This window comes from Equus quagga, chromosome 15, assembly GCF_021613505.1.
Source record: "Equus quagga isolate Etosha38 chromosome 15, UCLA_HA_Equagga_1.0, whole genome shotgun sequence".
NCBI lineage: Eukaryota > Metazoa > Chordata > Mammalia > Perissodactyla > Equidae > Equus > Equus quagga.
This window is the reverse complement of record NC_060281.1, coordinates 94,214,251-94,283,449: the sequence shown is the minus strand read 5'-3', so window position 1 is coordinate 94,283,449 and position 69,199 is coordinate 94,214,251. Positions and strand designations below refer to the sequence as shown.

Below are 69,199 nucleotides of genomic sequence, written 5' to 3'. Positions count from 1 at the left end.
GCATCTTTATGACCATTACTTTGAAATTTTTATTAGGTATGTTATTTATCTCAATATCCTTAAGGTCTTTTTATGGGGTTTGTCTTGTTCTCTCATTTGCCACATACTTCTCTGTTCTCTCATTTTGCTTGAATCCTCATGTTTGTTTTTATGTATTAGGCAAAATAGGCACCTTTGTCAGTCTTTAAAAAGTGACCTTATATAATTCTTGTGATGATCCTTCTTGTTCAACCTTGCCCTAGTTCTTGGTTGTCTCTCAAATTTTTGTAATTGTCTAGGACCCCTGATTTATTCTTGGTGTGCGCCCATTGTTGAGGGTGTTCTAAGGGCAGGAATCTCAATTAGCATCTGTTTTCAGCTTGATTGGGAGCCAGACCCTCAGGCAGTAGCTTTTAATGTATACAAATATAAACGGCCTTCTGCAGCCACAATCTTTATTACTGCTGGTCCTCACAGCAGGAGATCTGGAGATGTCCCTTTGGCAATCACTGCATAAATTGGGTCTCCAGATGGGTGTGTAAGCTCCTTTTCGAGAAGTCTTATCAAACTTTAGTTAGGCCAAGAGGGTTCACAAGTATGGTGTGTCCCTGATTATGTTCCCTGGGAGCACCTCCTTAGCCTCTAGGTATGTGGGAAACCTAAAGCCATTCCCTCAAGCTGAAGCTCCAGGCTAAGTAAATAGACCTCTTTTACTGAAAATTGATTGTTTTTGTCTGTTGTCTGTAGAGGGCAGGAAGGCAGTGGAAAAATGTCTTGACTCTTCATGCCCACTTACTTTAACAATGCAGCTAGAGAGTGCCTTGTCTGCATGAGCATGCTGATTTTAGGTTGGCAGTGAGAGAATGCCACAAACACTTGAACTTGCCAGCCCCAGCCGAAGAGTGGGGTAGTTTTGCAAACACCCGTGCTCCCAGACTTTAGCTATGGAATGAGAGGATGCCATGGCCATTTGCACTTGTCCACTCCTACCAGAGAGCAGGGGAGTGTTGCAACCACCTATGCTATCCAGTTTTAGCAGGCAGTGAGATATTGCTGCAACCACTCACTTGTGTGTGTCCTAGCTAGGCAGAGAGAGGGTGCTGTCTGAGGTTACCTTCTTGTGGTAGCAGTTTAGTTGGGGAGTGAAATAATGCTATCTGACACAACCTTTGTCTCTGGGGCATATTTCAACTGTCCCGCACCCCTGTAGCCAATGACTTTTGGTTAGCAAATGAATCTCCTTTATATATAGTCTAGGCAATTTACAAACTGCTGGGGTTTTTTGCCGTGTCTCTGAGCGAGTGAGACTAAACTTGAACTCTTTAAAGAGGGGAGGCTCAGTTTTCTATAGCATTTTGCGTCCCTCAGATGTCAGCCCCACTGGTTTTCTAGGCCAGACATTTAGGGGGCTCATCTCTCTGGTGCAGATTCCAGGGGTTGGGACCTGATGTGGGCCACCAACTTCTTGCTCTTCTGGAAGAAGCACCTGTCCGGTGAGATATCTCTCTATTGTGTGTCCCTGCACTGGGGGTCAGGCTTGTGAAACCGTGTCTCTGCCATTCTCTCTTGTCTCAATATGGTCCTTTTATTCTTTGTGGAGAATAGTTCACCTAGCTTTTAGATTTTTTTAGAAGGAAACGATCCATATGTAGCTGTAAATTTTGTGTGTCTGTGGAAGGGGGTCAGCTTAGAGTCTTCTTATGCTGATATCTTGGATCGCACCCACAATAGTGTTCTGCTTATAGTGTCCCATAATTTATGTAGGGTTTTTTTTCACTTTTTTATTCTCAATTACTTTTTTCTCCTCTGATGGGATAATATCAAGAGATTTATCTTCAAGTTTTCAGATTTATTCTCCTGCCTCTTTGCACCTGCTTTTGAAACTCTCTATTGCATTTGTCGTTTTATTCATTGCATTTTTCATCTCCAGAATTTCCATTTGGTCACTTCTATTCTTTTTATCTCTTTGTTTTACTTATTGTTTTGTTCATGCATTGTTTTCATGAGTTTATTGAGTTGTTTATCTGTGTTCTCTTGAATCTCCTTGAACTTCCTTAAAATAAATACTTTTGGATTCCCTTTCATGTAATTCATATATCTCACTTCTTTGGAGTCAGTTACTAGAAAATCACAGTATTCCTTAGGTGGTGTCATGTAGTCTTTGTTTTTCATATTTTTCTTGGCTTTTCACTGATTTTTGTGCATTTGCAGTTTCAGGCACTTCTTCCAACCTTTTTGGACTACCTTCAATGGAACAGACTTTCAAGTGAAGATAGCTGTGAACGTGTCACGTGGGTAATGTGCAGTGTCTGGTTTCTAGGAGGGCATAGTGGACAAGACTTTGTGCAGTTTCATCAGCTGAGGTCGACATTGACACAGACTGCAGGCAACTTTTCTGGCCAAGATTGCAGAAGTCCTGTGGATGCTATTGTGATCCTTGGAAGTGAATGCTGCTGAGGCCTTTCTCTTTTCTTTAATCTCACATGGGAGGAAGTTCTAGTCAAAGTTATGGCTCTTGGGGCCTGGCTGTCATACTGGCACTCAGAGCAGTAGCATGGTTAGTATCGCAGGGTTGGGCACGTGCAGAACAATCACAGCTCCTGGGTCTGGGGGTGCAGGTGCACTTGCTGTGGCAGTGGGACTGGTCTCTAATGTGTGAGTGTATGTAGATCTGTGAAACTAGGGTCTGGTATTTGGGCTCTCCACAATGCCTTGGGCTATGGTAGGGAAGGCGTCAATGGCACAGGACAGGACTGAGAGCAGCAGCAGTGCTTACCCAGCAATTATGTGTCAGACCCATGACCTGGGACTGAGGGCAGGGTGAACAGCAGCAGCTCCAGTCTCATATATGGTGAGACACTGTGATGTCCTGATCCTAGATATCAGAACACAGCAGTAACTGAGACCCCTAGGGGAAGTTCTCAATTCAGCAACACCTCCAGACCTAGTGAGGAGATGTGCTGATGAGGATTACGAGCAGCCCAGTCAGCTGGGATCAGCATTGGTGAAGACTGGGGGAGTTCTCAGTAGCAAAACCTGTAAGAGTCCACAGTGGTGAGGCTTGCTGGGGATTTCCTCCTCTCTTTTTTCCCCTGAGGGTAAAATTACTCTGAGGAAATCCTTCCTGGGTCCAAGCCGCTTTGAACTAGGGGATGTGTTGACACAAGTAATATGTTTCCTACACTTTTGTGTGTGGTTATCCCAGATATTTGAGCTCCACAGTGTTTTTTTTTCTCCAATGTTTGCTTTAGTCCAGAGTTTTCCCGGAGTTATTTTAATTGGTTGATTATTTATTGTTTTTTTTGTTTGTTTGTTTTTGTGGGGAAGATTAGTGTTGGCACCTCCCAGCTCTCCAACTTGCTGACATAACCTCTAAAAGGGTTCTTGAATGTTTAAATCAGGATGATGGAGAACATGAGTTAGAACAAAAAGGCAGAGATTGGAAAAAACAGAAAAAATGATAAAATTAGAGGTTAGGTTTGGGAGAATCAAGATCAAATCTGAGAGGAGACTTATTGAACTAAATGGAAGAAGATGACTCATGGAAGCAGAGAGTACAAAGGGCTCAAGTGGCTCCAGAGGTCATTAGTTCCTTAGGTGTTTGTCTCCTATGGATCCCACTTCTGACAACATGCAATGTCAACCTTAAAAATAAAATAAGTTCTTTAATAACAAAAGCAGTTTATTTGAGAATAGTAGAGAAATTGCAACTTGGAACAAGAAAAATATGGAAAACCATAGGTAAGTCCAAAGGACAAAGGAGTGGGGCTTGCTTTTATACAGGAAAAGACAAATTTGGGAGGGGTTGTTTTGAATGAAAGTTTATTGGAGGAGAGCAAGAGTTCAGTGCTGTGGTGACTTCTCATTGATTAAGTTGTGGCAGTTTCTCATTGGCTGAGGTTTTGCTGGATATGGAAAAAATATTCTTTCTTCCCGTTGGGGTATGTAAAATAAGCTGTGATGAGTGATACATGCATAAGAACTGTCCCTTCATTGCTTCCTGGCTCAATTTTTAATTAGGTTTTCTTTATTTTCACAAAATCAACTGTGATGATTAATTTTCTTTGTCAACTTTACTGCATCACAGGATTTCCTGATTAAGCATTATTCCTGACTGTGTTCATGAGGTTTTATTCTGGAGAAGATTTTTATTTAAATCATTGGAATGAGTAAAGCATGTTGCCTTCCCTCATGTGGGTGTACATAATCAAATTATTCAGTGCCTAAATAGAACTAAAAGACAGGAAGAAAGAATTTTCTCTCTGTCTGAATGTTTATCTAGGACATTTATCTTCTCTTGCACTTGAATTAGCTCTTCCACCATCAGCTTTCTTAGGCCTCCATCTTGCAGCCAACTTGATGAAGATTTAGCCTGGTTAATTTTAAAACTGCAGATGAGAAGGGGGCTCTGAGGAGTGGAATTTGCTTGCCCTTTGATGAGAGACATTTGCATTTGTGAAGGAAGTCTCCATCTGTGGGGGGTGTCTCCCTCTGCACCAGGAGGAAGGCGGGATGGCCTTATCTCTGGAAACTCTTAATTGGGAAGACAAGGACTTAAGTTGTTTACTGTCTGGCAACATCACCCCCCCCCCCCCCCCCCCCCCCCCCCCCCCCCCCGCCAACACCCTCGTTTGTCTTTAGCTGAAGATAATATTTAAGCGGTGGCTTCTGCCACTTACTTAATCTGGTTTGATGCTTATCTAAAAGTTATAGGACCGCCCAATAACCAGACTCTACTGACACTAATACCATTTTAACAACTCTTTTTGCATATTCTTTCCTGTGTCTTGTAAAGAGATAACTCACATACCTATGCCTTAAATTTAGCCTTACTCTCCACCCATGTTTGCACCAACAGCTCCTCCTGCCCGTGGGTCCTGTCCCCACACAGCAGCTCTGACTGCCCATGGGTCCTGTCCCCATGCTATTCCATACTATTCTCTAAATAAAAGAGTGCTACTTCCAGACATTGAGAGTCCAAGAAATCTTTCTTTCGACTCCTCAGCTCACTGACCCCACATCATTTCTGGTGGCCCGTATGGGGAAATTGCTTCATCAGCTTGTGAGCTCAAGTTCTATAAGTGTCCTTTTTTCCTTGTGCCTTTCTCTTTTTCAAGGATGGATCTAAATTCGCTCCTCCATCGGGAACTTTCTTGGATGGCTGTATGAATCCACGTTTGCTGCCCATGGCTACTCTATGGGGCAAATCATGGCATTCAGCTTGAAGAGAATCAGTACCTTAAGCCTGAGGGTGATGGAGAATGAATTAATCCATTCCTTCCTGATTCTGTCTCTAATATATAAATTTTACGTGGGCACGGGTCAACCACTTAAGTCATTAGGGCGGTCACCAATCTCCAAGACTCCTGTGGAAGGTTTCTTTTCCTAAGGCTGGATTGGTATACCTCCTTATGGCTCCTAACCACACTCTGAACCGCGGGAAAGTCCCAATCGGGTCTCTGGTTCAAGGAAAGTACCAAACTCTAACCTTTGGTTGAGTATGGGAACCCCTTCTTGGCAGAATGGCTCCAGGGTGCAATTGGGTAAAATGTCCCCCAGACTGGTGGAAAATTCCTCACTGTTTTTCTCTATCCTTTTATCTTAGGGACCATTCACCAGGCACCTATTACTGCCAGGCGTAATAGGGAAGGTATATAAGGGATGCAATCCTGGGGGATGCCCCCATCACCCCTTGCTATAGGAACCCCACAGCAGGAATGACAGGTAGGACGCTGCCCTAGGTTCAGGGGGGATTTTCAAGGTAATGGACCCATTTCTTTCATCTCTCTTAGAGTTACAGTGGCCATTTTGGTCTCCTTTTGAGCTTTGCAACCGGGAAACAAAGAAATCTTTAAAGAGTAAAAGGCACCACACCTGGGAGCCCTCGCAACTCTGGTTTCCGGGCCTGATCACCCCAGCGACCCCAAGTGGGGTGCCCTCTCTTGGCAGTTGACTCATTGAGTATTTTAGTCACCTATGGAGTCAGTTATGATTCATTCTGTGAACTGTCCTGCTGGGGTAGTGTGCCCCGGCACGGGAACTGTTGTGTGACTCTTATCTTGATAACCCTATGGAAGTGGCCATGAGAGTGAGGTCTGATCTCTTCTTTTCCTTTCTTTGTCTTGTTCATCACCTCCTCTGCTGTCACCAAGTCAGGTTACGTTCAGGCTGGACCTGAGCAGAACCTGGACTGTCTGTAAAATTGAAAACTTGAAATGATTTTGCCAGGGACTTAACTCTCAACCCTGGTGCTGGGAGCCCCAGCCTCCAGCCAGTTCCAGGCCTTTGTCTCCTGCTTCCTTGCCTCAACTGTTCTAGCTCGGAGACAAAGTGCCCAGGCTAAGTGGGACTTGACTAAATCTTATAACTATATCAATGCCTGCAATTGGGCTCTGCACCCTTTCTCTGGCCGCAGTCAGTCAGATACCAGCTTTACTGCCATGGGGAACGCCCCAAGCATCCCTGGAGACTCACCACTGGAGTGCATTTTAACTAATTGGAAACACTTTCAATTGGATGGATTATGCCCCAGAAACTCCAGCTTGGAGAAAATTTGAGGGGTTTCTCTGTGCCTTTGTGATGTACTTGGACAGGTAGATCAACCTATAATGTCATTTGAGTTACAACCCAGTTTCTGAGAAATCAAGGGCTCTGTTTAATTGGCTTAAAGTAAGTGCTTACATAAATTCTAAGTGTAGTAGAAATTAATCCAATGTCTTTCAAGTTAACGTGATGTGAATTAACCTTTGGTAAATGAAAGCTTGTTTAAGTTTTTGGTTTGATTGAAAATAGTCGTTGTCAGAGTTGTCGGTATTTGCACATGGTGCAGGCATGGAGCCTGGGTTTACTAGTCAAATAAATTCATGTTGTCTGTTAAATTCATCAGCAAAATAATAGCTTTAAATGATGACCAGTTTTGTCTAATGTCTCATGAGGTTTTCGTAGGTAATCTGAACATAATTGTTGGAAACAAACAGTTTAAATAGATAAAAGTGGGTATAGTAACTGTTTTATGGTATGTATACTTGGGGGGAAAAACAGCTTCGAAATTCTTTTTGGTAACAATCTTGAATTTTGCCAAGTTAAGTTAAATGATAAAAATCTGAGTATCTGGGTCATTTTTGGATTGGATAGAACACAAATATTATTGCTAAACATATCTAAGTTATTTACTTTTGGCTTCTTATTGTAAAGAGGCTAAAAGCGTTTGGGTCTATTAAAAAGCATGCCTTGTGTTTTATTGTGAAGTGGCATGTTTTTAGAAAGTATGAAGTGTTTAGAATGCTGGTATAAAAGACTTCATAATTGCTTACCTTTTTAGTGTTTACTAGGGTCTGTTAAGCGTTAGAAGTTCTAATTAACATATATAATTAAAGCCACTGGAAATTTAATAAGGAAAATGGTTCTGTAGTCAATGAAAGTAAAATGTATGCTTTCTGTAAAGAGAGTATAAAGAATGGAAGTATTTTTTTGTTGTTGGGTTAAGAAAGATAAATTTGTCCTGACATACTAGAAAGTAAGAAAGAATGCAAGCGTGGGACAAATTCTGAAGGCAAAAAGAAAGTTGTAGAACGTTTGTGAAGGAGAAATTCTGAAAGGAGTTTTATGCCTGGTCAAGTAGATTAAAGTAAATCCAACTAAGTAAATGAGTATTAATGTTAAAAATAAGCTGGTGCAGAAATTAAAAGTTGGTTTTCTCTCAAAGGATAATTTTCTCGGACTTTTGGCCTGCTCACGATAAAGAGGTTATAAAAGGTGTTCCTTTGAGTAAGTCTACCTAAAAGACAAATCCGTTTTGTTAAAATAATGACTGAGGTCACTCTTAAGATTTTTGACTGTTTCTGTTGTCACTTTGAATAGATACCTGAGCATTGTTTCACAGTGAGCATTGTTTGAACAAGTGTTTTAAAATCTTTTGGTATTTTTGGCAAGCTTCTCCCTCAAAAATATTCAAATCCCGAATGAAGGAAAATACTAAACTATTTAGGCTTATTTGGTCTATTAAACTACATGGGAAGCATTGTCAAATAAGCAATGATGAAATTCCTTAGGTGCCGGGATCCAGCCTTGGCAGAGTCCGGGTTCCCGCGGGAGAGACGGCGTCGGCGAAAAACTGAGGGAGGGGGAAATAAAGAGGACGTGAGACTTGGGTTGGTGTTAGCAAGTCCGACTTTACTGTGCACAAGTGTCGTTTATATATTTTTCAGGCTTAGTACAGAAATGGTTCTACAAATATTCTCAGAGAGATAAGGAAGTAAAAAAACGAACACAAGAATATTTATTAGCATTCCATTCTATAGAGCATAAGGTTAATGGTAGTCTTCTCCGCAATTAACTAGTGTTTGTTGTCTCTAAGCTAAAGGAGATAGGTACCTAGGCATCTGTTGTAATTCATGGTAAAGTTAAATCAAAGAGAGAAGGTCCAGGCCTCCGGACAGGACAGCAGTCCGTCTGTTTACATCCTGGGGGAGCCATCCCTGCCTCCCTCAATCATTTACGCCATTAGTGTAGGTGGTTAATGGGAACAAAAGGCGACTCCAGGGTATCTTATCCCCAGGGCTGTCTGCATTCTCAGTGGGCAGTTAAACATCTTTACATTTTCGCGCCCTTTAGGGGGTGAAAGCATTCCTTTGTCTTTTAGATTGTAGAGCTAACAGTCCCTTAAGTACACTGACAGAGAAAGTATCATTTTGTTAGTAAAGTAAAGGGCTGAAAAGCTAAGCTAAAGTATATATCTTCAAGAATAAAAAACAGAAATAAGTATAGACATAACCTTGATAAAAAGCATGCATATAATTCAGAAAGTATCAGGGGTGTCGGCCGGCCATTCTTCACCGAGGGGCATCCCTGCACCCCTCGGCCCTTCTACTCATCAATTATTTATTATTTATTGCTTTTAGGAGAAAACCTCTATAACATTTTAACAGAAAGCAGAAGGTCAAGAATAATATATAGATACTTCTTGATCATCCAATTAACCAGCAAACTTAGAAGGACGATGCATATGTATTTAGACAAAGAACTGGAGGGAGAAGGAAACATTAACCAGATGGAGGCCATAAACCTAATTCGACATCTTATCTGTGCAGGGTTCCTTTCTGCTTGTCTCAAATGGGACTGTGTGCTCCTCCATTAATTAACTGAAAAATATCTTGAAAGTTACCTGCAGGTGGTCACATTCTCTTACTATATCTAATTTTCCCGGGAGGTAGTGCCTCCCAAGCAGCCACCCAAAGGAGTGAAAACTGGAGGTTAAGAAAGGAAAAGGAATGAAGGGCAAGTAGAAGCAGCACAGGTTTCAGAACTATGTGAGGGGCTGGCCGGTTATTCTTCACCAAGGGGCGACCTGCACCCCTAGGCGTTAATCGGCTGGACCCTGTCAAACAGCCGATCAAATGATGTAGCCACGGCTCCCGGCACTTAGGTGGTATTATGTGGATAAATGTTATTAATATAGGTGTCTTAAAATTATATAACATTCCTAAAATTATGATCTGTCCTTGTTATCAGTCATAACTCCAGTTATTATCTAGAAGTGTTATACGTCACAGAAGCAGCCAAGTTTCTTTGTCAATTGCCCTTTTGAGTCTTTTGTCCATTTGCAGATAGTTGCTGCTTTACCCTGATGCTTTTTGCTTTTGCAAATGTGTTTCATCTTCACAGAAATTCCTGGAAAGGATTCTGACACAAGGTTCTAAACTACAGGTTTCTGATAAACTTTCATATTGTAAAACTGAACAGGGTAAGAAATTACAGAATTCTAACAGAAACTGAGCTCATAAATCGGCTAACAGGAGATTAAGCTCAATAATCAATTATACAGGACTGTGTGAACTGATGAGGAAGATTATAATTTTTTATGACTTTTGTTTGAAATATTGTTGAGTTTTGATGTTTTGTTTGTTTTCTCAGAATTAAGGAAATCTTTTTCTCTTTTCTCTTATGCTATGACTTATAGCAATTGGTGAAATTATACCTTTATGAGCAAAACTGAAACATTTATCTTTTTCTTCCTACCTGAGCCCTCCAGAATTTGGAAACTCTTTGTGAGTGAGTATGGTTATTTCATGGCAATATTTCATGGCAATATTTGCATAAGTTCAATAAGAACCTGTTCTCCTTATAACAGGACACATTGGTTATGTTACCAAGGCTTTGACTGGAATGTCATATTTGAGAGAAACAGAGACTCAGATATGACCAGACAGCTTTTCAGGAACAAAGATTGGACTTTCTGGAAATAAAGCCACTTGGAAATATGGGCCTGGTACCTTGTTTACAGAGATTCTGGCAATCTTACCCAGTAAGTAAGGAAGCTTGCTTATCTGGCAGGTGCAAGGAACCTCAGAATATTTTGGGGGACCTCGAGAAGAGAGAAATCCGCCCAAATCTGTAGGTACTGCAGGCAAAATCTGACGGAAAGTCCTTGGCTTGGCTTTTCTGGCCTTGAGAGGCCTGTACAGTTCAATCTGAGATTCCTCATAAGAAAATTACAACAAAGCAGATTTTTAAAAGCCTGTATAATCAATTGCTATTCTTGCTGCACTTATGTAAATAATTGAACCAAGTTTTATTAAAACTACACTTATTTTGCAAACCACTTTATCTTAATTTGGCTATCTTTTGTAAAAATGAGGGTGATTTTAGAGAGAAAAATTATGTTTCAGTAGAAGCTATAGTACACATTCATGGATATTAGATTCTAGATTTTCTCTTCTACAAGATTCATCTATTACTGATCATAATGTCTCCTTGTGGCCATCCATCTCTGATACCTGGGAGTTCCTTGGCCACAATCAAACCTTTTCCTTCAACACTACTGCCCAAATACTAACTAGATTTGCCTTGTCACAGGTGGCTCATAAACAATGAGTTCCTAAGGTAAAGTCTCTTATCATAGCCTTAAGAAATACTGATTGGTTTGGGACTGACTGGGATATGACCCAGCATACGTTGGTTAGCCCCTAATGGCACTCAGTGGCGATGTGGCTCCAACTTATGGCCTTGGCTGCCACCTGGATGGATTGGACGATGCACCCTAGGCTTCATCTGGATGCAAGGTAGAACTACATTTACTATATCTCCTCCTGCTAACCTACCCAACCTGCAACAGTGCTGGACCTACTCTGCCTTCCACTGGTATGACCACCTTGCCTCAATTTTCCTTCCCCAATTAGGAATCAAAAGTGTCATCTGGCACATGGAAGCTCTAAACAAATTTACTATGAAGGCATTAAATGATACACAACATAGCCTTTCACTGCTCAATTTAGAAGTATCCCAAATGCGTAAGGCAGTCCTCCAAAACCGAATGGCACTGGATGTCTTGACAGCAGCACAGGCGGGCATTTGCGCCATTATAAAAACTGAATGTTGTGTTTATATTCCTGACTACCATCAAAATATCTCTGGCTTCCTATCTGATATGAGCCACCAAATTAAATTCGTGTCTGACGCTACCCTCTCTCTAAATGATTGGTTGAACTCTTGGTCAGGTCCAGGTTTCTGGACTACTACCAAAACCTTATTCATTGGGTTAATCATATTGCTTGTATTTCTTATTATAATTTGTCCATTTCATTGTTTGTCTTCCGCATGTCAACAAAGTTTCACCTCCTGGACCACCTCTCGTCAAATGATTCTCTTGTCTCCAGAGGCTCTGTACACCTTGTCAGCCTTGGACTCCAGGGGTGCAGCCTTCTGGTCCACTGAACCTCCACCTGTACCTATGGCCCCATTTAGGGACAGCTCTACGACCTTGTACAGCCGGAAGTAGTTATAGAAGACTGACCATCGTCCGTATCCCCAAAGATTTTGGGGCCAAGCGGGTTCAGGGGGATTTATGATGAGGATTTTAGGCTGGGTAATTTTAAAAACTGCAGATGAGAAGGAGGCTCTGAGGAGTGGAATTTGCTTGACTTTTGATGAGAGACATTTGCATTTGTGAAGGAAGTCTCCACCTGTGGGGGTTGTCTCCCTCTCTGCACCAGGAGGAAGGCGGGATGGCCTTATCTCTGGAAACTCTTAATGGGGAAGGCAAGGACTTAACTTGTTTACTGTCTGGCAACCTCATGTAACTGACCCCACCCCCCCCAACATCCTCCTTTGTCTTTAGCTGAAGATAATATTTAAGCGGTGCCTTCTGCCATTTACTTGACCTGGCTTGATTCCTATGTAAAAGTTATAAGACCACCCAATAACCAGACCCTACTGGCACTGATACCATTTTAACAACTCTTTTTACATGTTCTTTCCTCTGTCTTGTAAAGAGATAACTCACATACCTATGCCTTAAATTTAGCCCTACCCTCAACCCATGTTGGCAGCAGCTCTTTACTGCCCATGGGTCCTGTCCCCATGCTATTCCACACTATTCTCTAAATAAAAGAGCACTACTTCCAGACCTTGAGAGTCCAAGAAATCTTTCTTTTGACTCCTCGGCTCACCGACCCCGCATCACTGTGACCACTCAGGTGGACTTGGCTCCCACATCACACCTCCTGCTCCTGCCACCAGCCGGGAGGGTGGTGCAGGGTGCCAGGGTGCATCTCTGGCTTTGGGTTGTGCCCACCTTCCATGTTCCATGCCACTGGCCTGAGTGCTTACTGTCATTCATTCATTCATTTTATTCATTCCTGGTTCCAGGCTCAGAGGGATCACATGGCATCCGGGAAAGGAAGAGCCAACCCTGCCAGGACTGAGGAAACTCACCCCGGGGAAAACCGTGGGGACCATGTGGGGACTTCAGTGTGGCCCCAGAGGGCTCGAGGACCCTCTCCCCTCCCTGTGTCACCCCCGTGGTCGAATCCAGGTCATCTCACAAAGCCACCCAAACACCCAGTGCAGTGGCTAGAGAGTGACTTGTGAAAGGCCAGTCTGATCACATCTGCGTGTCACCAACTAGTTACCCCAAAGAACTCAAGGGTGGGTTTGGATATTTCAACTTTTTCCAAATTGTTCTTTTTCCCATTGTTATGTTAAGGAGATGCCATCACCAACCACCCTGAACCAGACCAGCCCTCACCACAAGAGCTACGCCTGTGACCTTTGCCTTATTTTTAATGCTAAGATCTCTCCAGGAGGGGCTTAAGCCCTATCACTGTACCCTGCAGTGTGTGTGGAAGCATTTTCCAACTCAGCCTGTGCAAGAGGATACCCACCTCTCCCTTTTGAATATCCATTCCCCATCTGAAATAAATGTCCCTGCTTCCCTTTGTTCAGGGATGCCGTGACTCTGGAAACAATTCCTCATGATATCGACACAAATAATCCATAACCAATCTATAAGTCAAAATTGGAGTCAGTTTATTATGAGCCAAATCTGAGGACCATATTGCCCGGGAGAGTCCTTCCACTAAGGAACAGAGCACTCCAAAGAAGTGGGGTGTACAGAGTGGTTATATACCCTCAAAGAGGATGTTTCACATATGATTGAAATGTTCCTTTTACAACATCACGAGACTGCTCTGTCAGCACAGCGACTGATGGACACAGCAGGTAGTGGGTCTGCTGTCTCAGTGGACACAGCAGGGTGGCAGGTCTGTTGTCTCGAGCTACGCTGCATGGTCACAGGTGAGCACAGCAATCAGTTTCTAGCCTAGGGAGAGATGCAGATCCTTAAGGAAATGCTAATGTGGGGAAGTTGCACCTTTATCTTAAGGCCATTTGTTCTTGTCTTTGGGACATAGCAAATGCTTAAAGCAGATATACAATGCATGCTCAACGGCCACATCAGGCTCTTTTGGAAAAAAAAATGAGGTTAGCCCAAATCAGCTTTACACCAAATGGCTTCCTCAAATACCCCAATATGTCCTATCACTTGCCATTTTTATCAATGGTCTCATATTTGCCGCAAATATACTTCACTTTGTGAGAAAAGTACTTCTGATGGAGCATCTGATTTAACTCGCCAGGAGGGAGCCCACTTTGGTTTTGGTAACATGGGCCCCTAAACTCTTTAGATCTCCTGCTGCTCCTGGGACAAGCCCTCAAGAGCCTCCATAATGTGCAAGCCTGGTCCCTCTCTCCCCTTAGCTCCTCAGCCCAGCCCCACGGGTCCCCTGTCTGCGGGGCCCTGACTCTCGGCAGGGCCTTTGCACAGGTTGTTCTTCCCACCGGAACCCCTCCCGTTAATAGCTGTTCTGGCTGGTTCAGCACCAGCCTCCCTGCCCCACCTGTCTCCCTCTTTTGGGGTGTTTCATTTCCATTTGTAATTCTGGGGTGTGCCTCTCCAACAAGGTAGGCAGCTCCTCAAGGATGGGTCCTGTGTCTGTTATGTTCACACAGGACTCTCAGCTCCCAGCACAGCAGCTGGCCCAGGCCTCCAGCTACTTGGGGGGCCTTAGGAACAGGGGAGCCAAGCCGAGGGTATGAAGTCTGGGTTCAGGCTGGAGGGTGGAGAGCACTAGGCAACCATGGCAGCCCCAGATGGAGACTCAGTCTCCAACTGTCCTTGCTAGGCAGCTCCAAGTGTGGCCCTTGTCACAGTCTCAACCCCCGGCAGTGGGGAGGAGGAGGGGAGGGGGCAGACAGACCCCAGTGTCATGCCACTGTCTGACTTTCGATGGTGCACGAGGCCAGGGTTCCTCTGGGCTGGTCCTTGACCCCTTCCTCTCTGGGACCATCAGTGGACAAGGATCCGAAGCGCGGAGGGAACAGCTACTTCCATCTGCTGAGGCTCGTGGGGACTGACATGCAAAGACCTGCGAATAGCGCCCACTGCGGTGGAGCTGCCCTCTCTTTCTATCCTGTAGCCTGGCCTCATCTCCCCTTCCTGGGGCCGAGCTACTGTGTGCAGGTGTTAAGGAAAACATTACTCTGACACTTGTTAAGATGGTAAGGAAAACTTTATTCAAGACTATTTCAACAGGTGCCAAGATTATTGCAATAGGGAAGAGATCCGGCTCAACCCAAAATACAGCAAAGACAGCTGGGGATTTATAGCCCAAAGCAGAGGGAGGGGTCAGTGGATGGAAAATTACCAAGAGGAGACCACAAGGGTAGGGGGATTCCTGCTGAAGGAAGGCCAAGGTAATCAGATATTGAGAGTGGGGGATGCGGAATTTGATCAGATATCAAGGGCAGGAGATTCCCTCTAAACTGACGTCACAGGATCAGGCAGGCCAAAGACAGGGGCAAGGACCAGGGCTGGTGGAAAAGAGGGCTCAGAGGAGCCTGCCCAGAGTTTGGTCAAGGACTCTTTATCAAGGGACCACCCTGGGAGAGGCCCCTCCTTGGACCTGACTCTAAGGGCCCCCAAGGGGCAGCATGCCCTCTCCTCCAGGTGTCGGCACATCCCACTCACAGCACTTGGACCAGTCCTCGCGGGTTGGTCACACAAGCCTTCTTTCTGGCAGTTTTTTCCATGACTCCACCTACTTCTACATTTTGCTGTACAGCAGCCCCTCCCAATTTTCAGCAGCACTGGACCCTGCCTCCCACCCAGACGAGGAAGGCATGGTACTAGTGATGAGGATTTTTAAGCTGGTTAATTTTAAAACTGCAGTTGAGAAGCAGGCTCCGAGGAGTGGAATTTGCTTGCCCCTTTGTTCGGAAACATTTACATTTCTAAGGGAAACCTCTATCTGTAAAGATGCCTCCCTCTCTGTGCCAGGAAGAAGGGGGATGGCCTTATCTCTAGAAACTCTTAATCAATGCCAGAGGCAAGAACTTAAGTTGTTTACTGTCTGGCAACCTCATGTAACTGACCCTCCCCCCCAAATCCTCCTTTGTCTTTAGCTGAGGATAATACCTAAGCGGTGACTTCTGCCATTTACTCAATCCGGTTTGATTCTTATCTAAAAGTCGTGGGACCGCCCAATGGCCAGACCCTACGGGCACTGATACCATTTTAACTTTTTTACATATTCTTTCCTTTGTCTTGTAAAGAGATAACTCACATACCTATGCCTTAAATTTAGCTCTAACCCTCAACTTGGGGCAGCAGCAGCTCTGACTGCCCATGGGTATTGTCCCCATTCTATTCCATACTATTCTCTAAATAAAAGAGCACTACTGCCAGATCTTAAGAGTCTAAGAAATCCTTCTTTTGACTCCTCGGCTCACTGACCCCGCATCACTAGCACTCCGTGGCGAGAACCCCCGCCTCCTGTCCCCACGAGCCAGCAGGAGGGTCAGCCGTGACAAATAAAAATGGCAAGCAATAGGATATATTGGAGTATATGAGGAAGCCATTTGGTATAAACCTAATTCGGCCTGACTTTGTTTTTTCCAAAAGGGCCTGACTGTGGCTGTTGAGCATGCATTGTATATACATTTCCATAGCAAGAACAAAGGCCCTTGAGATAAAGGTGCAACTTCCCTCCCCCTCCCAATATCAGCATTTCCTTAAAGATTAAGCATCTTTCCTTAGGGTAGGAACTGATTGCAGCGCTCAGCTGTGACCACCCAGCTTTGAGACAGCAGACTGCCACCCTGCTGTGTTCACTGAGACAGCAAACCTACCTGCTATTTCCATCAATTGCTGTGCCGACAGAGCAGTCTCAGGACTATTGTAAAACGGTGGCAAATAAAAATGGCAAGTAATAGGATATATTGGAGTATATGAAGAAGCCATTTTGTGTAAACCTAATTCAGCCTGACCTTGTCTTTCCAAAAGGGCCTGACCGAGGCCATTGAGCGTGCATTGTATATCTGCTTTAGAGATTCCCTATGGCAAGAGCAAAAGGCCCTTGAGATAAAGGTGCAACTTCTCTCCCTCTCCCAACGTTGGCATCTCCTTAAAGATTAAGCATCTTTCTTTAGGCTGGGAACCCATTGCAGCGCTCATCTGTGACCGCCCAGCCCGAGGCAACACACCTGCCACCCCACGGCGTTCACTAAGACAGCAGACCTATCTACCGTTTCCATCAATTGCTGTGCTGACAGAGCAGCCTCATGACTATTGTAAAAGGGACCATTTCAATCACATGTGAAACATACTCTTTGAGGATATATAACCACCCTGTGTACCCCCACTTCTTTGGAGTGCTCTGTTGCTTCGTGGAAAGACTCTCCCGGGTTATAATCCTAAGATTTAAGCTCAGAATAAACTCACCCAAATTTTCATTTATAGATTGGTTATGGATTATCTTCGTCGACAATGGACATTTCAATCCTATGTGAAACATCCTCTCTCGGGGTATATAACCACTGTGCACCCCACTTCTTCGGTGCCCTTTCTTCCTTCGGGAAGAAAGGCCCCGGGCCATGGTCCTCAGATTTCAGCTCAGAATAAACTCACCCAAATTTTCATTTATAGATTGGTTACAGATTATTTTCGTTGACAGCCGTCTGAATTTTCTTTTGTAGATTTTTGTGACTTATAGAAAGTATAATTGTGGATTCCAGGGAATGTATCCTCAAGGTTGGGATGAGGCTTTGGGCCAGGTTTACTTCTCCACGCCCACGAGGCCGAGGGTGGGGGACGCAGGCCCTGCCCTGCCGATCGCCCGGGCAGCAGCATCCGGCCCGGCAGGAGAGGCCCGCGGGACAGGAGGTCTGGACCGCCGCCGCGCAAGCGGAAGACAAGACTGAGGCTGGAAGGTGACGAAGCTGGCTGGAGGTCACGCCGCTTGTACTGACGACCTCGGGGTTCAAAGACTCAAGCGCTTCCCGGTAGAGCGAGAGGCCAGGACATGGCGGCTCCAGGCCGCCCCCGCGACGCATGCGCAATACGAGCCCAGCGCTGCCCCCTCCGAGACGCGAGTTGGGCCTGGGGCGCAGGCCGGAGCTTACTCTGTGAAGCTACGTCAAAATCTTGCGACTTGGAGGCTGTGGAGTTACTCCCCGGAGGTCTCATGAGCGTGAGGGCCAGAGTAAGGGGCGGGGACAATGCAGGACCCTCCTGGGAGCCTCAGAAGGACCGAGCGAGCGTAGCTCCCGACGACGCAAAAGGCAGGCCGGGCCGTGCTCAGAACTGTCGTAAAAGGGGGCGTGGCAGGCGCGCTCGGGATGACGTAAGGAGCGGGGCGCACCGCGCTCAGGACTGAGGAGGGGCGTGCGTGTTGCTGCCGGCAGCGGCTGGCGGGGCTCGGGCACCATGGAGCGCTACGCGGGCGCCCTGGAGGAGGCGGTGGACGGGGCCCGGCAGCAGGAGCGGCACTACCAGTTGCTGTCGGCGCTGCAGAGCCTGGTCAAGGAGCTGCCCAGGTGCGCGGCCGCGGGGCTGGCGGGCGGGCGGGCGGCCGAGGCGGCCTGGTCCCGCCCGCGCTCACCGCGCGCCTTGCCGCAGCTCCTTCCAGCAGCGCCTGTCCTACACCACGCTCAGCGACCTGGCCCTGGCGCTCCTCGACGGCACGGTGTTCGAGATCGTGCAGGGACTGCTGGAGATCCAGCACCTCACCGAGAAGAGCCTGTACAACCAGCGCCTGCGGCTGCAGAACGAGCACCGAGGTGCGCGGGGCGGCGGGGCGGCGCGCCCTCCTCCTCCGGGAGCTCGGCCTGCCCAGGGCGCTCTCCGTCTCTGTGCAAGCTGAGCCCTTCCCTGGGGGTCGCTCGGAAGAAGTCCCTAAAATTGGCCAGATCAAGGGCGCAGAGCCTTTGCCAGCGCTTTTTTGGTGACAGATGAGTCAAGCCAATTTTGTCAGTTGCACGGTCCCCTTTGAGCATAACATCCAGAAGCTCCTTGCTCGGGTTTCCTCGTGCCCCTACTCTCTTCCCAGCAGGACGGCCCAAGGCCTCGGTGCTTGGTCGGCCCACGGGCAGATCCTCGTGGCGGCCGTCCGCGTAGTGGTTGTCAGCCCCCAGTGATGCCCCTCAGTGTTGACAGCTCTGCAGCTCCGTTTACGGTCAGTGCCCTCCAGCGGCGCAGAGCCGCACACCACCTGTGCGTCGAATTCCCACGCACTGTGCCCTCCGGTACCTGAAAACTTCCCCCCTGGAGCCACACGCTTGGCCACAGCCTCATGAGCCTTGGCCCCTCCCAGACGTTCCACTCTGGGGCTCCGGAGCTCCCTCTTGCAGGGTATGCTGAGCAGCTTTCCCAGCTTTGTTATTTTTCCCCAACTTATTTATAAAAAAAAGTTCGAACATTTAGAAAATTTGGAAGAATAGTATAATGAATACCCGTATGCTCTCCAGCTAGATCCGATAATTAACATTTTGTCAACCCCTAAATATGTGCAACACCAAAGGGTTTCACCTGGAGTCTTCAGCATTCCTCTAGACCAGGATTTTCAACCGCAGCACTGTTGACATTGGTGGCTAGACCAGTCTTGATGGTGAAGTAGCATCCTGTGAATTGCAGTACGTTTAGCAACATCCCTGGTTTCTACCCATTAGATGACAGAGGCACCCTCCCCCAGTCGTGACAACCAAAAATGTCTGCAGACATCCTTGGGGGCCAGCCTTGGCACAGGATTGAGAACCAGCTCTTGACAACAAGAACACTGTCTTACATAACCACAGTGGACAACTTCCTGAGGGATTAATTATTCCAGGAATCTTCTGACATTCAGTCCACAGTGGAATTACTTCACGTCTCTCAAATTGTCTTCACTTTATAAGGGTCCAGTGTACGTTACAGTTATGCATTGCATTTGGTTACTTTGGTCTCTCTATTTCTGGAAAAGTCGCCATCATTTATTGTGGCGTTGACTTTTTCAGAAGTTCAGGGCATTCTACCTGTAGGAAGTCCCCACTCTGAATTGGTCGGATTGCTTCCTCATGCTGTCATTTAACCTGTTTCTCTACCCTCGGTGTTTCCTGTAAACTGAACAGCACATAGAGGCCTAATAATACACAGGTGAAACGTTTGTGGCAAAAATTCCTCCTAGTGATGCCAAGTCCCTTCCCTAAGGGGGCTGGCGATGTGCGTTTGCCCCAGGATTAGTGCTTCTACCAGAAACGGATGTTGTGTTTTGTCAAATCTTTTCTCTGCACCTATTGAGATGATCACGTGGATTTTTGGTTACTATGGTGAATTGCACTGACTTGTTTAATTCCTGGGATAAACTGTATTCCTGGGAGGCATCTTCCTTGGTCATGATGTATTATCCTTTTTCTCTATGTTGGACTGAATTTGTATAATCTTGTTAAGAATTTTTGCATCTGTGTTCAACATGGACATTGGTCTGTAGTTTTCCTGTAATATCTTTGTCTGGTTTGGGTATTAGGGTAATGCTCGCTTCATGGGGTGAGTTGGGAAGTGTTCTCTTCAGTTTTTCAGAAGAGTTTGTGTAGAATTGGTCTTACTTCCACCCTGAGTGGGTGGTGTCTTTGCAAACATTTTTATTGAGCTATCGGCTGCATACAAAGTACACAGCTCATTGGTTTTTTCTTTTAAAGATTGTATTTTTTTTTCCTTTTTCTCCCCAAAGCCCCCCAGTACATAGTTGTATATTCTTCGTTGTGGGTCCTTCTAGTTGTGGCATGTGGGACGCTGCCTCAGCGAGGTTTGATGAGCGGTGCCATGTCCGCGCCCAGGATTCGAACCAACGAAACACTGGGCCTCCTGCAGCGGAGGGCGCGAACTTAACCACTCGGCCACGGGGCCAGCCCCCCCAGCTCATTGTTTTTAATGCTCAATTGTTCCACATTGGCTGTTGGGAGAACTTCAGGCTGGCTCCTGTGCCCTTTTCATGTGTCCCCATCGTTCTTTGAGCACTTCCTGGCTTTCTGATACAGGAGGGTGTTCAGGCTCATCTTTTCTTGTTCTTTCCCTGCTTCAGTCCCTCTCCTGTCAGCCCCCCGCCTCCAGCTTCCCCACGCCAACAACCTCTTGTTGGGCCAGACCTTCTCTTTTTGCCACCATAAAGCTCTCCCACTCCTGCCTTTGACTGAGGCTCTGCCGAATGCGGGTGGCAGGTTCAGGCAGATTTTGGTGCTGCCAGCCATGGGTGAGCAGCCTGTGACTTTCTGCTTTTCCTTCCCTCTGATTTAGCAGGTGGTGCCTGGCAGCCGTTGCTTTCCTCCCTCCTCACTGAGCCAGGCCCCTCCCACCTGAGCAGCGGGCGCAGGCCTCTGCTCCCCTCTGGTTGCTCGCCCAGTGGCATCTGAGAGTTGACCTGGGAATTGTAGCAACAGCTGATAGAGGAGTGGAGTGGATTCGTTTCCCTGCACTGAGCTGTCTTCTTGAATCGGCGCCACGTGGTGTAAACGTTCACCAGGGAGCCTCTTCCTTGCCCCTGTGTTTATGGAAATGTCTTGAGGGTGGCTCTTGGTTTCAGACTCATTTAATGTGATAAATGCCATAGCCGAGATGCTTACAAAATACCAGGGAACAGGAGATTGGGCAAGGCTGTGAGCGCAGCAGTGCCAGACTCCTGGCAGGGGACCTCAGGGCCTCCCTGAGAAGGGCTGTGATGTGAGGTGTCTGCCTCGGATGAGTATTGGGTCCGTGTTCCCTTACGGCTGGGGACCCCTCCATATGGTGATCTTGCCACTTGCTGGTCTAGGATTTGGCTGCGTAGTGAGTATTCTGTTTTGTGATTGGTTTCCTTCCATCCCATAATACCTCTCTCCTCTGTCCAGTCCTATCAGTCTGGACAATTTTGCACATGCTTGTATCCATGGTACAATTTAGTAGGGACCATGGGAGCTTTGCTCAGTGGCCATGGTGAGCCCCTCTCAGAGCACCAACAGACTCCTCAGCATATGGCTTCTGCTGGCTCATCACATCCTTGGCCTCCCAAGGTCTGTGCCCACCCTCCTCCCTCTGGGAGCTGTGTATGGGGCAGGGCGGCTCTGCCTACCCTGAGGGCCAGCACTGAGCAGGGAGTGACACTACCCCCACTGCTGGGCAGAGGCCACACCATGCTCAGGCACAGCGACCCCTGACCACTGCCTCCTTTTCCAGGCCTTTGCCTTTTGGTCTTCTGGACAGCACTGGATATCCTATGGATGCTGGGCAGGTTATACCCAGGATTGCTGGCCTGTGGCCATCTGAGCCCAGAAGCCTCCAGACCACAATTTCCCACCCCTATGCCAGCCTGCCCTGCCTCACCTCCTCTAGTGCCCTGTGCCTTCCAGAGTCCCCTGGAGCCTTGATGCTGGGAAGGGCCCTGCCCTGTGTGCAGGCAGGAATGAGTGGGCTGGGGGGCTAGGTGTCCCCCAGAGCTTCACCCAGCTTCCAGTGGGGGGCTTTAGGCAAGCTGGATCATCAAATGGGGCCTCATGTCTACACCTTTGGCCTAGCTGCCCTTTGATGGGACAGCTGGGGCAGGTGCTCAGGTGGGAGGTGTTCCTGGCCCCTCCCCGTCGTTCTCGGCCCCTCCCCGTCGTTCTCAGCCCCTCCTAGTGCTCTCTCTCTGTTCTCCTCCCCTCCTAGTGCTGAGGCAGGCGCTGCGGCAGAAGCACCAGGAAGCCCAGCAGGCCTGCCGGCCCCACAACTTGCCTGTGCTCCAGGCAGCTCAGCAGCGTGAGCTAGAGGTAGGAGCGTGGGCAGGGTGGGTACCACCTGGGCTCTGCTGCCTGGGCCGTGATGGAGGGGCTCAAGTGGCTTGGGAGCTGCTGGCTGCCCTGGGCCTCAGCCTGGGGTGGGCCACTGGAGGCCTGGTGCATCCCTGCATGTTCTCTTCACCATGGGAGGTTGGAGTGCGCGGGACAGAGGAGAGTGTGTGTGATCCCCTCGCTCCCCTCCACCTGCTCCTCAGGACTGCATTTCCTCGTGGGCTGGGCCTGCGCAGGGCAGTGCTCAGTGGGCGCTGTTGTGCCCCGTGGCCTCGGAGGAAGTGGTAGGCCAGGAAGGTGTGTTTGAGGCTTTGATGGGCAAGGGGCTGAGCCACCCTCACCGCGGCAGGCAGTGGAGCACCGAATTCGCGAGGAGCAACGGGCGATGGACCAAAAGATCGTCCTGGAGCTGGACCGGAAAGTGGCGGACCAGCAGAGCACACTGGAGAAGGCGGGGGTCACCGGCTTCTATGTGACCACCAACCCACAGGTCAGTGCCCCAGGCCTGCCCTGGCACAGCCTGGGAGAGCTGGTCTCCAAAAGCCCAACCCATCCGGCTGGTCTCCGGGGAGCCAGGCCTTGGCAGGGGCTGTGGCGTGGTGTGTTAGGCTCCAGGAAGGGCCTCGGTGCTGTGTTCAACACAGAGGCCAGTCTCACTGCCTCTGCCCACAGGAGGGTGAACTGCTCCTGGCAGGGGCATTGCCCACCTTCCCCAGACCTGCTGCGCCCTGCAGGGCCCTCATCTGCTCCCGCTGCGTACACCTCTGTGTGCGCTGAGCCCGGCGACTGCAGGCCCTGCTACGGGGTAGCGTCCCAGCTTCTGCCCCATTCTGGCAGGCCATGGCCAGGCTTCACAGCAAGTCAGCCTCATGGGCTCACTGTCTCGTACCCTCTAGGCCCTGATATCGGCCTCTGGCCCTTGGGAAAAGGAGGCTTCTGCCTGTAGCCTTTGCCAGGGCAAAAGGGGACCAGTTGTACCTCTGGCCTCTCAGCGGCCCCTCTGCATCCCAGGAGCTGACGCTGCAGATGAACCTGTTGGAACTCATCCGGAAGCTGCAGCAGAGGGGCTGCCAGGCAGGGGGTGCAGCCCTGTGACCAGGTGGGGTCCCTGCAAATTACCCCACTGCCCATCATGGCTGGGAAGACTGCCCTGTCCCGCTGTCACCACAGCCAATAGCAAGCTGAGTGGAGCTCATCTTCCTGACATCTGACCACCACCGCCCCAGCTGCCTGCAGGACGGCTCGCCCTCTGAGGAGAGGCCAGGTGGACCCTGGCTGCACCTGCCACCCATCTTCGTCTGGGTTTGTTTTGTCCAAAGCTAGCATGGTGTGTGTGGTAAAGGGCAGAGGGGGCCCAGCCTGCCAGTTGTCTCCCCAGAGCTGGCTGAAGAGTGGGGCTGGAGGTCCTAGCACCTCACTGCACCAGGCACATCCCGCCCTCTGCCATGGCCAGGCTTCGTGCTTGTTCTGGTCTCACCCCCTTACCCCCTGACAGATGCAGCCTCCAAGTGGGAGAGGCTCCAAGGCTGAAGGCCTGTATGACCCAGAGAATAAAGACGCCTCAGGATGGCCTGCATGTGGCTCGTGTGAGAGCTCTGTGGTGCCTGCTGCGACCAGGGCCCAACTAGGGCCCTTGCCTGGCAGCTCTGTGGCCTGCAGAGGATGCTCCCAACCCCCATGTCACAGAGGCCCTTCCCTGGGGCACCCGCCCCCCCTGCCACCGAGGGCTGCCCCATGCAGCTGCAGGCCCAGCCTTACCACCTTTTCCCCTGGGGGAAGCCCCAGGGTACTAGGACCATATCCAGTCAGCTCTGTGGGGCTGGAGGGCATCGAGGGCAGCCTGGGGGTGGGGGCAGCCGTGGGCCTGCTCCTGTCAGAGCAGCAGGGGCCTGGGGTGGCTCAGTGGAGTGGCTGGGGTGAAGGTATCAAGCAGCAGGAAGGGTCTGAGGGAGGGAGAAACCCAGCGTGGTGAGGCATCCAGCCCACCCTGGGAGCCAGCTGTCTGCATTGGTCTGAGCACATGGGTCCTGCTCTCGTCTGGGGGGGCGCGGGGGTGGCCAGCACCCTGCATGGCCAGGTCTGCCATACAGCCTGAAGGGAGGTATTGGTGGGTCCACCCTGCCCACAGTGGGCCTGGCTCCAGGGGCACATGACGCAGGAGAGGCAGAGCCTGAGGGGAGCTTCTCAGGCTGTCGGAGCTGTCTGTCTGCTGCCAACCCCCCATGAGGGAGAGTGCTGCAGGCGGCGAGTTGACGCCTCTTAGCTGCAGACAGTTTTATTTTTTTAAAGATTGGCACTTGAGCTAACATCTGTTGCCAATCCCTTTTTTCCTTTCTTTCTTCTCCCCAGTACATAGTTGTATATTCTAATTGTGAGTGCCCCTGGCTTTGCTATGTGGGACACCGCCTCAGCGTGGCCTTACAAGCAGTGTCGTGTCCGCGCCCAGGATCTGAACCCGTGAAACCCTGGGCTGATGAAGTGGAGCGTGCAAACTCAACCACTCGGCCACGGGGCCAGCCCCCAGAAAGTGTTTTATTGACCAGGCCGACTACCCAGCCTGGCCACTGCCCACCTGTGGGGCTCAGGGTATGTGGGTTGGATCCTAGCGGAAGGTGGTCCTTCCAGTCCAGGGGCGTGGTGGCGGGCAGAGATGGGCCATGCTCACTCGGTAAGGCAGTTCCTGACAGTTCCCAGCAGCCCTGGCAGGTGTTAGACTTGACTCACACCTGAGTGCCCACATCCTGGGCAGGGTCCAGGAGGCACTGAGGCCCCACTTCCAGCAGGTCGCACAGTCTTGGGTGTAAAAAGGTGAATCCGTGTGAGGTTGGGGTTGGCTGTAGCTGCGGTGTAAGCCTGAGGGCCCTGGGACGCCACATCCTGGGGAGAGCTGGAGGCCGAGTAGCGCTGGGTGGTGGTGGCCCTCGAGTGCTAAGCCGGGCGGTGGAAGAGGCTGCCTGTGCGGAGCCTCCGCCAGAGCTCCTGCCACAACAGCTGCCGCTCCCGCAAGGCGCCCTTCACGACACCACTGTTCTCCAGGGCACGGCGGGACAGGTAGGGCAGCACCTCCATCACAGGGCCGTAGGGCACGTACTTGTACACGGGGAAGCCTGCCTGGCCTGCACAGGCAGAGGCAGTGAGTCCCGGCCCCGGAGGCCCCACCCCCGCCCCCAGGGGGGCCCAGCTCACCCAGCGGGAAGCTGATCTGGTCACACATGCCCAGCAGCTGTCCAAAGGACACCTGGCGATCGGCAGGGTGCAGGCCCAGCTCCTCCATCCTGTGAATGGGCAAGGCAGCGGGTGAGCCCTGTGCTACCTCTGTGCCCCTCCTGCACCCCTAGATCCCAGCCTCTGTCCACTGCAGGTAAGGTGTAGGTATAGGCTCTGTCCTGCCCAGACCAGGCCTCTGCCCTGCTGCTTACACCTCGGCTATTGCCACCAAGTCCCCTCCTTCCCCAGCCAGCATGCCCCTCCTCTGTGCCCACTCCCCAGCCTTTCCCTCTTGCTGCCCTGACCCAGCAAGGCAGACCCACCCAGCGAGCGGCCTGCCCCATGGCATGGCCCGGGAGAGCTCTCGAGCCCCTCTCCCTCTGTGCCACATCCCCAGTCCACCACCCAGCCTCTTGTCCTCCCCTTGCTGGCTGTTCTGTCCCATGCAGCAGCCACCAGCAGCCATCAAGTCTGGAAGGCAGCTGGTCTAAGTGGAGATGTGCTGCAAGCGTCACACGCAAGTGGGATTCTCAAGACTTAGTATGAAAAGAATGCAGAATCTCTCATTGTTTTCCTGAAATACTGAACACGTTTAAATGGTAATATTTTGGATATGTTGGATTAATTGAAATGTATTATTGAAATTACCTTCATCTTTTTCTTTTAACGTAGCTATTGAAACATTTAGAATTAACACACGTGGTTCGCATTTCTATTAGTGCTTAGATGTTGGGGGAGGGGGGGGCCCAAGTTCTGTCCAGCACCCTCTCCTGGGCTCACATCAACCTTCATAGGATCTTACAAAAATTCCCAGGGTTTGAAATACCTATGATGGATGTTTTTCATATTTTCCTCCCTGGCCTCCTATAGCCACATATCCAGACTGAGCCTGTCTGCACCAGCACTCAGCTCCTGTCCTTCCGCCACCCCACTAGCAGCAAGTTCAACCTGGGTCCTCCTCACACCCACCCTGGCTACACCCAGGCTCACCTCCCTTCTCACTGTCTCAGGGCCCCAGGCTCCCAGAGCACAAAGTACATCTCACCCTGGACTCAGCACGAGGGTCCTCCCCAAGGCCTTTCGCCTCCTTCCCTCCGGGCTGGGCTCCAATGTTGGGGCCTGACATCCACCATGTCACCCCAATCCCTGTTCTATGCATCTAGTGGATCCCTGGTATCCACTAGAACATGAACCCCATGCGAGCAGAGCTGCCACCGTGTTGCTCCTGATGTGGTGGGGACACTCAGGTGGCATTCTGCAAAGATGGCTGCAGACCCCTCCCCTACTGGTGTCCAGGCCCTGTGCCATGTGACTGCAGCTTTGCCCAGTGCAGATGAACGCTCTCCACCTCGGGTCTGGGCAGGGCCTCATAACTTCCTTTGGCCAAGGGTACAGTAGCAAATGTGACATGGGCAGAGGCTTGCCCTCTCTAGGGTTTCTGGAAGCCTGAGACCACCATGTGGTGAAGGCTGGGCTGGCCTGTTGGACGCTGGACATGTGATGCAGTCTCCTTTGCTGTCCCAGCCACAAATGAGGCCATTTACAGCCAAGCAGGCCCCAGCTGACCACAGATGCAGGAGGGACCCCAGACAAGGCCCACAGAACACACTTGTTCAGGCCTCTGAGTCTCGGGTTGGTTTGTTACTCAGCCCAGGCTGACACAGGCTGTGACTGTGGCCCCTGATGCTGCACGTCAGAGACCCATACTGCTTCCCCAGGGAAGGCAGGCCCCAGCTCCCAGGGCAAAAGCAGAGAACCGCAGCCGCAGGGGCCAAGCCCTGTCCATGATGGTGGTATTTGTGGAGGCTGCAAGGAAGGAGAGTGTGCTCGCCTGGCACTCAGGATGGGGGAAGCTGTGTCCAGGGCAGGAGGCCGCTGGTGCCAAGCAGGTGAGGACACTCATGTTCTCAGTGCGAAGGTTTAGAAATCAAGAAAGGAGAAAGAAAGCCCTTCTGAGGGCAGGTTCTATTTTTAGAAGTCTCCCTGTTCTGTCTAGTCTGTCTGAGTGGACTCGCCAGCGTTTGTTGTTGTTAGTGCCCTCAAGTGGGGCAGCAGAGCGGGACCCTGCCTGGTCTTTCTGTGCCGTCCTCTCACCTTCCGGTGCTACATCAGACAACGCTCCGCCTCTATTCATAGGGTTTCATGCCAATCTTTTTGGAAGTGGGTGGCCAGGTCCTTCTTCCTGGTCTTTGTTAGTGTCTGGAAGCTCTGCTGAAACCTGTCTACAACCATGGGTGACCCTGCTGCTATTTGAAGTACCGATGACACATTACCGAATGGGTTTGGAATGACCAGAGTCAGCTCTCCAGGCAGCGCCCTGCAGGTGCCCAGCCTGGGCTGCATCCCCGCCCCGCCCGCACCTTCAATGCTCCTTCACGAGGCCCCACTCGGCCACAGGCCTTGAGCTTGAGGTGCCCGGCTGTGGGAGGGGGTCCTGCTTTGCTCTGGGAAAGGTGAGGGCCAGCAAGCTGCTGCCCGCAGGGCTTCCTATGGGACCTAAACATCAGGAAGGCAGAGCCGGGTCGGGGGTCAGCTAGGACTCTGTGTAGATATAAGGACACAGTGATGACACTGGAATACTTAAGAATTTACTTGATCTTATTCCTATATCTGACTTGTATGGATTCTACCAAAGTTTTAGTCCACAGGAGCAGAGAAACCAGACTATATTAAATGCCAAATGCAGTTTAAAGTGTCAGGAGAAACTGTGCATAAAATGAGGGGACACATCAAAGGCCTCCTGAAGGGCCCCAACATTTCACACTGTATTTGTACATTTCAGCAAGCTATTTAAATCACCTAATGAAATTTATTTTTTGAATTTGAAACTTTAACAAGTCGATATTAATTTTAAAAACCAAGGTAACTGCAAATAGCCTTTCTGCTACTACAGCGCCAACACCACTTGGGCACCTTCCACACACATTCCCCCAACATACCCCTGCTCCCGGCAGGTCACTGCACAGCTTCGGGGCACTGGCCAGAGCCAGCCCTAAGCAGAGCCAACAGTGGGTGGCACCTACCTGCGCAGCGTGAAGCGCACTGTGTCCTCGTTGTGGGAGGCCACCATCACCTGAGCCGTGGAGTTGTGCTTCAGCTCCTCCAGGACATAGTCAAGGCACCTGGGGAGAGCGCCCCGTGAGCTGGCCCTGAGAGGCCCCCAGGGGGCAGGCCACAGGCAGCCCAGGGCCATCCGGCAGCCCACTCTCCCAAGGGTGCGCACGGCAACAGGACCAAGGGAGGAGCACCCGCCCGCAGCACCTCATGAGTAAGAAAGAAAAAGTGAGCAGCCCCTGGGGCTCGCCATTCACAGCCAGCTGAGGCCCAGTGCCCTGTGTGCGACGGACACGGCTTCACCTCCGGGAAGGAGTCTGCAAGGAGGTTAAAGGCCTGGTAGCAAGGGGCCTCCCTGTGCCCAGGGGAGGGTGAACGGTGCCATGGTCTGGCAGTGAGGACAGCTGGGCAGGGTGCACGTTCTCTGACCCAGCAACTCCGTCTCCAGGAACCTGTGACCACTATGTCCTGGCCCATGGGTTCAACAGATAGGGACAGAGTTTGCCCTGAGTCACCACTGTAACCATGGATGGCAAACCACCAGAAAGCTCGCAGAGACTGGCATGGAAGCATGAGCAGCCCACTCTGGCACTGGGTTAGCACTGTGGGTCTGCACGCCGATTCGGGAGGCTTCAGATACGCAGTACGTGGAAAGGCAAGGGCAGAGGACTGAGTGCATAAGGCCAGGAAGTGCCCAAACCGCGTAGCTCCTGGAAGGAAGCAGGGCGCAGCCAGGGAGGGAGCGGGAGCCAGCAAGGGGAGGCAGCGCACGCAGCCTCAGAGAGGAAAGGCTCAAGGTCAGCCTGTCTGTGCTGCAGGACAAGACCACCAAGATCAACGGATCTCTCCTGAGTCCTAAGTGTCCGCAGGAGCTGGCTCGGGCCACCTGAGCCAGTCTGTTCAGTAGACTTTTCCATGTTAAAAAAAAAAAAACCTTGGGGCCAGCCCAGTGGCGTAGTGGTTGCATTTGTGCACTCCACTTTCACGGCCTGAGGTTCACAGGTTCAGAGCCTGGGGGCGGACCTAGCAATGTTCGTCAAGCCAGGCTGGGCAGGCTGCAGCGATGTCCCACATAAACAACAGAGGAAGACTGGCACAGATCTTAGCTCAGCAAAAACAAAAGAGGAAGGTTGGCAACAGATGTTATTAGCTTAGGGCCAATCTTCCTCAGCAAAAAAACAACCAAGCCCTTAATGGTTTTGGAAAAAGTAAAACAAAAGCAGAGGAGACATCAGTTCTGGCCTCAGGGAAGAAGTCCTGCTCCTAGTGGAGGCTTCTGACCCCGAGGGCTGCTCCCCCTTCTGACAGGGCCACGTGGGGTCAGCTCTGGCACTGGGTGCTAAGCTGCCCTCGCCCTGTTTTCTCACTCCTTGCCCCTGGAAGCCCGGAGGCTCTGGGGGTGGGGAGGGCTGGCGCACCTGTGGTACATGGCGCTGGTGGCCTCGTACGTGGGGTTGATGGGGTCCTCGTAGCCAATTTCCACAGCGCGAGCACGCTCCTGGGCCATGTAGGCGCCCCGCACCAGCTTGGCCCCAAAACACCAGCCCTCACGGCGAGCCAGCTCCACGTCCAGGGTGACGTTGTCATAGGCGTCCTGCAGGGTCGGGGCCAAAGTCAACAACCAGGACAAGCCCCCTCCAGCCTGTGTCCCCCGGGGCCTCTGTGAGGCCCACTGGTTGTGGTCAGCATGGGGCAGCAGTGCCTGAGGAAGGTGTCCCATGTCCACCTGTGGGGTGCTCACGGGATCTGGGAGACAGTGTGGGTGAGGAAGGCCCTTGAGCTCTTGTCTTCAAGGAATGGTGACAGTGAGGACACCTGAGCCCTGTCTGGCCTGGGAACAGCCCTGTGGGGACAGGCAGGTGCCAGCAGCCATGGCACACCCATCTCCTCGAGTCCACTCGAGGTGCTGCATACTGTGGCACCTACCTGGAACCCCTGCAGCCTGGACGCTGACCCACCCCGCCACCTCCAAATACCTGACTGGACTCGAGCAGCCCAGCCCAGGTCTGCACCCCTGGGCCCTGAGGTACATGCAAAATTCCGAGCAAGTCTATCTGGGGAGGGGCTGAGACTTCCACAGACCCTGAGAGGGAGCCGGGGTGAGAACGGGTGGGAGAAAATGGTCAACGTGGGGATTAAGGCATGTTAAGTGGGCTCAAGAAAAGCTCCTTTGCCTTCCTCCCACACCTTCCACACCCTGTCCAAGATCTGGGGCCCAGAGGAGGGGCCTGCACATGGCGGACAAGGTTCTGGGGCCTTTCTTCTGCTAGAAGCGGTCATGCTTGGGCTGGGGCCTCCCCCCAACACCGGGGCCAGGTGAGGGGCATCCTGTCACCTGCAGGCGGGTGGGAGGCAGGGGGCCGCACCTTGAGGTAGCACTGGTAGGTGCCAAAGATGAGCGGCTTCTCCACATTGAACCTGCGCTGCATTTCCAGCGTCAGGCGGCTGATGGCCGGCTGGAAGTAGGTCTGCTCGGCGTCCACCATCAGTCGCACGCCCGCCTCGCTGGCTTTCTGAGAGTGCAGGGGGAGCAGAGAGGGTTTGTCTGGGCTCAGGTGAGACAGCACCCCCTCCCCACCCCGGCACGCCCCCGGGTTCCTCAACCTTGGCCAGGACGTCCATCCGCTGCAGCATCCTCGTCACCTGCAGCTCCTCCTCCTGGGTGAACCGCGACAGCAGAGGCTCCAGCTGTCCCGTCTGGGGACAGCACTCAGTCAGGCCACAGCAGAGCATGCCCCTGCCCATGGGCAACCCCCTCCCCATGTGCAGGGCCCACCAATAGCTGGTGCCTGGTCCCCAGGACCAGCGAGGCCACCTCGCCCCCACCTCCCCTGTCCTGTCCTGTCATATGAAGATCAGCGCCCTACCCTGAGGAGGGCCTGCCACATGGTACCCTGGAAGCCCACTGCCTGTCAGGGCATTCCTGTCACAGGGCCCGCTGCCCAGGTCAGGCCTGTGTGCCCAGGGTGTCTGTTCCCACGGCCTCCCCAGGGTCCTCAAAGCAGGGTGGCACCCTTCTGCTCCCAGACAATGCTAAGGAAGTGACCCTCGACCCATCCGATCGCTGGGAAAGGCTCCACCCCTAGAAGGGAGAGGACTCAGAGGAGGAACCACAGCCACAGGCAGCCGAGGACCGCCATGCAGCACCAACCGCCGCGTAGCAAGAGGTGGAGTCGCCCTCCCCAGATGGTGGCCTCAGGAGCCGGGGGTCTGCAGGGGGCTGGGCCTGTGCAGCACTGAGGCCCTCTGCTCAGCCCAGGGCATGTCCCTCCATCAGCCTCAGTGTCGATGTCAGGGCTGGCCCTCAGTCGGCCAGGGTGGAAGTTTGTGGAAGGCAGTGTTTGGGAGATATTTCCCCAAGGCCCTTCTGCTGCTGCTTCACCTCCCAGCTTAGGGGGCGGCTTCAAACTCGGCAGCCCACTCCGAGACGCCCTCCCACGAGCAGGCGGAGTCTCAATCCACTCCCCCTGCACACAGGCCGGCCTAGCGCCTCGCTTTTAACAAACAGAATTGAGCAGAAGTGACGCCCGGGGACTCAGGCTAGGCTAGAAAAGGTGACAGAGCTTCTGCGTGGCTCGTGGGGACACTTGCACTGGGAACCCAGCCACCACTCCATGAGGAAGCCCTGGCTGACAGCCAGCATCAACGGCTGGCCCAGTGCGTTGGGACCCCCACAACAACCCAGGCCTGCCAGCCTCGGTACAACTGCACAGGAGACCCTGAGCGAGAATCGCCCAGCCAAGCCCTGTCAGCCCAACTGTGAAGAGGAGCATAAGATGACCAGTGTCCTTTCAGGCCACTGAGGCTTGTGGTAACCCAATTCACAAGGACAGATGACAAGGAAGGCCCCTAGACACCCCTCTCCTTGTGGGTGTCCATCCCCCTCTGTGGGGCACTAAGTGGGTCTGTCTTCCTCCCCTAGACCACAGGGATCTCCTGGGGCCAGGGAGGATGGGGTCTTGGGCCCGCTGTGCCTGCAGCTGCTGGGCCAGCATAGGTGACAGAGAGCATTTCCCTCCTCCACCCAGCACCTTGAGACAGGGCTCAGTGGCAAGGGGGGCAGTCACCTGCATGTTAGGGACCACCAGGTGCTTGGAGAGTTCGGTCCTGCTGTCGATGAGGCTGCCCCAGTCCAGCAGGTCCAGGGTGCTGCGGGAGAAGGCGAGTCAGCACAGCGGCAGCGGCAGCTTCCCCATTCAGCCACGCAGCTTGACCCACGGGCACTAGGGTCTGTTGGGGGCCCAGGTCCCAAATGAGCCCAATCCCTACAACAGCATCCCCAAACCCAATCCCAAAAACCCGCCTACGAGTTCAGTTTTAAGATAGATAAAATGTAAACGTTGTCCTCTGTTTAAAAATGGAAACCAAATCGCGAACTTTCTTGCACTGGGGCAGCGGCAGCTATAAAAACCCAGGGCACACACCAAGACCACCCCGGGCCACGTCGGGCTTGGGGGAGAGCCGAACACGGAAGACAGGCAGGAGGCAGACGCAGCGTGCAAGGGGACGGCACACTGCTGCCAGCGGGGCCTGGTGACCTCGGCGCCAGCCGTCAGCATGAGGCGGAGGGCTCTCCAAGGTCTCAGCGGCCCCAACCCTTCACCTGCCTGCCATGCAGATCCCAGGAAGGGCTTGGTGTGCACCCTCACTCCAGCACCCCAAGAACTCTGTCAGAAGCCCTGCCACTGGAGGGGTACAGAGTCGGGGCTGGCCCTGCACCCACACTGCCGCCCAGCCCCCTGTCAACCCCTTCTCTGCATGTCTCAGAGGAGCAGGTCCCTCAGCACTGTCACCCCGAGGCCCACACACCCAGGAGGGCGGCCAGGAGTGGGAGGAGCACTGGGGGTACTCTTACCCGGATACGCCCAGGGTCTCCGCAGTGAACCAGTTCTCAATCTCCGTCCTGGACGCGATGCCCATCTTCGCCACACTTTCCTGGAGAGGTGAGAAGGTGTCAGTCCTGCAATGTCCCCAGCCCCATTCACTAACATTTCCAGCCACCCCCGCCCGTTGGTTTGAGAAGCTATTTTGACTTTATTATATTGTTCGTGAGAACGCAACAGTTCTGGCTTGTGTCTGCTCCACAGACAGGTCTGTGCCCACGAGTCCCTGATGCCCCTTCTCACCCCTGCAGTTCCGCAGCGCTCCGCCACCCGCAGGGCCAGCCCCATCCAACCCTCCTGCCGGCGCATCCTCAGCCTCTATTCAGATTCCTTCCCAGCACCTGTGAACAGGCCGCAGTCCCTGGAGCAGCTCTGGGAACCTACCTCAGACACTGCCTGGCTGGTTCCTCCCAGGCAAGGCTCCTCCCAAGACCCCACAGTACCCCAGGGAAGGGCTGTCCCACCTGCAGTGCGGCCACCTCCAGCCTTGTGTCCATGGCAGCCAGCCCAGCCTTCCCTTGCTCTGCAGCCATTTGGTGAAAGAACCGTCTCCACTTCGTGAGCACATCCGAGAACTGCAGCTGTACATGCAGGCCTGAGTGACCACCTGGGCCACACACCCCGCTCCCTGCCCCAGGACCCCCGCAAGGCCCCTGGGCCCCTCCCTGGCCCGCCCGTGTCCCTGCCTCCTAGCCCCACGGTACAAGCAGAGGAGCTTTCCTTTAATGCTCACGGCAGCCCCAAGTTCTCGCAAACTCTCTTCAGGCGGAAGGTTCTGCCACTTACCAGAAACTGGGGTCTCCCCAGCGCAGTGAGCTTGATGGCTGAGAAGCCGTCCTCGCCGGCTCTGCCTGTCAGAAGCCACAAGAGGAGCCCTTAGGTCCCCAGAGTAGGAGGCCAGGAGCCTGCGCCCAGCGTCGGGTGCCACTCAAGAGTTAGGATGCATCTCGTCGGACATGTGACAGTCTGCAGGGGGCTGGTGCTCGTCCTTCTTCCCATGAGTTCCCTACAACCCCCAGGGGACCGGGTCTACCCCGAAGATGGGCCTGAGACCGTGGGAAGCGCTGAACAATCCAGTCACCAAAACTGCCGAGGGTACAGCGGCCCCAGCAGATCCCTCCTCCCTTCCCCACCCGGCCTGAGCAGGGGCCGCAGGGATGGCCACGGCAGCTGCCTGGGCCCTGGCTCGTGTGCCTGGCCCTCCCTGAAAACAGGTCTGGTGACTGCTCGGCAGTCTCAGGCTGAGGCAGGTGGCCCCCCCCCCACCCCCGGCCCCTGCCAGCCCCCAGCCCTGAATGGGAGAGGCGAGCTCACCGAGGACCCTGACGCCCTGGGCCGCTAACCATCTGCGGGCAGAAGGACCATGATCCTACCCAGCCCGTAAACACCCGTGTGCACGGCTGCTCCTGATGCCCCACCACAGAGGGTTCAAGTTTGCCATGTGGGTCCAGGAAGGCGCAGCAGAGCACCGGCTGCAGCACGGAAGCCACTGCACCACCACATTTGTCTCTCCTCCAGCTCCCGGAGCCCACGATGCACATCTCGGCTTCTGCCAGGCCCTCCCCATCGATGTGCCCTTGTCAGAGCAGGCAGGGAGGCAAGGAGGCAGCCTGCACTGGACACTGCCCGGGTCCCCACACACTGCTCTTGGAGGCTGCTTCTAAGCATCACTCACTCCCATTCCTGAAAGTGTCAAGTAGGTGCGATACCCGCTCATGGGAAGGCTGCTGGGGATGCACACGGGCTGCGCTGTGAGCTGACGGTTTCTAAGGCCCAAAGGATGAGGTGGCCTCAGCAACCTCCCAGCTGAACTCACCTCCCTCAGCCAACGCTCCCGCCCAGAGGCTATGCGGGGAGGGTCTCTCCACTAAAGAGGATGTGGCATCAGCTCCCAGAACAGCACAGCTCTCGGTGGCAACCACATTTAACGAGAGCAGAGCCCCCACCTGGGACTCGGGGCCCCCACAGCCTTCCTGAAGGTCCACACCCAGGTGCCTGGTACCCGGGAGCGGGGAGAGGAGCGCCTTCCTGGAGGCTCTTGACAGTCACCACAGGTCATCTCCACAACCATCCGGTCTACCCAGAAAGGAGGTCCCGAGAGTGCGCTCCGGCCTCACGTCACCCACCAGCTCTCCACAAGCCAGGGCTCAGCCTAAGCCCGGCAGCAGGGCAGCCGGCAAAGAGCAGGCCCCACCTGAAGCCTCGATGCAGCGCAGGAACGTCTCCATGTGGCTGTCACACTTGGCTTCACTGGCATAGAAGTAGGTGCGGGCACTGATGACGCCGTCCCTGCGGTCCCCAAATGCCCGGTGGGCCTGGTACTGCTTCTCCCTCTTGCTGGCGCCTGGAGAGGTGGGCACGTGGCCTGAGCACCCAGGCCCTGTGCTGGGCTTCGGCCTCCAGCCCCTCTACAGGCACACGCAGGGCTTCCCCGTGTCCCACAGGCCCTGTGGATGCCCTACACCCCGGCACTGTGCTGCCCACTGCTCCGCACCCCAACCCCGCCCACCCCGCACTCGCTGCTCCTCCTTCCTGGCTGAGGCCTAGTCACGGGGCAAACCCAGAAAGGCAGAGCCCAGACAGCCGAGGGCCACAGGGACATGTCAGCACACACGGAGCGGTGGGCTGGGTGCCCACAGACCAGGGAGGCGCCGCGCATGGCCCCTTGCCCTGAGGCTTGCCTGAGTCCCTGCACCCAGGTGCCCGGCGCACGAGCAGGGGATGCATGTAGGGGGAGAGCGCCTGCTGGGAACGGCCGCCTCTGACTCACCGCTGCCCTCCTTCTCTGCAGCCGAGGTGCAGGACCTGCAGGACGGAAGAAGAGGGCAGGTCAGGCCAGGCCACCACGGGCACAAATGACACATGTGTTCCCATGGAGGAGGCAGAGGGGAGAGAAGTGGGAGGCTGGGCCCAGCGCCTGGCCTGACAGAGGCTGTGTGTGATGGAGGGAGGGTGGTGAGCAGCGGGGGCGTGCATCCCTTCCCCGCCCCTCCCCATTACCCCTGAGCTGGCAGGGTGGCAGCTGCACGCTGACCTGCCCCAACTGGCCTACAAGCCCTGTGCCTGGAGAAGTCTCAGGTGCCTGAGTGGTGGACCCTCCCTGCAACACTCAGGGGAAGGAGATGGCTCCACCAGCCGGGAGGAAGGCCCTGAGCCAGTGCTGAGGCCTTCCCGCTGCTGATGGGGAGGTGGAGCAGGGGCCAGGCAGGCTGAGGGGGACGAGGATGGGAGCCGCCAGCTCGCCCTCTGCGCCCCACGCCCACCTCCGCACACAGGGCCCCAGCGCCCGCAGCACCGGCTGCATTCTGGGCCCTCGGGCTTATTTTCCAAGCAGCAACCAGAATTTTTCCTTTAAAATGCAAACCATCCCCTGGCCTCCCATTGCACCTGAATAACACTCCAAGTCCTCATGAGGACACAACAGTGAGGTCAGCCCATGGCCCTGGCTGCCCCACCCATGTCCACCAGCCCTGGCACCCTGGCCAGAATCACAGCAGACACCACCCTCCTCCTCACTGGGGCTGTGGTGTCTAGGACACAAGAGTTGTGGCTAAGCCTACTCAGATGAAGGGACCCTCGTCACTGGCCGCCGGCCCGAGCGCCGCACCCAGCAGCTGTGTCTATCCTCTGACTTTGTACATAAAACCTCTTACATCAGTGACCTCCCCAATGCTCAGACGCCCGGGGGCCCCTGCAGCTCTGCCCCGCCCCACAGGGAAGGGACAGAGCTTCTCCCCAGGGGTGCCAGAGAAGTCCATGAGAGGTACGACACCTGTGACATCCGGGCCACGGTGGGCTCAGACCTCACAGCTCCCAGAGCAAGTCCTGCTGCCCAGCTGCCTCCAGGGAGCCTTCCCTCCAGGCCCCAGCTTCTGTGTGACCCCAGATCCATATCTGGGGACTTCGAACCAGAACACCCAGGTCAAGACCAGGGAGTGCCGGCAGCCAGGCCAGGCCAGTCCACAGAGGCCAGGGACTCCCCACACAACAGCACAGCCCACAGCCATGGCCTGGGGATGGGAGCTGGGCAGGCAGACACTGCTCCAGCTGCCTTGTGGTGACCAGATGCATGTGCCTGAGGCAACAGAAGGTGAGATGTCACACAAGTCTGGCTCTGTAACTTGAGGGAGGCATTGGCTCCCAACATGACATGCCCGCCAGCAACAAGGAGCTCCCCAGACTCTCCCAAGGCCCCTGGGCAAGGGCACCCGCAAGACCAGACCCCGGCCCTCCAAGCTGTGGCCCAGGAACAACCAGGCGGAAGCCACCACTGCAGGGGAGGCAGCGCCTCGAGGGCGAGACCAGGCGAGCCTGCCCCGTAAGTGCACAGCTAAGTGCACAGCGATGACCACAGTAACCCCACAGCTATCTGCCTCCTGGGCAGACGCCTTCGGCAGATGGGAAACCATTATGCGCAAGGTCCCTGCTCAGCGTTTTCACAGCTGGCCCCGGCCAGGCTCCAAGGGCACAGGGAAGCAAGGGCCACTCCTTTCTTGATCCCAGCAGGTTCAGCAGCAGGAAGGCAGCTGGAGGCCGTGGCTATGTACAGGCTATTTCCATCCCTGAACCTCCTGGGCACAGACAGAAAGCACTTTAGAAATAGGCCAAGCAGAGAAGCTGGACCAGCCCCACCAAGTGGCCAGAGGCCTGTCTCAGAGCGGACGGCACCTGGCAGGGACAGGGCCACACCCTGGACCAGGCCTGGTGGGTGGGTCACAAGCAGACCAAGAGGTCAGTTCCCAGGCACAGTGGGGGTCACGCCATCATGGGGGAGAGGAAGGAGCACCCAGTGTGCGTGCACACACAAACACGTGTACGCACACACAGGGCATGGCCCAGAAGGTGGAGGAGGGCATGCCCAGGGGCAGGGGGACAGAGGACAATGAACACAATGCCCCGGGATCTGCGGAGGGGGCAGGAAGACCCCGAACACCACTTCGGCCAACCCCAAGCTCAGCTCTCAGCAGCTGCATTGGGTAATTGGTTGGCTTGATGCCTTTTAGAGAAAAGCAGAAAGCGAGGGGAGAGCATGCCAGACGTCCTCCCTCCAGCTCCCACGGCAGGAGGGGAGACAGCACAACAGAGCCTGTTCCCACTCGCACACCCGCACACCCACACCCCAGGGCCTGACTCCAGGCCCACTGAGACACTGCACACACCACTCCCAGGGGGCGGCCGCCACCCTGAGGAGCAAGGCCCGGGCAGCCCTGGGTCTGCACAGCCAGGACGGACACACCTGCCGCCCACACTGTCCCTGGGGTGTCCTTGTTGCAGCCGGTCATCAGGAGGTGTCCTAACCCCTTTCCCTGTCCCTGCAGCTCTCAGCCCACTGAGGGACCCCGCGGGGCTCCTCCCCCGGGACGTGGCCCTGGCCTCTTGCCTCTCACAAGTGTCCAGAAAGTGCCGTCCACCCCTCTCTGGGTGGCCGTTCTCTCCCTCCTGCACCTCTGGCCTTCCACCTTCTGCCTCCTACCCTGGGAGGCCCTCCTGGGTCCCCTCCTCATGCCCTCAGGAGGGCTGCTGGGCCTCCTGCACATTCAGATGCCTCCATCCTTTCCGTGCCTCTTAGAGTTCTGCCCAGGCAGGCCCAGCACCATCTGTGCTCCCCCAACCCCCCACCCCCATTCCCATGGCCTTAATTTTGGGCAGTGGCTTCTCCATCACTCCCCAGAAGAGGGTCTACAGGTCCTGTGACAGGATTAGGAGAACAGATCTCTGGGCACGCCCCAGACACAGAATCAGTTTCCACAGGGAGCTACATGGTTAGAGCCACTCCAGGCCAGAAACAGCTGGTGAGCCAGTCAGGCAACCAGACAGGGTAGATATTCTCCCAGCGCTGGCCAGCCTGGCTTGGCCCCCTCGGCACAGGCCCCTCTGAAGGCACAAGGCCGGCCAGCAGCAGAGTTGGGCGTGAGTCCTCGACTCCTGCTGCTGGCTGTCAGGACAGGGAAGGATGGCCACTCACATCCCAGAGCCTACTAGGTTGGTGCTCCTGCAGGACGAGGGGTGCCAACCGCAGGCTGGCCCAGGGGCACAGGCTCCACGGCCCCACGGAGGGAGGAGGGCGAGGGCAGCCCGCCTCCCAACACTCCCCTGCAGGGCAAGGAGGAAGCCAAGAGGCTGCCCTGGGAAAGAAGTCTGTTCACACCAGAGAGAGAGAGTCCCATTGTGAGACTGCCCAGCCCCCGAGAGGCAGCGGGGACAGAGGGCCCATGTTCCCTTTCGTAATTCAACAGGCAGCCCCAGGGAAGGCTGCAGCCCTGGCCCACAGCCCCACGGGGACAGAGGGGGTGCCCAGCTGGAGAACCCTGCCCTCTAGACAGCGAACCACTAGGCAGGGGCTGTGCCCCTCGGGCCAATCGGCACTGAGGCCCCGCTAGGACATTCCGTTCCCAGGGTAGAAGGCCCACGTGATGCTTTTCCTTCCTCTGCCCTCCCCTCCCCTCCCCGTGCCAGAGCAAACACCGCGGCCCAAGACGACCTATCCCAGGCCTAACGGCAGGCATGGCTGCTGTCAGGACTCAGGGGCCCCAAAGGCAAGGGAGGGCCCAGCCTGCGGAACAAAAAGGAAAAGCTGGTCTTGCCTGGACCTCACATGAGGCCACTACTCTGGGAAGCAGAGGGTGACCTCGTCCTGTCATTCTGTCCTAATGCCCAGGAGGGTGGGTCAGGGAGGGCCCGTCTGTCCCCACACTCGAGCCCTGCAGCATGTCAGTGGCGGCTCCCATGAGGAGGCTCCCAGGCTGGCGTGCCACAGCACTCCTGGCCGCACAGGCCGTTCTCTGTGGAGCCCTGGGCAGGCGCCAGGCCTGGCAGGCTCCGCACGCTCCTGGCAGGGCCCACTTGCAGATCAGAGAGCTGTCTCGGAGAGTGGGTAAGGGTGGGGCAGCAGGCCATCCAGCGGGCTGGGAAGCCCCAGGAGGGATGCAGAGAGGGAGCCAGAGCGCTTCCTATAGGGTCACTGAGCGTGCTCTGCAGGCAGCCGGGAGCACCTCTTTGCGGCCTTGTGGCCCACACAGTGTCTGCCACAGCTACCCAACTCTGCCCTGCAAGGCAAAAGCGATTTGAATTTCACATAATTTTCACATTATCACCATATATCCTTGTTCTGATTTGTTTCAACCATTTAAGAAATGTACAAGCCAGCCTGCAGACTGCACAAAACCAGGAAGGCGGGCCGGACAGGCTGTAGACTGTGGTTTGCCAACTTCATCCTCACCCCTCCTCTGGCCTCGTGCACACGAGGCCTCCCGGGAAAGCCCAGAACTGTCCTCATGGTGCAAAAATGCAAGAAGCCCAGGCAGAGCCCAGGAGGGCCACTGGTCATCAGGGTCTGCTAGCCTTGGCAGCTCCTCGTTCAGGTGGCAGGCAGCTGCTGGCCACCAGGGCTCTCTGGGGTTCCCACTGGATGCCGGTGCAGGCCTTACTCCATCTCCTGGCGCTCCGCCTCCTCGGGGCTCAGGTCCTCCTCCACTCCATAATCCAGGATGGAGCCCACGCCGAAGGCCCTGTTGTGCTGGATCAGAGGCTGGATGGATTCCTGGTCCTCGCCAGCCACAAACTGCCCGTAGAAGGTCATCTTCATCAGCTTGTCGAACAGCCTTTGCCCCAGAAGCCTCCTGGTGAGAAGGAGCAGCTGAAAGGCAGAAGGAAGCGCCTGTCCTGGGCTACCTGGACTCCCCTGTCCCCAGCTGGACTCCCCGCTTCCCAGCCCCTTCACTCCAACCACAAAGCCATGACATGCTCTCCCCAGGGCCACACTTGGCTCCCAGCCTTGATTTTATAGTGGAGACCACCCGAAGCAGCTTGCTTCTCTGCTTGCAGCAACTGTCAATCACCCATTCCTCATGCCGGGTGGCCACTCTTGCCTCCCTCCCTGCATGCTCACGGGTGACCCCAGCAGCCACAGCGGGGGCCTGACCATGACTTGGTGGATAAAGAAGTGAAAGGCTGGTCTCTCCAGGGACAGCAATGGGCATGTTCATAATATCCCCTGTACCCAGACCTCAGCGCCTGGCAAAGGGCCGGCCCTCCAATGGCTGCTGAACTGATGAACATGTCCACAGCACAGAATGCGTGCAAGTTCAGCGGCAGCAAGGCACAGGCTGACGATCAGCCAGGTGACCAGCTACAAAGGTCTGTGAGATGACAGCCCGCCCTGGGACCAGTGGGGACTTGGTACAGTCATCTAGGGCCACAGCGGACCAGCAGCTCCAATGGACCTGCCCTTCGTGAAGACAGCCGCCCATAAACTACTCAGCTTTCTCCTCCAATCACATTTTGCCACATGCCAAATTTCTGCCATCGTTCATTCAAATGTCCCGAGCAGCTACTTCATGCCCAGCACAATTCTAAGCTGAAGAAAAAAAGGTAAGGAACTCACAGCCTAGTTGGGGAGAGACCCCGAAGGAGGAAGGAGCAAGTGATCCACTGACTGATTCAGAATGCGGGATGAGGGAGCACTTGCCAGGGCGGGTGGGGGTGGGATGTGTTTGCTAACTTAGATCTGGGGAGGGGTGCATGCCAAGGGGAGGGGGGTGACACGGAGCTCCTGCAGTGGGGACAGACAGGGCAGGAAGGAATGAGGACAACCAGAGGCCCCTGGGGTTGGGAGGGATACTGATGGGAGGGCACCCCACCAGCTGTCTGGGAATTCACCTGCGTCCCTGCCTGCCACTTCCAGCTCCAAGACAGGAAAGCAGAGGTCTCTCAAGCCCGACGGCTCACAGATTCCCCTTTCTTGGGGGGTAGATCTCTTGGGATCAGGGTTTCAGGGAACAATCTCTAGTCTAAGCAAAAGTACGAGCAAGTCAAACACCCTCAGCCCAAAGCAATCCTGAGCGGCCACACTGGTCTGGGTGCAGGCTGGCACTCAGCAGGGACACCTCGGGCGCCCCAAGGACAAGGGCTTCCAGGCCATCACTTCTGCCTCACTGCAGCCTCTGTGTCTGATTTTCTCTCATCTTGTTGTTTTTATAAAGAAGATTAGAAAACGAAAATGAAAGTGCCAACATGGGAGACGGGCAGGCCTCCTCCCCATCTCGCCCTGAGCTGGGGCCCAAACTCAGGGAGCCCAGGGGCCAGAGGAAAAGCCAGGTCTTAAACAGATCAAGGATCACCCAGTGGCAGGCAAGGCAGAACTGGGGATCTGAAAACCATCATTTGGTTCTAGAAAAGAACCCCTGACACCACACACGTCAGCTCTGTGGACTGTCAGAAACACACCGTGAAGTGGGTGACTTACTCTCGGGCTGGCAAACCTTCCCAGCCAAGCCACATGGTAAACACAGTCGTGCATCACTCAATGACGGGGATGCATTCTGAGAAATGCATCGTTAGGGAATATGTCATCTGAATATCACAGAGCATACTTACACACACCTAGGTGCTACAGCCTGCTACACACCTAGGCTCTGTGGTACTAATCTTACGGGACCCTTTTGTATATGCGGTTCACCGTTGACCAGAACATCGTTATGGGGCGCATGACTGTAATTTAGGCTGTGCAGGCCATGCGGCCTCTGTTAGAACTACTCAACTCTACCACTGTAGTGCAGAAGCAGCCACAGCCAACACTAACTGAACAAAGACAGCAGCTGGAATCTGGCCCAGGGCATGGGCTAGCAAGCTCTCACACACCCTGCACCTGGGCTGACCACCTGCTCCCCAAGAGGAGGCAGGGCTCAGAGGGAATGGCCACCCAAGTCCCCAGAGCCAGTCACTCGCCCTCTCAGCCTCCCCGGCAAGGGGAGGCCGGCCTGTCACAGAGGGGTGCGGAAGCACACGGGGCGGGGCTGGCACTTCGAAAGCCAACTCAGAGCAAAGCAGCCCCTTGAAAACCATCCTGGTGTTAGGTGTGCCCCGGGTGGCACTACCTGAGATGAGGGCAGCCTCAGCCCTTCTCCAGGTGAGGCATTCTTCTCAGGTCGAGAAACTTGCAAGGGTAACACCTCCTCTCATTTCCACTGCGAAAGACGAAAGACGCATGCAGAGCAAGAACAGGTACGGCCAGTTCTCTGCCGGTTTTCTGCCCTGCCCCACGGGCCCACTCACCGGCTTCTGCTCCGGCTCACACCCAAGCACAGAAACCTGTCAGGGAAGACCTGGATTTTCTAAACTCTTCTTAAAAAGGCCTGCCTTCCAGCAAGCGTGGGCCCCCACTGGGTCCGCAGACAGCATAGTAGCTCACACCAGGCTCCTGCAGGCTGACACTATCTGCCAGGAGCAGGTTTGACAGGAAAGGCACAGACCGGCCCTGGCTCAGCAGGAGGAATTTTCACCACAGGCCAGAAGGCGGGGAAGGACCAGCGGTTCTGCTGGGTGGCCCAGAACTCTGCAGTCTGGCCCTGCCCCATGTCTTCCATCACCAGGCACCGAGGCCACTGTCACCAGTGGGACCACCAGCAATCACAACGGTAGAACAGGTCCCACAGGGGGCACACATAGCACCTCACACCATTAGGGCGCTCCTTGAGGTGTCCCTAGGGCACAAGAGGGACACAACGAGAGCTTCTCACCTCCTCCAGGCACCCGCAGCCTGGTCCCTGCGCTCTGGCACTTGCCCCGGGCAGGCACCCCAGAGAGAGTGGGGCTGACACGTCCCTCCCACAGCACCCCAGGACCCCCAGCTCTGCTGGCTTTCCCGCTTTGAAACCAGAGAAATCTCAGTGCTGCACCTAGAGAAATTTGGTCCATTCCAAGCCCTCTCCCCCTCCCTCCCCAGTTCAGCCTCTTCCTCCTCCACCCCTCCCCCCACACTCGGCTACCATCAGCCCGGGGCTCCGAATCTGAATCTGTCCAGGAAGCTTTGGGAGGAATCGAGGCCAATAGCTCTGCTGATCTCACAGTTCCTTCAAAGCCACCCGACTCTGACTTGGTGGGGCTCTGCCCTCACCTCCCACCTGCCATGGCCTAGCCTTCACCTAAGCCTGGGACCTGGCTGGATGCTCCTTCTCGTCCAAACTCCCCCAGGGGCAGAGGGAGGCAGCACAATGCCCTCAGTACGGTGTCACCTGAGAAACCAACACCACCTGCATGAGGAGCCTTCCAGACCCTCGGCACCGACAAGCGGACCCTTGCAAACTGTCCCCAAGGAACACCTTGAAAAAACTATCACCTCTATATCTCCAACTGACAGGAGCTAAAACGGTGTTCTGCTCTTTACTTCCCCAAAGCCCTCACACTTTGTTACCAAGTTAAACTTTTAAAGTTGGGTGTTTCAGCAGCTTCCCATTTTTCCCCCAACGCTGTCTTTCAGAAGTGGCCGTGTCTGGGGAGCCCTCGGGCCACAGCCTCCCAGAACTCTGGAGTCCTAGGCCATGAGCCCTTCAATTACCACCAAACCGAAACAGGATGAAGGAGTTAAAATTTCCCTGGATTAGGGTGAAACTGGACCTGTACCCACAAGGTTAACATGGGAAACAAAATAACCCAAGTTTCCGAGCCTGCTGCGCAGAACAGCAGGAGGACCACTGACGAGAGAGGAACTTGCTAACAGCCCTGCCTGACTAAGCATCTCCCAGGAACACTGAAAAGCTGAAGTGACTGACTGTAAACTTTAGACGTCAGAGACTGAAAATCCCCCGCGTGCAACACACAGAGTCACACCTGTGCGGTGGACTCTTACAACTTCAGCCCCCAAGGCCATATGCTCCCCCTGCCCTACCTAAATAAAACCCCAAATAAAAACCCTTGCTTGTAGCTTTTCGGGCAGTTTGGAATGACAGCCGTTAGCTGCCGGTTCTGCTTGCTCAGCGCTTTGCCATAAAATTCCTGCTTTCTTCCACCACACCCAGCGTCAGAGATCGGCTTGCTGCGCCCAGGGTGAGGGAACTCACTTCAGGTTCGATATCAAGACTTCCCTGGGGGCAACATGGAGGACACCTAATTTTAAATTTCAGGTGACAATTTTGTATTACTGCAAGCAGTATATAGCTTAAAAATTAAACTGGTCTTTGTTTTTAGTTGGTGGTAACTGACATGTAGCAAAATTCACGGCCCAAAGGGAGTGCAGGAAACACTTTCCTTGCTGACTTGCCCCTCAACAGGCGACGCTCAAGGGGCCCCCGCTTTACACTCGGAAACTTCCGAAGGGCCCCGGGATGGGCAGAGGAGCCGCGCCCGGCCCGCCGCCCGCCGCCCGCCCGCGCACCTGCTCGTGGCGCGCCAGCAGCGCGGGCGAGGCGCACAGGCGCAGCACCAGCAGGCTGCGCGCCAGCTCCCAGCTGCGCCGGCTGCGGTACGCCTCCTGCGCGTTGCCGAAGTCCACGGCGGGCACCGGCGGCCGCGCGGCCTCGGCCTCCCGGCGTTCCGGCACCGCCCTCGGGCCCGCGGGCTGCTCGCGGGTCACGGGCGCCGTGGACAGCGGGGCGAGGCGGGCGGGGCCTGGGCGCAGCGCGGACACGACGCGCCTTAGAGCCATGGCGGGGCGGCCGTGAGCGTCTCGGGGCTGCTTAAGTACGCCCGGCCCGTCGGCTCCGCCCCGCGCTCCGCCACGCCCTCTCTTCGGGAAGCCCCGCCCATCGCCGTGCAGCCACGCCTCTCCCTGGAGGCCTCGCCCACCGAGAGGCCCCAGGTGCGCCTGAAATCCTCCTTCGCAGCCCGTGGCCACACCCCCGAGCCAGACCCTGTGTCCTTGGCTGCTCACCCCCAGCTCCGCCTTCCCCGCAGGAGATCCCGCGCTCCCGGGACTGAGCGGACGATCGGGTGTAGGATTTCCTCCCAGGTAGCCCAGCTGGCCAGGTGAGCCCGCCGGTCAGCTCCATGGCACACCTGCACACCTGGGCTCCTCCCTGGTCGTTGAGCCCACGAACTCTCCGCGGAGAATCCGGGAAGGCCAGAAGGCAGTCCCCCTTCTCTCATTTAAAGGGCGTATGGGAAGCCATCCGTCCTCTCCCGTGGGCCCAAAGCGCGACTGTGGGAAGGAGGCCCCTTAGGAGCTTGTCCAACTCTGAACGTCTCCCCGTCTTCCCAGCCCCACCGCCAGCCCAACAGGCAGCCACGGACCTCCAGGCTCCCTTTGGAACTCCTACAGCCCGCATGGTTCCAATGCCCCTTGCAGCCTTCCCTACAGGCCCTCAGTGCCACCCTTGGGGCTGATAGCAAAGCCACCTGCTTTGCAACTGCGCTCGGACCTCTCTTCACTCTTAAAGGCCTTCCCACGCTCTGCCTCTGCCTCGGATGCCCTTCCTTCCAACATTGTGAGTGACCTGTTGCTAGAGTGCCAGGTATCGCCTCCTGGGAGGGACTTGCCCTGATTGCCTGCCCTAGTGCCCACGTCCCCATCACTCACCCCTCCACCCCCAGTGCATCTCCTGAGGACACTCCTGCACCCCCACAGGTGCTGGATGTGGCTGTGGGGGCAGCCTCACTCCCTGCCTCACCCTCCTTGCCTACCTGGTTCACCAGGTGCTCCATGCAACTTAGTGCGTTGGACACCCTGACGTTTAGGGCCAAATAATTCTTTATTGTGGGGCGCTCCTGTGCATCACAGGATGTTTATCAGCATCCCTGGCCTCTACCCACCAGATTCCAGTAGCACCCCTCCCCCAGTCCTTGCTAATGTCCTCTGGAGGACACCATCACCACTGCTTACATGGGAGGAGCTTCCTGACACAGTCACAGTCTTTCTGCCCCTTTTCCTCCTGTTGGAGTCGAAGAGAAAAAGGGAAAGACAAAAGGGGCACGAGAGCTGAGGCCCAGAGGCAGCAACTCACTGTCCCTCTGGTACCTCAGAAACTTAGCTCACCAAGGGAACACCACAGCCGTGGCAGCTGGCCACAGCCACCAGACTCCCCCATTTTCCTTTCATAGATGAACTTCCCTCCACCTGAAAGCCCTTTAGGGGCTCCCCACTGCCATCTGGACAAGGTTGCATGGCTCAGCCTGGCTCATTGGCCCTCCGTGGCCAGGCCCCTGCCCACACCCACCATACCTGTCACCCATGCTGGTCATTCTGCAGGTCACTCCTCTGAGCTCTGGGTCGTTTGCATGCTGCTCAAGGGCACCTGCCCCTCCGCCTGCTCCCAGCCTCCTTCCTCCTCCTCCCCAGGGTCAGTTTGGCAGGCACGTCCCTGGCTGGGCACCGACTTGGTTACAACTCCTTCTTCTTGCACTGCCACATTGCAGCCACTTGCCATGTCCTCCACATTGCCTCCTTAATGTGTCTTTATTGAACGAAGGAAGGAAGGAGCAAGTGTGATGTGGGAAGTTTGACCCCAGGCTCTAGTCTGGAGACTGTAGGTTCAAGACTTATTCTCCAGCTCTACCCTGACCCCTGAGGCACCCTGAACCACACCCAGCCCTTGCCCAGTACCCTGGCTCCTGCTTCCCATGCAGACACACCTTTAATGCCACATTCTCTACTCTCCCTGGGCTGCGTTCCCCAAAGAGCATCTGCACCCAATTACCAGGATTGAACCTTGGTTCCCAGTCCTCAGCCTCTGCTCAGGCACCGTGTGTCGGGAGAAATAGAGCACCTGAGGCAGGCACAATCCTGCTTCAAGGGCATGTGCACACGCCAGTCAGTGGTGGTGACCTGCTTCCAGCTGACACACAGGTCTGGAGAAGGTGGGAAGAGCTGACCCCAACCCTCCCCATCAGGAGCCGGTACTGTGCTCAGCTCATTTTCAGGATAATCCTGCTGCTCTCCTCTGCCCCTGCCCGGTGACCTCCCTCTAAGGCACTCACACCAGGTGCAGGGAGAGGGGGTTCCTCTGGCACCACCAGCTGTGCCCTGATAATGGAGACGGCTGATAACCATCCACATCACACACACTTTTGGCAAAATGATTGAGCGCTGAAATGTCAGGTCAGCTCATGGGCTGACTGTCCCAGGCACCTCTCCCCTGACATTCATGACAAACGCCAGACATCTCCATCGCTGCTCTGACTTAGGAAATAGAGGGGTGGAGTCTAAGCCAATACACTGCTGACAAGGCCAAGGCAAGGCCAAGGTAGAGCTCACAGATGCGATGGCGTTGTCACATGGTGATCGGCATTGGAGCCCAGCCTGGCATGGGAACCTCAGCCACCTGGACAGTCCCCAGGGGTGTGCTTAGTCCCGCCCCATGTGGGTGGGAGGTCACACTGGGTTCCTTGCCCCATGTCTTGCAGTACAATGTTCACTCCATAGCCTGTGGCTCGCAAGCACAGGGCTTGGGGTTGATGGCAGTGAAGACGGTAGAGCAGGAGCTGCAGGGATCCACCGAGCAACAAGCAAGCACAAAGGAACTGTCTTAAGCAACTATTTTGCAACTCTGGATCCTAGTAGACTGCTTGCAACCTCCAGAGAACAGCTTGATGAATAAACTGGTAAATTTCAGTCCATTTCCATCAATGTCCACATTTAGCAATCACCTACCATCACCCCTCCCTCAAACCTGGGGCAAGCAGTCATGGGCACAGTGGCAAGTGATCCTGGCTCATAGCAGCACTATTCACAACACCCAAAAGGTGGAAGCAACCCAGGTGTCTACCGATACATGAATGGAGAAGCCAGTTGTGGTGCACTCATACCATGGAATGTTATTCAGCCATAAAAAAGGAATGCAGGGGCTGGCCCCGTGGCCGAGTGGTTAAGTTCGCGCGCTCCGCTGCAGGCGGCCCAGTGTTTCGTCGGTTCGAATCCTGGGCGCGGACATGGCACTGCTTGTCAGACCACGCTGAGGCAGCGTCCCACATGCCACAACTAGGACCCACAACGAAGAATATACAACTATGTACCGGGGGGCTTTGGGGAGAAAAAGGAAAAAATAAAATCTTTAAAAAAAAAAAAAAAAAAAAAGGAATGCAGTCCTGATGGATGACAGAACATGGATGAACTTAGGAAACAATGTGCTGTGTGAAAGAAGCCAGACACAAGAGGCCACATGTTTTATTTATTTATTTATTTATTTATTTATTTATGTTTGGTGAGGGAGAGTGTCGCTGAGCTCACATCCATGCCCATCTTCCTCTATTTTGTATGTAGGATGCTGCCACAGCATGGCTTGACAAGCGGTGCCAGATCCTCACCCGGGATCCTCACCCGCAAACCCCAGGCCACCAAGGCAGAGTGTGTGAACTTAATCACTGCGCCACCAGCCAGCCCCAGGCCACATGTTTGATGATCCTACTTATGTGAAGTGTCCAGAACAGGCAACTCTATAGAGAAGGTAGACTAGTGGCTGCCTGGAGAAGGGGAGATGGGAGGAATGGGGCGTGGCCGCCAATGGGTATGGAGTTTGGGTATGAAAATGTTCTGGAACTAAATAGTGCTGATGTTTGCTCAACTTTGTGGATACGTTAGGCAGCCAGCCTGGCCACCCCAGTCACTTACAGACGCCCTTTGCCGCAGTTGTGTGGCACAGCTCTTTGCAGACAGCCTTGCCTCCAAGTTCCCCCGTGTTCTGTCTCATGTGGATACTTGGTGAAGTATTTGTTTTCACTTTGGCCGTGAGCATGACGTTGGAACTCTGTCAAAGTTATGATTTTGCCCTGTGCCTCTTACCCGTATTTCCTTAAATATTTGTCTGCCCGAATCGTGACTCCCTGCGTCGAAATTCATTCTGATATATTCCATTTTGCCTCTTGCACTGTACCCATTTTTACTGATATATTTGCTCTGCCTGCACGCAGAGGAATTCATTCACATCTGTTTAATTTGGGGCTTGTCTTCCTGTTATCAGCCTGCACCAAACACAGGCCAGTATTTGCTCTACTGGCGCGTTAATCCCTCCTCAGCACGTTATCCCCTTATCTGTTCCACGCCGGCACTCATAGGCTTGGCTTGAGCACTGTTTAGCTATGTATTTTTACTGATTCTCTTCAGAGCTAGTAAAATATGATTACGTTTCCTGAGACGCTGAGATTGCTAGATCCCGGAACATGCTGCTGCGTCTCCACGAGGCGGCCACACTCCGCCACCCACCGCATCACAGGGTCACTTTCAGCGCCTGTGTGAGGACAGGCATTCAGATTTCCCCCCAGATTCCTTCCTGGTAAAATCCGGTGTACTCTATGTGCTACAAGTGTGGTGAGCACAGCCTTCCCTATAGGAGCTACAATTATTGCCCCATTTTATACAAGAGAAACTGAGGCTCAGAGAGGAGGAGCAACTTGCCAAAGGCCCCCAGCAGGATTTGAAGCCAGGGTTGCTGTCCCCAGGTGGCTTCTTCCACCGTTTCTAATTGCCAGGTGTGTGCTAGGTCCACGGAGCCCACCGCCCCCTCAGTGACGCAGGTGGCGCAGCAGGCGAGCCCCGGCTGACGGCATCCTGGGAGTCTGCAAGCTGAGGAGGCAGGAATGTGGGAGCTCAGCATGTGCACAGGCCTTGAAAGGGGGCCAAGCTGGAGGGACCCTTGGCCCCTGACAAGGCAGGGAGGGCCCGCTGCCGGGGCCGAGGCTGAATAAACACGTGCATCTCTGGGGTCAGTGGAGTTCTGCGTGAAGGCGGCCGACTCGGGGCTTGAGACGCCTTTGACAGGACCGCGAGGGCGTGCGCTACGTGAAGACAGGAATAAGGTGACAGTGATCGCAGCAGCAGCGAGCCCAGCCCCCGGGCTCGGCCCTGCGCTGGGAGCACACGGACTGCAGAGCGAGGCTGCAGGCGGCAGCTTTGGACCAGAAAGACTTTGGGACTTCTGTGGGGAAGTGAGAAGAAGGATAACACCCCCTCAGGGTCACTGCCAAGACTCCACGGGCACCAGAAGTGTTAGGCACAAGCCGTGGCCCCCATTAAGCACCTGACAAACCAGAGCTGTGCTCTCGCCACCTGCACAGGGCACCTGAGAGCTGAGCGGGCCTCAGGAGAGCAGGCCCCCTGCAGGCTGCCGCCTTGGAGAAGCCAAGGCGGGCTTAGAGGTGCGCAGGTTACAGGCAGGGGCTCTACGAGGAATGTGGTACTCTGCTGGCATCAGGCCCACAGACGTGGACAGGGCAGCGCCCCGCACAGCCTTCCTGGGTGGTGGCTGGTTGCCTGGGGAGCAGTGGCAGGTCACTAAGTACCTGGACCTTGTGCAGGGCCGACAGGTCCTGGGCTGTCTCAGAGTCAAGGCCATCCTGGGAAGCCGTGACTCTGGTTTCCCTGCAGCCCTCCCTAGGGTACCCCCCACACACACCCTGTGAGCCTGGGTACCTGACACCCTCAGACCAGGGCAGGATGTCAGAGACATGCCACATGGGTCCTGTGGGGTTGACCGAGAGCCAAGACACTTGGTGACACTGGGCTGGCCATGTCCTCTCTGCTCCAGCCCAGTGATGGTGACCCCCCCACCTTGGGGGAGACCTCCCCAGGGAGCAGAGCCAGGCTGGCCCTTGTGGCTTCTCTGGGGAACCCAGCTGGCCTCTCCCCAAGTCATGGGTGGGATGCAGGACGATGCCTGCGACAAGCTGCTCTGGTGGTCTCTGCATGTGCCCCAGGCCCGGGAGGGGCTCCCAGGAGGAGTGCGGGGGACAGACCAAGACACTTGCTACCCTACACACCTCTGTCCACTTCGAGCTTTTTATCCCAGCAAGCATGTAACATGTGATAAAAAATATTTTTTAAGTGCGCAAATAATAGCCATCGAAAGCAAAGGCAAAATGGCAGCTCTGACTGCAGTCCTGGCCGCGCGAGGGCTGGCCGGGCTCAGGGCTGTGCAACTGCCCTTCGTGGCTTTGGACTCGGGTGGAAATGTCCCTCGTACAGGTGCCTTGTACAGGTAGGACCCGCCCAGCTCCCTGTGCATGGGAGTCCATCCCCCTGAGGTGGCCAGCCCCTAGTGGGCAGGGAAGAGCTTGTCCAGTGTTCCCAGAGCCTGACCCGGCTCTGTGTGCCAAGCCGGCTGCCAGCAGGGGCCTCACCGCTGGCTGTGCTTCCTGGGCACTCATGCAGGGGCTGGAAGCTTCCTGGAGAAGGTGACAGCTAAGCTGAGAAGCAGAGGCCCCTGGCTCGTGGGAGAGCTCGAGTCTCAGGGAGCCACGGTGCAACTGAGCCAGAGACAGGGGGCCGGCTGCCCTCCTCCCCCAGCCAGATGCACCCCCATCCTGCCTCTCCAACCAGCAGAGTGTCCTGGGGTCAGGGGGGCTGGCAGCCTCTGCATCTGACTTCCGGCCCTTACCACGGGGGCGCCCACGCTCCCTCGTTCCCTCCAGCAGTGCAGGGATGAGCCGGGCCTGTGCACTCCCATTCCTCCCAGCTCCCAAATTGGTGGTACCAAACCACAGCCTCTCCTGGGGGTCTGGGCAGGCATGGGCTGAAGTCGGGGGCTCCCTCCTTGTCTGCCCTCCAGAAGGTGCATCAGAACTTCCACTGGGGTCACCGAGATGGGTTCCCTTGGGTAGGGGTCAAGCACACATCATGACTGGAGGCTCTGCTCCCTCCTGCTGCCCCAGCCCTCTTGGGAGGTTGGGCCTCCTGCAGGGCAATTTCCTTGGGCTGAGTGGGAGGCATTCAGCCCCAGGTGCCACTGGGGGTCGCCCGGCACAAGGTCAGAGCAGGCCTGGCACTCTGGGCTCTGGGTGGGGTCTTGGGTTGGGGCCTCACCCTGAGCCCCCTGATAAGGAAGGTTTAGGGCATCCTTAAATGTCACCACAGGGGCTGATGGGCTCGGAGCATCATGGGGCGTCCAGTGGTGAGAACACGATAACACGGTGAGCAACTTCTTGGGTGTTAGCCACAGGGACACATGTCTCTGACACACAGGGAGGGGAATGCCCACACAGGGGAAGGTGGGTGCCCCCCAAGGCCACAGAAAGGGGTGGTAGTGGGCCAAGAGCACGTGAACTGAGGAAGGCAGGCTTCAGGATGACTCTTGTTTATTTTTAAATTTTTAAATTTTTTTTTCAATTTTTTTTTTTGAGTAAGATTAGCCCTCAGCTAACATCTGCTGCCAATCCTCCTCTCTTTGCTGAGGAAGACTAGCCCTGAGCTAACATCCATGCCCATCTTCCTCCACTTTATATGTGGGATGCCTAGCACAGCATGGCTTGCCAAGTGGCGCCATGTCCGCACCCGGGATCCGAACCAGCGAACCCCAGGCTGCCGAAGCGGAACGTGCACACTTAACCGCTGCGCCGCTGGGCTGGCCTCTGACTTGTTTTTCATGGTAATGTTTCTGTATCAATTGCTTTTTTATAGAGTTTTTATAAGTTTTGACAAAAGTAATAACTCCATAAAGTAATTCAGCTTATCTTGGAGCATGAAACAGTCAGGCAGGTGCAGGCAGGCCCGCGGCAGGTGCCCTTCGACCCTGCTCCCCAGCGCTTGCGCAGACGGGTTCAGCAGGCCCAGCTGGCCCTGGCTGGGAGTGCTCTGGGTTGCTGCTCGAGGGCTTCAGCTCCTCTCTGGGAACACCTGTGCGTGGTCAGCAGCTCTGCTCCAGAACTGGACCCCCACTGGGGACGCCCAGAGCGAAGGGGCCCGTCCCCCCAGCGCTGCTCAGCAGCCTGCCCCTTCTGCAGGTCCAACAGTAGGTGGACAGACGCACAGGGTGTGTGGAACCCAGGGCAGCCTAGCACCCCAGCCACCGTCCCTGTCCTCTCCCCATGCATCTGCAGTTAGTCCCTCAGCCTGACATTGATCTTCCTTCCTCGCTCAGGCCCGGCTTTGATGGTGGTACACACTGTCCCCCCAGGTGCTGACCTTGGCCTCCCCACCCCCGGCAGAGCACTTGGCTGACGTCCTCCTGTGCATCCTGCCGCCTTTCTAGAGAGGCTGCTGCACACCCAGCCCTGTGGCCGGGGAGCAAAGCAGGTGGGCTCCAACCTCTAGCTTACCTGAGACCCCTACCCAGAAGAGACAGACCAAGTGTGCAGTGGCCATGCCACAGAAACAGGGAGCCAAGATGCCACCTTCCCAGCATCTGTGCTCTGCCCTGCACCCAGGAGGGAGCGGGGGGTGGGGGGCTGGGGAGGAGGAGAGTCGGGGAGGAGAGCTGTGTCCCTTTCCCACTCAGGTGCTGCCAGCTGGTAGGCTGAAGGGGAAGCAGGAGACTGGAGATGTTGGGGGTCTCATGCCCTCTCTGGAGTCTGAGCCTGGGGAGGGAGGGCGCCCACCCACACGAGCCCCAGTGAGATCCTCCTGGTCCAGGGGCGGGTCTGGAAGGACTGGGCTGGGTGCCAGAGGGCACAGCAGGGTACAGGGTGCAGTGGGAAAGCCCCATCTCCAGGTCATAAGGACATGAGCTGGGGGGGCGGCCCCAAGGCTGTGGGGGGGTGGGGCTGGTGGAGAGATGGGGCTGGTGGAGAGATGGAGCCCACAAACACATGGTTCTAAACCAGGGCCCTGCGGGCCCCTCAGCCCTGGTGCCGCCCTGTCTTCTGCCTCAACCACCTTCTAGGTCCCGGGAACCTCACTCCGGACCACCCAGGCCTCACCCTCAGCTCTCAAAGGCCTTCTGTGCTTTGAACACCACTTGATGTTTTGACAAAGCTCATTCCCGCTCTGACTGTAGAACTAGTGCACGTTTTTGTAGACAACTTGACAAATGCAAGGAAGGGCAAGGGACCGGGATCCGAACCAGTGAACCCCAGGCTGCCGAAGCGGAACGTGCACACTTAACCGCTGCGCCGCTGGGCTGGCCTCTGACTTGTTTTTCATGGTAACGTTTCTGTATCAATTGCTTTTTTATAGAGTTTTTATAAGTTTTGACAAAAGTAATAACTCCATAAAGTAATTCAGCTTATCTTGGAGCATGAAACAGTCGTCTGAGACCCCAGCACTCAGGGCAGGAGCCAGAGCTGAAATTCGGGTGTCTCTCCCGTCTCTTTTCTCTGCAGGCATGACACACGTGTGTGCATAGATCCCTGCACACCCACATGCGCACACGCAGCACTCTTGCCCGCCCTACACATATGTTTGTGTGCACACTCCCCCTACACTCGAGGCCACTGCACAGCAGACCCCTGTGTGTTGCCTGGGAGGCACGTCCCCCTTTCCTCACAATTCTCCGTGATGTCTTTGTACCAGGCCTTGCCTCCCAGCACCAACCATGTTCTCCCTCCTTTCTGGAACTTCCCACCCCTCCTGGCCCCGAGCTCCTGTACTCCTGGCACTCCCTCAGAGCAGCGGTGTCCTCACGGGGGCCTGTGGGACAAGCCACGGTGGTGCGTCTACCTGAGGACAAGTTCTCAGGGTGCTGGACAGCCAGCGCACTCACGGCTGCTCGGTGGGTGCAGAGGCCTCCGGGAAGCCGAGAGACGCTTTCAGCACTGTCCCACCAGCAGCCTGTGGGGGGTGGCCTGCACCCAGAGAGGGTGGGTGGGATCAGGAACATGCAATGAGGAACACCCAACAGGCTGACCTTCAAAGAGCCGGGCAGGTTGTGGGTGATGTCTTGGAGGGGCAGAGCCCCTGGGTGCCTAGGGAGGCTGCAAGGGAGGCCCTGGATACTGAGGGCTTCTCAGCAAACAGGACCTGTTGGACCCACAGTGCTCTTGCCCTGAGCCCTTCACAGCCCCCCGTGCCCACAGGCAGAGACCTGGTCTCCGGTTGCTGCTGTCTGCACGCGGTAGGCCTGCCTGTCCACCTGTCCACTTTTTCATTTGCGTGTAGGGCGCCAGGAAGCCCAGAGGCAGGCAGACAGCCTGGGCCCGGCAGTGCACTTTGTGGGCTAGCCCCCCATCCTCCAAGAGCCACCAAGCCCCACAGACATACCGGTCATCACCTCGTGACAGTGGCCACCACTCACTCACTTCTCGCCAGTGCAGGGCACCAGGGTCGGCATCAAAGTCATGGACATCCAGAACCACCCAAGGGTCTGTTTTAACCACATATCAAATGCCATTAAGATTTATGGAATTATTGTTTCACGTACAGATCCCTGGGGTGCACAGAGAGAGGTCCACCATAAAGACAGGCTCCCCCTCAACATGCAGCTCTTCGGCCTCACGCTGGGAGGGAGCTCGGGGAGCCGGTCTGTGTTCAGGGTGCAGTTGGGGGCGGAAGGCAGGAGACAGGTGGTGCTCTTGCCCTTAGCGTCCCTTAGACCCTCCAAGGGCGGAGAATGGGGAACCACAGTGCAGGCCACTTGGAGCAAGGCCCCAGGCTGTCCCCCAGAGAGAATCCACTGAGAGCTCCTGGCCGTGATGAGGCTGGGCAGAAGCCTTGGCACAGGCTCTGGCCCCCTCAGACTTCAGGAATTCAACCCCATGCCTGCTCCTGGCACTGGCCAGCCAGGACTTGGAGGGTCCAGGCCCATGGGGGACAAGGGGGCCGGGCCCGCAGTGACAGAGCCGGTCAGCAGAGGGCAGCAGAGGCCTATGGAGCCATCCATGCTGAGTTCCCCACCTCCTGGAGCTTTGTCCTACCCCCGGGACACCCAGACCCTGACCTGCTGCTGCTGCAGGGGGAGGTCATCCTCACCCCTCCCACTCCCCCACCTCCCCTCAGGCATCTCTCCTGCTGCCTGCCCCCAGCACAGGGCTCCCTACCCTGTCCTCACCACCCCACCGCAGACACCACGGGTCACCCTCCTGGACACTGTCCTGGCCCAGCCCAGAGCCCAGCCCAGGGCCTCCCTCCTACTTCTGGGCCCGGAGGATAGGGTGAGGCTGCAGAACATTCTGGATGGCGCTCGTGATGAATGCATCCCAGGGGCCATAAAGCACATTTACAACATGTGCATCCTGAAGGGGGCCTCCCAGAAGAGCAGAGACACCTGCTCAGCATGCAGGATGGCAGGCTGTCAGCGTGGACACAGGAGGAGCGGCCGCTCTGGGAGAAGTCCTCCTCCATAGATGAGGCAGCAACTTCACAGAGCGACACTCGGCCTCCAGGGCCTGACCAAGCATCCATAGGGTCCGACTTCTCCCAACAGAGCTAACCGCACACCGAGCCCACACGAGGCTTCCTGGAGCCCAGCATCTTGAGAGCTGCAGAGCCCCGTACCTCGGCTCATGGTCAGTCCCTTTGCATCTTCTGGTGATGGGGAGCTCACTCCTTCAAGGCAGCTGGTTCCAGGACCTTCCACAGCTTCTTCCCATCAGCCCAGGCTCGGCTCTGTCAGCTCCCTCGGCCCCAGGGGTGGCGTTCCAAACTTGTCCTGCACACCCTCAAGCCCTCCTCCTCCTCCTCCCTCCCCCCACTGCCGGCGCCGCCTCCGTCCTGGGCCCCTCCCTCACCATCCACATTCTCTCTCTGGTGAACACACCCAGTGTCTTGGCTCAGCGAGGATCCACCGCTCTGACTAGTGGGGCACACTGCCCTCTGTCCAGCCAGCCACTCCCGGGCCCGACCTCTGCGCCCAGCTCCCGCTGTTGGCCCCACATGCCTACAACCAGCCCCGCGCCGCCTCTCCATCCACCAAACAGCACACTGGGCCTGGGGACATCGCCCCTCATTCTCCTTCACCCACCCACCCCCAGCCTCCTCTCCCCACTCCCTCACCCCACTTGGTGGGCCCCAATGTCCACCCTGGACAGAAGCCCCTAACTGCCCTCCTTCCCGCACTCATGGCTGAGAAATCTCCCAGGGCTGCCCACTGCACTTAGAATCAGCCCCAGCTGTCCCCCACCCCCAGCCAGGCTGGCACAACTCCCACCCCAGCTGCAGCAGCCGTGACCTAGCTGGGCAGGCCCTCTCCCGCTGAGGACTGGGGCCTGGCTGGCTCAGCTCATCAGCACAGACTTGATCCTGCCACTGTAGCTGGTCTGGACCGGGCAGGATTCAGGCCAGCCAGGTGGCTGTGGCCTGCCCAAGGCATAGTGATAGTCCAGGTTGGTGCAATAAAGGTGAAGCCCAGGCTGGCTACCAGACAGCTAGGGTGGGAGGCACAGACTGTGGGCTACCAGGAAGGTGAAGCAGGCCCACAGGGCAGCACGGCCGAGGGAACCCCAAGGAGCAGAGCTGAGCCCTGATCACACAGCACCTGAAGTCCACCCTGTCGTGACTCTTCCCAGTTACACCAGCCCACATTCCCTTCACCCAGTTTCCAGTGGGCTTTCTGTTCCTTGGAGCCAAAGGTTCACTGTGGGGTACGTCATCCATGTCTACCCCCACCTCGCCCCTCCCCCAGCCCAGAGCTTCTTCCCACTCCTGCAGCAAGCACAGTGAGCTCCCACTGTAACACCTTTGCCCTTACTGCCCCTGCCTGAATGTGCCCTGAGACCTCACCATGGCTGGCTCCATGCTCTCTCCCTCACCGCCCTGACCAGTCTTCTTACCAAGTGTTGGTCATTCCTCATTTATCCCTCACCCCTGCCTCAAGTTGGGGTGGCCAAGTCAGCTTTCATGCAGCAAGCTGGGGGTGAGGGGGGACCGAGCTGGGTCTGCACCACCCACAGCCTTCCCCTCAGGGAGATCGGTGAGGAGGAGACCCAAGCTGCCCCGGGGAGCCATATCCCCAGGAGGAAAGGCCGGCTGGGGGCACCGCACCCCCCTGGAGCTCTGGAGTTCACAGTTGGGGGTTCCCTTCTGTCAGTTCCCCCACCCAGGCCCACAGGTTGGCACAGCACCGGGGCAAGACTCTGCCAGGGCTCACCCATGCTGGGCCCCTCTCTTCTTTGGGGCAGGGGGTGTTGTGACACTGCAGGGGGACCGTGTCAAGGACCTAGATAGGAAGGTTCCACCTGTTCTAATAGGAAACTTATGTTTTGGATTTCTTTTCCCTTGCCCAAGTGGAGTCAGGGGGCCTGGGAGTGGGGGTGGCGGCGGCCCCGTGGCCCACAGGACAGATGCAGCATCCCCGCCACCAGGGAGGGGCGCTTATAGGTTTAAGGACCACTGTGCTTCTCAGAGAAAGAGAAGAGAGGCCTTCTGGGAGGTGGGGGAGGAGAGTTGGGGAGCACCATTTTCGCTTCCAGGGTCCCAAGGCGTCCACTCGGCCACATCTCAGTTGCCAAGAAAACACCACCTCCTCTGGCCGACGGCGGGGCGCAGGAGCCAGCCACCAAGTGCCCGAGTCCTGGTGCCAGCAGACGCACCCGGCACTCGACTCCACAAGCGCGCCTCGTTCTCCTCCCAAATATCTGTGGCCGGTTCGCCTTGGGGATAATCGGCTCCCTGCAGCTCCTCGCAAGGCCCTCTGCCTCTGGACGAGGCAGGCAAGGCGCGGGCTGGGTGGTGCTGGCCTCAGAACAATCACGCTGCCCACTGTGGGCCCTCGAGATGCCTGGTGGCCCCCGAGGGCCCAGCTCCGGCCAAGGGGGACGCTGATCCTGAAGGACAGATGGACGGAGCGGATGCTCCCTGGAGGTCGCTGCACCCAAGAGGAGAACGCCCTCAACCCACTCAGATCCAGACTGTAGGGGGACCCCCACCATCCCACTTCCCTCCCTGTCACCCCCTGGCCAGGCAGCCCCTCCAGCCCCCACACCATGTCCACACAGAAGGGCTCCCACAGGCCCTGGTCCTGGGCACTGCCCCACCTGGTTCCACACCCTCGTCCTCAGGGGCCTGCAGCCCCTCTGTGCCCTGTGACCGGCCCTCACGAGCCCACACCGAGAGTCTGCAGCCCCCTAATCCACATGGGAACTCCAGGAAGCCAGGCCAGGCCTGATGAGCCCTGCGTGCGGTGCGGGGTCTGCAGCTGGGCTGGGGGCTGCTGGTGGCGCTGCCTGATTCAGGTCACCTTCCCCGAGGAGCAGCCCCACAGGCGAGGGCCGGGCAGGGTGGGCATCTCAGGCCCGCTCCACAGGAGGCAGAGCTGAGCCTCCTTCCCCTCGTTCCGCCCACAGCACAGCGTTTTCAAGGCCGGGGGCATTTTGTAATGAAAGAGTTTGATGATTAATGGAAGCACCTTCCCACTTAGAAAAAATCAAATAGAGCCACCACCACAAGCTCCAGCACGCGGCCCCTCTCAGGGCAGAGCAGAGGCCCCCTGACCCGGCCCTGCTCTCTGGCTGGGCAAGGTGGCCCTGCCATCCCCCAGCTGGCCAAGCGCCCCCCTGCCCTCAGCGCCAGCCTCAGCCTCCCGTCCTGTCTCTGGGCTTCTGAACTTCCTCATCTCCTCCATCCTTGGAGGCTGCTCTTCTGTGCCCTTCCCCAGGCACTCATGATTTAGGCTGGCAGGGGCACTGAGGCCTCCAGCTGGCGCAGCTTGTGCCCCTTCCCAGCAAGGTGCAGGGCAGGGACCAGGGTCTCCCAGGTGCCAGGATCGTCCCAGAGCAGAGCGCTTCAGGGACGAGGAGAGGGCACCCCGGGCGCCCAGCCTGGGTTAGCAGCAGCTCGGGGAGCAGAGGCATGGGGGCCTCAGCTGTGCCGGGGAGTCTGGTCACACAGAGGCCGGCCAGGATGTGGCGTGGCCTAGGCGGTGTCGAGGGCGCCCCCGACCACAGCTAGGAGGGCAGGGTCCCAACCTCATCGGTGGTCCCGTGAAGCCTCTGCAGTCAGGCCGGCCTCGCCTGAACTCTGCCTCCCTTCTGCCAGCTGTTTGACCCCAAACTTCATTCCCCTGCTGATCCCTCAGTTTTCTTGTCTTTACAATGGAGCTGACGTGGGATGAAACGAGATGACAAGGAAAGCCCAGCAGGAGAAAGCCCTCAGCGTGACTGGAGCCTCACAGCAGCCATGGCCTGTTTCGGAGGAGCTGGGCTGGAGCCCCACAGGCTGAGCCGTGGCCACAGCCAGGCACGGCGTTTGTTGCCACAGACCATGCGTTCTGGGGGAGAGGAACATCTCCCCATCTCCCTGGGCTGGAGGGTCCCGTCTTTGGAGTGGAGGGGCCAGGGGACATTCCAGACATGGTGCCTGTGGGAGAATGGGCTTAGCCAGCCGCCTGCCCTGCCTGGGCCACCTTCCTCTGCAGTGTGTGGCTCTGTGCTATACGAGCCCCTGTCCCCTCCCTTTCCCCTCAGTCCTGCCTGGGCTCCTGCCTCGGGGCTCAGACCCCAAAGTTGAATGTGGGACACCCAGCTGACCAGGCAGCCAGGGGGGCAGACAGCCTGTTTCGGGGCAGTGGTGGGAGTGAAGGGGATATTGTCTCCAGAGGTGATGGGAGGAACATCCAGGTTGCCCTAAATTGCCCTGGGGCCAGCGCTCGGGGCTAGGAGCTGGGGGACGTTGTGGAGGGGATGAAAGCTCAGACGGGCCCCAGGGGTCTCAGGCTCTGGTTTCTCAAAGGGCTGGCAGCTTCCCAGTGCTGCCAAGTGCAGGTCTGGGGTGGAGGGGACCCAGCGTTTCCTGCAAACCCCTCTCAGGCCATGAGAGACTCCTCACTAAACTGAGGACACAGGGGAGGGCGCCCTCCAACGTCCCTCCCTCGGCTCAAAGCAGAGGGCACATGTGTGGCTCACAGCACGTGTTGGTGTTGAATTTTCAGTGCAGTTCCCCCAGTTTCACAAAATAGGACCCCAATCAAGACATTTACCAGGAAAGGAGACGGGCACGCTCCCTGCCGGGATGGGGGCGCAGGAGCTGCCGGGGGCTCAGGGAAGCACCACGAGGCCGTGACACTCTCCTCCATCTCTGTCTCCCCTCAACTGGGCTGGGCTCAGATATTTCTGGAAGTGAAATAAAATCTCTGCCCCATGGTGGTGGTTTCTGCACTGCTCTCCAGGTCTTGGGGGTCAGGTCCCCCCTCGTGGCGCCAGATACAGTTTCCTGCGCTTGGGGGTCCAGGGAACAGGGTGTGGGCAGTGAGGGGAGAGCTGGGGGGTGGGGGAAGATGAGGCTGCTGGATGCCAGGAGTGGGGCGCGCCCCTCCGAAGTGGGCGCAACCCACGGAGCCGGCGTCCGGCCGCTGAGGCCTGGGCATGGAGCCCGTGGCCGGGCGGCAGGGAGAGAGGCTACGGGGCAGTTTCTGCCGCGGCTCCTGCCTTTCCAGTCTGTCACCGGACAGTGGCAGCGCTGGCCTGCCTCAGGGCCTGGCGTTGGTGGTTCTCGCCGCCCATGTCGGCTCCTTCTGGTCTCCTCTTCTGAGAGGCCTTTCTTTAGCACCTAGTAAAGCAGCCCTCACCTGAGTTCTATTTCGGCAGCACCTGGTTCGGCCGCATTCCTCCCTGCCTGCACCTGCCCTAGCCGCTGGCAGGCACTTGTCCTAGCGTGCGTGCTCTGCAGAGACTGGGGTGTGGCAGAGGGAGGGGCTCCCTCTCCTCCAGGGGGCTCTGGGGGCAACTTCTCAAGCAGGGCGTGTGCTGGACTCTTGCCCCAGCCCTGCCCTGCATTTGCCCACACTGCATCCTCCTGGCCATGCCAGTGGCTCAGTGGTGCTCCAGGCAAGTGCTGGCTCAGGGGCCCGGGTGGAGGGGCAGAGGGCGTAGCCTCAAGGTCTCGGCCTGGCCATGGGCGTGGGCGCAGGTCGGCTCCCAGACGCTCCCTTCCCATAAATAAAGGATTCCTTTCCTCCTTCCAGCCTTGCGCAGCCACCGCCTGCTCACAGGCCCGGCCCTTTGTGCCCACGCATTGCCATGGAGACGGCGATTCAAAGGCCTGGCACTTGAAGTCTTCCCTCCTCTCCTGGCGGGCCGGGGCGGGGTAGCCGGGGTGGTTGCCCGAGCCGGCGGGTGTCACCCCCTCTCTCCGTCCAGCTGAACACCAGGCCCTGCCCGGACTAGCACACCCACTACCTTCCGCTCTGGTGCTGCGGCTGGCTCTGGGCCCCACCACAGGAACAAGGGTTCTTCTACAGGGACTGTATTCAAAGTGGGATACAATGAGGGAAACTGAGGCACACTGGTTCCTGGGGGCTCTCTGCAGCCCGGCATGGTGCTTAGAATACAAAGGTTGCAGTGTGCAGCATGGCAGCCTTGTGACTCTGGACAAGTCCTCCCTGCCGCCAGCCCAATCCGCCATCTGCACAGTGGGCTGCTCCCTGCCTGGATGCCTGCAGGGTCCCTGAGACTCTGGACATGGGCCTGGGGAGATGCTGCCCCTTCCTCCATGACCACCACACCGGAGAGCCTGGGGCAGGAAGGCGGGGTGGGCCGGCCCAGGCTCCTGATACAGGACTTCACCTGTCCCACCACACCTCTGCATGCCCTGTGTGTCCCCTGCCTCTGAGTCACTGTCCAGAGCGTGGCGGGGGGCCTGCATCCTCTGTACCACTCACGCTTTTCATCACCCTGTGACCCACCCTGATCACCTCTTCAGACTCACGCAGCTGGAAAAGTCCACGGCAGGATTTTCTGGCTGCAGCTGCCCCCTCGCACCCTCCCTGGAGCGGCAGAGGGATAGGTGGCCACTTGGGATGAACTGCTCGCTCGCTGTGGCACTTGGGCAGGTCTGGGACCGCATCGAGCCCCAGTTCCCTCTCCTGCATACTGGAAGCAGCCCTCCACCCTTTAGCAAACATCCACAGATGCCTGGGGGCTGGGGTCCGGCTCGGCCCAGGAATGAGGCACCTCAGTTACTGCCCCCTCCCTCCAATCGCAGACTGTTTCCCACCCCGCTCCCAGGGCAGGCTGGGCCAATCAGGAACTTCCCTGGGAGATGGCAGAGGGAGGAAAGAAGCCAGGGAGAGGCAGCAGAGCTGGCTGCAGCCCAGGCTAGCTCCACAGGCCCAGCCTTAGCCTCAGCCTTCCCCGCCTGAACCCTCAGCCCATATGAGCAGCTCAGCCCAGGGCAGCCCTCATCCTCATAGGCTGCACAGATGTACCATGGTCCTGGCCCCAGGGGCAAGGAAGGGACACGGACACAAAAAAGGTTGTGCAGGCCAGGGCCATGGGATAGACGGGCACAGCAGGAGCCAGGCAGCTCCCCAAGGTGGTGCCCCAGCACAGCATCTAGGCGACCCTCAGCGCTTTACATGAACCTCCTGGAAGCAGGTTCTCCCTTCTGGAAGGATGCTGGGGATGGCCTGATATCCCTTTGCAATAGAGTGGCTGCCCCATGACCAGGCAGTGTCGCCACACCCCATGAGAAGCTCTAGGGTGAAAATTTGAGGTGTCCGAGGATGCCGCTGGGCCCAGCCCCAGCAGAGGGGACAGCCACCTCTAGACACTGCCCACTAGTGTCTCGGGTCCAAAAACAGGAGCTTTTAGTGGACACATGTGCCTTGGGACTGCGTCAGGGCTCCAGGCTCCCAGGCTAGCCCCGGCGGGTCCCCCAGGCTGTGCCTGTCGGCTGCCTGCTCCCCAGCATGAGGCCAACGAGCTCCCTTGCTTGGAACGAGTTCTGCTACGATCTGAATGTATCCCCCCAAAATTCGTATGTTGAAATCCTAACCTCCAAAGATGGTGGCATTAGGAAGTGAGGCCTTTGGGAGATGCATAAACAAGGGCATGGAGCCCCCGTGAGTGGGAGGAGCGCCTTATAACAGAGGCCACAGAGAGCTCCCTCACCCCTTCCGCCATGTGAGGACACGGGAGAAGTCTGACCCAGAAGATGACCCTTACCTGACCATGCTGGCACCTATTTAGACTTCCAGCCTCCAGAACTGCGGGCCGTTCATAGGCCACCAGCCTGGGCTGTTTTGTTGTAGCAGCCTGAAGAGACTAATTCAGGCTCGGTGCCCCTTCTCCACCGCGTGAGCCTCCACCGGGCCTGATCCGGACCCAGGATGTGTCTAGAAGGGAAGAGGGACTAACTCTGAGAGCCTCTGGCGTGCTGGGTCCCCAGGCCTCCCCAGCCCCACCCCTGCTGAGCTCAGGGACATCACTGGTGCTGATGTGTGCTCCCTGCCCAGTAGAAGAAACCCTACAAGAGGCACAGCCCCGCTCAGCCCCTCCTAGGGTGGGCACAGTGGATGGAATGCCACCACTCATGCTCCGAGGAAGCTGAAGTTACCTGTTCCATCAAGGGGGCACCTGGCCCACGGCAACAAGGCCACTCAGCCAGGAAGGGCTAGGCTACAGTGCAGGGTTTGAACCCAGCCTGTGTGACCCTCAGGCCTGGGCATCCCCATCACACTCTGCTTTCTACAGAAGAAACGGAAGGAGGCCAGAGACTCAGCCACAGCCCCACAGGAGAGGGCCAGCTGCATCTGAGGACTCCTGCCTGAGCCCACTACCTCCCACATCCCGGGAGCTCAGATGGAGCCACATGCCCTCATCTGCTGTCGGCACATGGGGTCGCCCATGGGGGTTGGGTTGACCCAAGCCCAAGGGGAAAGGGGGCTGGGCCAGGTTCTGGGTGCAGGGGTGCCCTCTGCAGAGCAAGAGCCAGCCTGATTCAGAACCTCCCCACATGCAACAGTGCAGGACGAGGGGATGGACGCTGGGCCTCCAACGCCAGGAAGAACAGTTCAGAGGAGCTTCCGAGCGGGGGCATGTGTCCAAGAGGCCGGCAGAGGACGCTGGTCCAGGACTGGTCTGACCAGGTGAAAAAAAACAGGTGCGAACAAACTGCCCGAGCGACGGCCCAGGAGGGCCCCGCAGGGAGGGCCGTCCTACTCCTGGGTTCTGTACTTCCCCGATTTTCGATAACAAACCCATCTTTTTTTTTTTAATAAACTTTTTTATTTTAGAACAGTCTTATACTTACAGAACCGTTGAGCAGATAGTAAGGGAGTCCTGTCTCCCTCCCCCGTGGTGCCCCGATGAACAGCTCACAGCAGTGTGTCCTGACTGACGGGCCACTGCTCATGCTCCATTACCAACTGAAGCCAGACTCTATCCCTGTTTCCTTAGGTTTTACCTGATGTCCTTTTCCTGTTCCAGGATTTGCCTGACTTTTAGTCACTGAAACTCCCCAAGAACAAGGGGACACAGAAATGTGGTTCGCCAGCTGGGCTGCCAGCTGCTACCTCCTCCAGCCCCCCTGGGCCCCAGGCATTCGTGGGCTTCCCGGGAGTCAGTCCTGGACAAGGTGGAGAGAGTGACCCACCACATAATCGGTTGTCACCCTTTCTCACTCCTTACTCCCTGTGAACCACGGAGACCCTCTGGGCCTCAGTTTCCTCATCTGTGCCATGGGCGCAGGCTGCTGCAACATCCACACCATGCTCGGCACCTGACAGGCACCTGCCCTTGGCTGTGGCCAGATGCTCTTGGGCCTGGACTCCCCTCTCCCAGGAGCCTGGGTCTCCCAGACAGGGTCTCCCCATTCCGAGGCCTGGATGGAATGGGGGCAGTGGGCACAGCCTGCTCCCCGAGTGGAGTGGCTTCTGGAGGGGCCTCCTCGGGGTCTCATCCCCTCAGTTCTCAACCCCCTTCTTCCTTCTGCCCCCATCGTCCCAGCTCCAGCTCAGCCTCAGCTGAAAAGGTGACCTTTTCCCCAGAAAGGTCTGCCAGGACAAGACAAGCCAGTGACTTATGGGACAGGGGAGCCCCACGTGCTCTGCTTCGGTGACAGCAGCTCCCACCTCACTCAGGTCCCTGAAGGTCAGCCCCCAGGGGGGTGGGGTGGATGCCCAGAGCTCAGGCTTGTCAGGCACCCCCTCCTTGGATGTGAGTAGACGAGAGGTGGACAGGCAGAGCTAGGCAGGTGTCCCTGAAGAGTGGACAGTCAGCCTTGGCCACCGTGGCCCGGCACTCAGGGACCAGTGATCTGGCTCCTCCATGCAGCTCTCCTGGATTACCCACCTCTTTTCCAACCAATTGGAATCCCTGTACTTCCCAGATGGATGTCCTCAGGCAGGCCTGGCAAACTCTGCTCTGGGAACCCCTCAGGGACAGTGATCCCTCATATTCCACTCCTCCTGCCTTCCCCATTCCTGCTTGTTCTCTCTCCTACAAAGTAGGTCTCACTCCATTTCACCATTAGGGAAACTAAGGCTGGGAGGGGAAGGGACTGCTCAGGGACATATGGCCAATCCGTGGGAGGCTGGGATGCGCTGGCCGCCTGTGACACGTGGGGTCAGCTGGGGTGTGATAAAGCAATGTGGGCAAAGCTGACTGGACCGGATGAGGAAGGGCAGCGGAGCTCGGGGTCAGAGGCTGCAGCGAGGGCCTGGGGTGGAGCAGGGCCTCACATGCCCCTGCCGACGCTGGCACTGCTCAGAGAAGCAGGACACGAGACTCCTCAAAGCAGGCCTCTGCTAGCGCAGTGCCGATGAAGACAAAAGGGGAGCAGGCGCTTGCATGACCAGGAGAGCCCCTGCTGCCTCGTCAGTGGTGGCAGCCAGGAGGGCACAGTGTCATTCGTCTCATTTAAAATAATTCTTTTTTTCCTATTTTGACTGGATCCCCTGGCCTGTGATGTGGAATAAAAGGGGCACAAGGAAGCATCTCTGTCCTGCCCCATTGCCAGCCACCTGACACCCCTGGCTATACCTGCAATGGCCCCCCTCCTCACCCCGGCTATACCTGTGGGTGGCCGCCCCTTTGCCAGAGCAAGCTCCCCACCTTGAAGAATTCTGCCGCCCTGCCAGAGGGTGGGGGACTGCATCTCACTGTAATTTAAATTTGCATCTGCTCTGTAAGAATTCATTCCATGTAACAAAAAGTGGCCCTCTGTGAGACCAGTTGCTGATATGCCCACGTTGTTGTTTATCTTTTTGGTTCCCCGCCTCCCCCATGCATCTGTCTTTTATTTTTATGAGGTTGAATATATCCATCTTTTGTTTTATGGTTTCTGGATTTTGTATAATTTTTAGAATGATTCAAGGTCTTAGATTTTTCTATTCTTCTAGTAGTTTCATGGTTTTGTTTTTACTTTTAAAGCTTTGGTCCATTTGGAACTGATTTTAGCATCAAGGAGTGAGGTAGGGATCCAAAAGTTCCCCCCAAATGTCTGTTTACTTATCCTGAAACCTGTATTTAGTATACATTCTGAATTACTTACTGGATGATTCCATTTCTCCTCCTGGATTTCACTTGCTCCCTTCTCATATTTGCATTGGAGTCTCTGGGTTTTTCCCATCATCTGACTGTCCACAGGCAGTGTTAATTATTGCGGTTCTGGAATATATTTTAGGGTCCCACGTGGCCGGTCTCCCTCGGTAGGCTCATGTTAAAACATTTTCCGGGGTTTCTTTGCTTGCTGATTCTTTCACGTGAACTTTAGAATTGCTAGGCAAGGCCTCCTGATTTATTCAGAGAACAAGCAGGCAGAACGCAGCGAGGCCGCCGGACGTGACGGCTCCCAGCGCTGGGCTCCTCTCGCCAGCTCTGCAGCCGGGCCACGCCCCCGCGGGCGGACTGCGCAGGCGCAGTGCTGTCCAAGGTGCTGGGCTGTGGTTCTGCCCCTGGCCTAGGAAGGGGGCTGCCCGAAGGGAGAGACGGAGGCGGAGGACCTTCTCTCGGGGTGTCCTCACTTGCCCATGGGAAGACGTGGGCCCTTCAGCTCACGTGCCCCTGGGTAGAGGCGGCCTGGCCCTGTAGGATAGGCTGGAGGCCTGGTAGCCAGCACAGGTGGGCAGCACTGGGCAGGGATGTCCAGGAGAGGAGCCTGGCCTGGGGCAGGGGGCCATGGCTACTCTGCTGACCACTCATTCCAGAGCAGGCCTGCAGGCAGGTAGGAGGCCGCAGCCAGTTGGCCCTCAGGCTGAACTTGTGCGTGCTCAGCCTGGAGCCTAGGCATCGATCCAAGCCTTCCAGAAACCTGACCCTCAGGCAGGTCAAGAGTGGCAGCTGGGAGCCCGGGACCCAGGACGGGGGCGGCCCACTGCTCTGCACCCAGGTCTCCCTTCGCCTGTTCTCAGCTGCACCCCTAGGGCCCAGGCTCAGTTTCTACAGCGGCCGGCCTGGGAGGAGCCAGCCTCCTGGCCAGGAAGGGCTGTGGCCAGATGGACTGCTGAGCAGGGCCTGGGCCAGGATGGCAGACCCCAGCTGTCCTGAGGCAAGCTGGGAGAAGCGCCTCTGTGGCTGGCAGCAAACCTGGACAAGCTTGAACTGTCAGCAGGAATCCTGGCTAAAAATACACGTCTCAGAGGCCAGCCTGCTGCTGCAGCTGCCTCAGAGTCCCCCACTCA

At 55.9% G+C, this 69,199-nt stretch overlaps 2 protein-coding genes across 3 annotated transcripts; one reads left to right on the top strand and one right to left on the bottom strand.

Annotated features, from left to right (window-relative positions):
• The first annotated feature begins 17,242 nt into the window (after nt 1-17,242).
• Nucleotides 17,243-23,944, top strand: LOC124226610 (protein DGCR6). Of its 2 annotated transcripts, none has more exons than XM_046640059.1 (5): nt 17,243-18,129; nt 18,212-18,372; nt 22,247-22,347; nt 22,718-22,858; nt 23,265-23,944. In XM_046640059.1, the coding sequence occupies exons 1-5, from the start codon at nt 18,020-18,022 to the stop codon at nt 23,577-23,579; spliced, it is 828 nt and encodes a 275-aa protein (XP_046496015.1). In that variant the 5' UTR covers nt 17,243-18,019; the 3' UTR covers nt 23,580-23,944. The 2 variants fall into 2 exon arrangements, with proteins under 2 accessions (XP_046496015.1, XP_046496016.1); XM_046640060.1 differs by having other exon boundaries at nt 17,277-18,129; nt 23,380-23,944.
• A 1,217-nt stretch (nt 23,945-25,161) lies between these two features.
• On the bottom strand, nt 25,162-45,966 carry PRODH (proline dehydrogenase 1). The gene is made up of 14 exons (XM_046640058.1): nt 45,664-45,966; nt 40,940-41,148; nt 36,283-36,317; nt 35,707-35,856; nt 34,299-34,363; nt 33,977-34,093; nt 33,485-33,564; nt 32,697-32,778; nt 31,234-31,326; nt 30,996-31,142; nt 30,048-30,223; nt 28,599-28,697; nt 25,555-25,643; nt 25,162-25,484 (listed from the first exon to the last, which is right to left on the bottom strand). The coding sequence occupies exons 1-14, from the start codon at nt 45,931-45,933 to the stop codon at nt 25,297-25,299; spliced, it is 1,800 nt and encodes a 599-aa protein (XP_046496014.1). The 5' UTR covers nt 45,934-45,966; the 3' UTR covers nt 25,162-25,296.
• Between the last annotated feature and the right edge of the window lie 23,233 nt (nt 45,967-69,199).

What these genes read in the sequence shown, in the direction of transcription:
- LOC124226610 (XM_046640059.1), top strand. Translation starts at nt 18,020, where the DNA reads ATGGAGCGCTACGCGGGCGCCCTGGAGGAGGCGGTGGACGGGGCCCGG. An exon ending in CTCAGCAGCGTGAGCTAGAG is followed by an intron (nt 22,348 to 22,717) that starts GTAGGAGCGTGG and finishes TCACCGCGGCAG; the next exon opens with GCAGTGGAGCACCGAATTCG. An exon ending in ATGTGACCACCAACCCACAG is followed by an intron (nt 22,859 to 23,264) that starts GTCAGTGCCCCA and finishes CGTACCCTCTAG; the next exon opens with GCCCTGATATCGGCCTCTGG.
- PRODH (XM_046640058.1), bottom strand. Translation starts at nt 45,933, where the DNA reads ATGGCTCTAAGGCGCGTCGTGTCCGCGCTGCGCCCAGGCCCCGCCCGC. An exon ending in TGCTGGCGCGCCACGAGCAG is followed by an intron (nt 41,149 to 45,663) that starts GTGCGCGGGCGG and finishes TCTGCCTTTCAG; the next exon opens with CTGCTCCTTCTCACCAGGAG. An exon ending in TGGTGGTCCCTAACATGCAG is followed by an intron (nt 31,327 to 32,696) that starts GTGACTGCCCCC and finishes TGCTGTCCCCAG; the next exon opens with ACGGGACAGCTGGAGCCTCT.